This window comes from Mercenaria mercenaria, chromosome 5 (genome assembly GCF_021730395.1).
Source record: "Mercenaria mercenaria strain notata chromosome 5, MADL_Memer_1, whole genome shotgun sequence".
NCBI classification, from domain to species: Eukaryota; Metazoa; Mollusca; class Bivalvia; order Venerida; family Veneridae; genus Mercenaria; species Mercenaria mercenaria.
Window position 1 is genome coordinate 93173213 of NC_069365.1, and position 72089 is coordinate 93245301.

Here is a 72089-nt window from a genome sequence, read left to right on the forward strand (position 1 = left end):
TCCCCCCCCCCTCCCTACACCCCCCACACCCCCGCAAAAACAACAACAACAAAACAAACACAGGAAAACACGAATTCCGTAACCACATAAGCTAAGATATTTTTTCATGTTTTATACAAAAATGTTTCATGTGTTGCGGAAATACGGAAATAATATTTCTTTATGAATCTATTAAGTAACAGAATTTATAAAGAAAATGGCCAGAGAAGACTTAAAGGCTCATAATGCCTAAGTATAAAATGTGGCTGCCGCATTTTCCGTTATGAACATGAAATACATTAATTTCTTGTTAAATCCTATTTCCGATAAATGCTGTCTTTAACGCTTGTCGAGTTTGAATATTGCTGAAAATACTAGAATGTTTTACTGATTCTATTGCTTGTATTACCTCTCTTTATGGCTCTAACTATAACAATTCATGTACAATATCAAAAGTAACTTGTATTCTAACCATGAAATTACGCATAACATCTATTTGTAAAGCTGTTCAATCTGTTTTTAAGATAAAAATTTAAAGCATTATGGACCTTTAACTAAAGTTGCTTTCTACGGGGTAATATGCGAACTTTATTTCAATGTGAATGTTTATCAAGATCAAATGTAAGGGAGACAATCCAATCAGAGGGAATTGCTTTAACACAATGATCGATAACCAAGGGAGAGAATACCCGATATTTCTCGTTAATAAAAGCTGGACAAGTAACGCCATGTTTATTATGCGTCATCCGCTTTCTTTCTCGTGAAGTTATATGTAGTGAACTCCCACATTTGGCAGGCAGTAATGTACTAGACCTTTGCAAAATAGGGGCAAATAGTTTTGACTGTTTCCCTGCTCAGCAACCAATGTAAATATACTTTTACTAATTGCTGGGACAAGTTACAATTTGACCGCTCATATGTTTTTATTCGTTTACTAATACAGACTTTACGTCTACAGAAAATTCAGTATCAATGTTTTATCCAAATATGCACAGAATACCCGTGCACGGTTCCTTTTCTGCGATTGTGAAGAAGGCATCGATACACAAATGAACCTTGTTTGAGGTGTTGTCCGTCAAAAAGATGTGGGCGTGATAGTCTCCCTGAAACAACAGCTTAGCAATGTTAAATGCATAATACAAATTACAAAGTGCATTGCAGTCGTGCAACTAGAATTATGTTCATTACACACCGTCCGACACTTGAGCTTACTATAGATAGAGTCAAATAACAAGCAGTCACACCTCTTTAAAAAAACCATTTTGACGTTTATCATTGATGCGGCATTGTAATGAGTTCAATACCATTCGGACCATACGTAGTTACACGATTGCAAATTGAAATCTATACCCTTATATGAAAATCTTAATAACAGATAAAATTATGACACAACGTGTAGTTGTATGCTTAACCCTTAGCCTGTTGGTGGCAAGTGATTTTGCCTTTGCGACCAGTGCAGACCAAGATCAGCCTGCACATCCGTGCAGTCTTATCATGGTTTGCACTGTTCGCCATTCAGTCAGTATCTTTTTGGTAAGCACCCCTTTTAACAGTTAATGGTACTGTCCAAATTAAAAGATGGGCAAGTTCATTATAGAAATTTAGCAGGAAAAGGGTTAATTTAAAGTAAATATCTGAAACTTATGTTTGGTAGTTAACATGTTTTTATTTTTATTCATAATGTTTTCCTTACTGCAGCAAAGTATGAGAGGGCAGCTGGTACTTCCGGTAAATGGATAGACTGGTGATCGATCCTCAGGGACTGGGCTGGTTGTGGGCACTGGCTAGCATCTATACCACTGTTTGCAAGCATCGTTTGAATCTGCGTGGCGATGCCGGTAGTTATTCCCAACCAGTTTTCACGTATCATTTGGCCAACGAGTGTACACAGGTCTTTGTATGTGCTGGAACAGTTAAAGACAGCGACATGAATTTCGTTGAAATTCGAAAATGTATTGCACCCGAATGTGACCTTTATGACATGCCGTTTTCACATTAAATACATGTATACACCAAAATCTAGGTTTTCAACTCAGATCACAAGTTTTTTTTAAAGAACCTAGGTTCTCAAACAATTCATTCTAAAACATTCTTTAAACTCTAGTGGTAATAAAAAAATCTCTTCTTTTTTTATGCCAGAATGAGTATCTTTTTTACTTTCGAAAGCAATCCTAGAGCATGTGAACAGTTAAAATTCCTTTTCCGTCTTTCCATATTTTTTTTCTTTGTTTGTTTTACTTGGTCAAGTGCCGCTCAGTTATGGTGGGCAGTTAGCCTGATGAGTGTTCCTGGATTTTGTACCAGCACTAACCGTATCCCCGCAAGTAGCTGCAACCTTCTCCGCATGAATTAGAGCTGGGGGACAAGTGGTTTCAGCCACATTGTCTGAATGGAGAACATTCACCCCACCCAGGGATCAAACTCGTGGCAGCGATCCGTAGAACTGCGGTCTACTTATTGAGCTAAGTGGGTGGACCCAAGTTAAATGACTTACCAAGAACCAATATTACTTATACACGGTATTGGGATCTCTCCTAGAAATGTTTTCCTCTTAAGTGAAATATGAAGGGCGGAGCTCCCGAGAGGGGCGGTGCTGTTTCCATCCATAGTCAAAGTTATGTCTCCCGGCACGACAATGGGGTCTGGTCCTACCTCCACATTGTTTACATGTAGAATAGCATCTTCTGGAGCTACAAAACAATACTGTTAGCACGACTCCAGATGCCAATTACATCAACACTATTATATACATTTGTATAATCATAAGCCATAATTGGAATTAAGGAGTATGATAGAAAAAAATCCTTGCAAACTCAAGCACATAGCTGATATAAATACATAATTAGTTATATAAACCATTGTACACAAAGGTAGCTTGGTCTAGCTGCAGTGAATTATGTCAGTATGCAAGTTTTTTCCTCATCTTAACAGTATTTGTCATAATACTGTGAATGTTGAATTTACTTGCAAAATAAATAAATAAATAGATTAATAAATAAATTAATTAATTAATAACGCTCAACTAATAATGCCAGTCCTGTAAATGCGGCGAGTGTTATTCCACCCTTATAGGAGAGATCATGTTCCATGTTTTTTTGTAAACAGTGATGTTTTTTCTAACGACCTAAACTTTCTTAAAACACAAATTATATCAATATTTTTTTGATCAATGGAAAGTTTATAAAACAAGCAATTTATTAATTACTTTTAAATGTTATTTCGAAATAAAATGGATTAATTATGAACGCTTAACTTTAGTGTTTTGTACATCACTACGCCATTATTAAAATCATATGTCATTTTAAACGGTTATTCATATAAAAAAGATATTTGAATGCAAACATATGAAAATTGTAAGTATTTCAAAACTTTTTGAATTCTGAAAATCCATAAATGAGCGAAAAAGTTATTAAAAATTAAAAATTCCGACCCCATACACAAACGATGTAAAAGCATTTGTTTTGCCCACCACCAGATAAACAGATGTTAATGCGTGACGTCACGGCGATCTCTCCTATAGGCTCCACGTCACAAATTGACAATGAATGACTCTAGATCATTCTTTTCAAAAAACTATATATTTTGCTAATCACAAATATTAACGGAAGTAGGCCCAGGTACAGACAACCAAACAGTGTGCGGGTTCTTTCGTTTCGTGTTAGGCCGTATTTCTTACAGAATAGGTAGGTATAGGTATACGATTTTAGAAATACGTAGCTAAAACATTTCAGCTCAGAGATGTTTATAAATATGCTGTTAGGGATCTCTGCGCTGAAACGAATGCCCTACTGAAACCTAACCAGGAATCGTACCAGAAGTCTGTCACGCTATAATTTCATCAAATGAAATGCAATGGACTCACCTTTTGCTTTTACATATTTCTAATCCATTTTTCTTTTGATCTGGCATAAAATAATCCATGTAGATCTAACATAATTTGAACAAAAGTTATACACCCAAATTTCTAATTGTTACCCCTATCTGCAATATTTTGTCCGCCATTGCAGTTGTCACCTGATCAGGTACTCTTCATTTTGAAAACCAATAGGCGGTATAGAACTTTTATTCATTGACCTTTTCTGACGACATGAACATTCAAAGGTATGTTTTTAATTAATTTTATCAAAAATGGTTGAGTTTATGATTAAGTTAAATTCATAAGCAGGTAAAATTTGATTTTAAATTTCAAAAATAACCACGTGCTCTAAACTGTTGCATGACGTCATCAGATTCTCGTGAGACACTGTGCGAGATGTTGCGGTTTGATACTGGTTAGATAACCAAATGGGGTTTCCCCATAACTTAATGGCCGCGACCATTAGAAAATAAATACAGCGTCAGTTAAGTTATGATAGTTAGAACTAAGAAATACGAAATCATTAAGTTTATATTTCTGCTTACCACAATTTTTCCATGTAAACTTGGCATTGGTCGCAAGAAAATGAATAAAGAGAATAATTACAATACACGTCTTCATGGTTTCACACGTCTTGTCACTTTCAGATGTCGTCCGTAAAAGGAACGTGAAAAGAATTACATTGCGGTGACATACTTGATAAGGAATTCATTATCTTAAAAATTGCATAACAGTAGGTCACAAAAGTTCGTTACAATTATTTGACAGTGTTAAGGGGACGCATACTTTGAAATTAGAAAAAAGTGGGTGGGGTATGATAAAATTTACCTGCAAAAAAGTACAAGGTTTTGGTACATGAAATGGATACTGTTTCAACTGTTATAAGTACACAAAGGATTGCTCAATAAAATAAAAATGAGAAAACTGAAACAAGAAAGTTATTGTTGAATTACATAAGACTTACTGTGTACATTCAAAGTCAACAATTAAGACTTTTTGGTGCGAAAATAATAGTGCTTCACCTTGTCCAAACATTTATCAATGTCCTACAGATTCTAATTTAAAGAAAGAATGTGAAATATGGTCACTGTCTTGCTTTTCATTTCGCATATGTAAGCTAAAACACATTATTTAGTTTGTTTACAAAGTAGTGCATAAGAAAAGATACGGTGGTCAAGGAATGCCACATTCCAAAACTAAAAGAGTATATTCCCCTTAATACATTAAACATTTATCGTTACAGAAGTCTAGTGGCTTACAATATGGGCCTAGAAATGTTGCCATTATTAATTTTTAACTTGGTTTTATGAACTACAATGCACTTAAATATCAAAACACATTCAACAAACTTTTGAAAATGTATTGTCTTAAAAATCCCTAAAATAAGGTATGAAATTTGGTTGAGAGGTCCAATCAATGTGTATATGTGCAAAAGTAACATTCTAATCTTGTTCACAAAAGTTACTAATACACAGCAGGCATGTCAATGATCAAAACTGGACGAATATACAGTTATCCTCACTTTAATGTCATTTATAATTTGTCCTTCAATTCTCCACCATACTTTTCATAACTCTGTTTGCACGAGAATGCTGTCATTCACGTAAAAAATGGGGTCAAATAAGTTGTAAATGCAATATCATCTAAACGTAATTAATGGATTATGCAGTTCAAGATAAACTTTATCTCATAACGTAACGAACATGTATAATGTTGTAACAACAACTTTACTTACACTGATTTAAGTAGCAGTCGGTTTATAAGTGACTTTATTGATTCATTTTGTGTTTAGTTATTGTTGTCAAAAAGTATAACGGAAGTGCCTCACAACTGAAGCGGAAACCAGTTTGATTCGCAAAGTAGTCCAATGTAAGTAATATTTTTTGACAAATGTCCACAGAAATGAATAATTTTCTAATTTTAAAGACGAATATCTGAATAGGATTCATCATTTGATAAGAAATTATAATCATCGACATGTTTTTTTATAAATCGTACACGTGCTGCCACCTAAGTTGTCTCCCGTTCTTTATTAGAGTTACCTTTCGTCCGGCGCAGTAATACATTTGCAGTGAATCGCCGAGAAGTGGTGGGAAAATTAAAAACCATGTAAATAAACTAAAATTAACCACCTTTTCAAGATGAATTTCAAGTGATCGCCATTATGCATTTAACCCGCCTGACCTGTGTAGCATCTTAGATATCTGTTCTAAGGTATTCATTGTGTAGAATGTCATGCCCTTGCAATGCTAATCCCACTCTGATTTTTTTTGTTTACATTTTTATCAATGAGAAATATGGCGTCCATCCCGAGCTGAAATGACGTGGCGTTAAATTTTTACATGTTTAAGCAAACCTGGTGTGTTAGAAAGAAAATCTCATCCCTTCAACATTATTTGGAACACTGTTATTGTAAAAAACCTGTTTTTTCCTTATACAAAAGCTTAATATTTTGTGTTGAATGTACTTTCACAAAGAACCCTGTTTTCCTATTACATTCATAGTACCACATCCTTATCCACAAAATACTGAATATTACAGGTGTCCATAAGTATTATATCAGTTTAGGAATATGTTTTTTATTTTCCCACCATCGATTTCTTGAATATGCACCCCTTCCGCATTTCTGTATGAACTGTGAATGTAGCAATATGCGTCCCCTTAAAAACACGAACTATTTGGCCTAGTAAGAACTACTTTTGAGGCAACGTGTTCATTCACCTGGTGTCGCCAGCTTTTGTAGAAAGACAGCGTTTGGAGTCATATGTCCTTCGTTTCATTAAATGTGCAATTTATGCGCAAAAATGAAACAAACGAATTCAATTAGTTATTATCCGCCGCGAAAAGAATGTCTGGTCCCAGACACATAAAAGACTTAAGTCACTGCTGCCGCGGTTATTTAATATGTACAAAAGCTGTCTTTCTTTTATAACTATTTCAGGTGCCAGAACCGTCATATAATCATGGCTAGTGAAAAGACATCTGCTCAGAAGTGTTTGCTAATATATAACAAGAAACGCGGCAATGCCACGAAACCAGGTTTTCAACACTTTTCATAAGACTAAACAAGAGTGTCAGAATGTCACAATATACGCCCGTCACAGCAAATTTCTTTACTCTAGCACCTGTATTTGCAGATGTAATTTTAATTTTGTGGTTGTTTAGTAATCATTGTAATTCTTTTGTTTTTCTAAGTCCACAAAAAAAAACTCCTTACCAGGTAGAGATACCTTAAAATACACTTAAAATTAAAAAGTAACAATTATGTTGTACCACAGAAAAGTGGTCTTGGTTTTTCCCTACGGTCAATTATAAAAAAAGTTACGATATAAGTTATTTATAGTAACAACTAAGGGAAGTTAATCTTAAAAAAAAAAAAAATACAATTTTTTTTTAAGTCCACACAGAAATCCTTACCAGGTAGAGATTGGTCAAAATACACCTCAAAATTGGATGTAACATGCATGTTGTACTACAGAAAAGTGGTGTCGATTTTTCCTTACGTCTAGTAATAAAAAAGTTACAATATGAGCTATTTATAGTAACAACAAAGGGAAGTAATTCTAAAGAAGGGAACTGCGCAAGACACTTCGTCTCATGATGGTGTATAATTGTGCCAAGTTACATCAAAATCCCTCTATGCATGAAGAAGATATGCTCCGGACAGTTTTCATTCTTGTATCCTTTGACCTCTAAGTGTGACCTTGACCTTAGACCTAGGGACCTGGTTCTTGCGCATGACACTCCGTCTCATGATGGTGAACAATTGTGCCAACTTTCATCAAAATCCCTCCATGCATGTAGAAGATACACTAACCCTAACCTAACCCTATTTTTAGTAACAATGACCTTGACCTTGATCCCAGAAACCCCAAAATCAATCCCAAGCTACAACTTTATGTAAGTTTTCTATACACCAAATTTCATCATGATAGCTCATTCCTAAGTTAAGTTATTGACCGGAAACCCTTTTTCTATTTTAAGTAACAGTGACCTTGACCTTGACCCCAGAAACCCCAAAATCAATCCCAGCCTTTGTCTTGATATAAGCTACATACATACCAAGTTTTATTCAATTATCTTTACCGAAACAAAAGTTATTGACCGGAAACCCTTTTTCTATTTAAAGTAAGAGTGACCTTGACCTTGACCCCAGAAACCCCAAAATCAATCCCAGCCTTTGTCTTGATATAAGCTACATACATACCAAGTTTTATTCAAATATCTTTACCGAAACAAAAGTTATTGACCGGAAACACCAGTTTGACGCCGCCGCCGCCCGCCCGACATCTATCCCAATCTAATAACTCGTGTTTTCGTTGAAAACCTGGTTAAAAAGGGACACAATGCAATTATTAACTCATTAGGGAGCAATAAATCTGGTCATACTTATTTGATATTCAAAATGTCTGCAGAGATATAGATATGAATAAATACAAACGCTTATACCAAATGTCAACTCAGAGTGAACAATTATTACCAAGATATAGTTGTAGGACAAAACTCGAAATCCAGGCCGCTGGATCGAAAAATTTCAGACTAATTAAAAATGCTGTTTTGTGTGTTTAAGTGCCGTATGGTGGCTGTAAAAAGATTCCCCGTACTTGGATTCTGCGATGTTATATTTTCTGGCCCTTTTGGATCATGGAGTCTATTCAACATATGTGTAATAAGAGTTCCGCTTAAGCTGGTGCTAAGGGGCGTGAGAGGTGTTGCACATTTCATTACTTATGATCAGACTCAATCCAACCGAGCCTGCTATTATTCTTCTTGGTTGCATTCTTTGCTTCCAAGGGATCTTTTTACAGATTTTATTACTGAACATAGATTGACTATATACACAACTGTTTGTTAATTTCTTTGTAGTAAATGTACTCTAGAAGGCTGCGTTGCAAAAAAAAGCAACATTCTTTTTTATGTTTTACCGAGTTTTAACGTTTGTATTCATAGTTTTCGTTATATTTATCTTATCATACAAATCATTCTTCTACAAGAAACACAAGAGTATGCCAGACCGCCAGGTCGCTGACTTAAGGCCGCCAACTTCAGCAACACAACATCGACCATGTGCATCATATTTTCGGACTTTACTTGGTTACAGTCGAGTACAATGTATTTGCTAAAGTTATGAAGTATGCACTTCCTAACAATATGCTTAAATATGTAAAACTGTTTTTGCCTGTTAAAAAATAATAAGTGACGTACCGCTGTAGAACTTCACGTTTTGTATTTCGCATTTCTGGCGGACATGCTTTTAACTGTTATTTATCTCTTTGAATGCCCTGTCTTAAACTCTACAAGATCTTCTGTTCCTGGAGATAACTTTGCAGTTATTTTTGCTCCGTGCTTCCTGATATTGTTTCGGTATAGATAAAAATCGCTGCCATGTCAGCTGGCTCATGCGAGACTGAGAAACAGATTTTCGCAGATATGCACTCCCGGTCGATTTGTTCTCTTTTACAGTTTTGGCCTTTTAACTGAACTTTATTAACGCGGGATATGAATGGAACTTCATAAGAATGATAAATGTGAAGCCGTGTTACACATATACTACAGACTGACTTTCCGCGCAGTAATTACCCTTTGAATATTCGAAATAGTCTGTGTCCGGATCGAACGAAGATGTGCATATTACCAGCCTGTTCTAGCTAGGTTTTTCGTGGAGGTTCGTTCCTTTGATCTTGCTACATGCAGTATCCTTAATTTTAATTTTCGTTATTCGGAAAGTAACTCCAGAAAGTACTGTTCAAAGAATTGACCTTTGTTCGAATAAACTCTCCATTTGCACTTATTTTTGCAAGAGGCTTAATAAAGCACTGATTCGTCCTTCACATTTTGTTTACGGTATAAACCGTAATTACAACGAATAACCAGATATATATTATCCTAGGCTCAGGGTACAGCTAGGCAACACTCATTCAGTTTTCTCTGAGAACTATTTACATATACATATCAGATATTTCGATCAGACATGGAAATCCCGTGCTGGCGCACAATCGTGGAAGTGCGGAATAGACTCCGTCAATAAGCCCCCTAATACAGTACATTTTGACTCGAACCAAGACTACTATTATTTTGCTTGTTGTGTTATATGCAAACAAAGAATTTCATGGTAAAATTTGAATGTCTGAAGTTTCTTTGCAATTGTTCTAAATTGTTCACCAGGACAGGATTTAATGCAATGTATAACCAGTTATATTTTTCTGCCATGCACTCGTTTGTAAGGCCGACATGCCACACAAAGTACTATTGCCAAGGCTTTTTTGATAATATATATTTGTTTGCACAGATAAGCATTTATCGTCGCTAAATTATCGTCAGATCATTCTGCTGTTTTGAAACCCCAGGTTTTCTCAGGACACACAAACTAACGTTTTTACAAGACACACAAACTAACGTGTTAGCTACCTCAAAAGTTTTGTGATTCTATTTCTTGTCCAAGAAGGGTTCGACCCCACAGCCACCAACAGAAAGTCAGACAAATATTAGTTAACCCTTTTGGCTCCGGACAACCATTGTTGAAATCACTTTGTTCTGGTGTGTGTAAAGGCCAATAGCACAATTAAAGGTCATATAGCAACTTAAAAGATCTTATGGAGGGTAAGAATGTATACCACTGTAAAAGATGTAATGCTGTAATTATTTCCCAGTAATTATTTCTACGTTGGGGTACTAATATCAGATCGTTGTGAAGTGGGACTTATGATAATGTTTTACATGTCAATAGTACCTAAAATGTGAAATCAGAACTGTTAATACTCCACTGGACATTAGCATTGCTCCCTGGCTGCATCGTTATTTTTTTTTTAAATACTTTTTTGTAAGTTAATTTCAAGTTCTAAATTAGCACATTTTTATCTGATGGTTAAACCATACCTATGTTCGGAGCCAGAGGCAATAAAAATGTCATTATAGAAAGTACCTGCTGGATTTATTACCACTGTAAAGGAGGAAAACTTATATATATGTATATAGGAAATATGGCAGAATAAACTTAGGGACAAGAGCCAGTCTAACTGAACATATACGGAAAGCTTACAGGATTATAATAATGTCTCATACATGCACATAATACACACATTTTAAATCTTAAAACAAACTTTATATTAATTGATAACCTCTAACAGAACACAGAAACTAAAGCAAATTAGAACAGTTACTAGGCAACACTGATTATACCTATTAGTATGCTTACAATTCTACATATTTATAAATTTACTGTATGTAATCAAGTTATTTCTATCTTGTTGAATCACCCGTCGGATCAGTTGTAAGTTTCTTTCAGTTTACGTTTTATCCTGTTTTGAAATATTCTGTATACTGTCCTTTTAAACGAACACGTCATCAGTAATAATCACATCGCCATTCATGATATTGTACCAGTAACTTAGGATAACCTGTCACTTGAGATCAATATAAACATGAACCAATCATCAGGAAAAAAAACCTATATTTTATTTACTGCTTGCGATTTAACTAGTAGATATCATTACCAGTAAACAAGAGGGCCAAGATGGCCCTAGGTCGCTCACCTAAGAAACACTCCATAACTGTAAAACATGTTTGACCTAGTGATTTCATGGAAACAAATATTCTGACCAATTTTCATTAAGATTGGACCAAAAAATTGGTCTCTTGCGATAAAACAAGCATTTTCTTAGATATGACCTAGTTTTTGACCCTAGATGACCCATGTTCAAACTCGACCTAGATTTTATCAAGGCAATCATTCTGACCAAAATTCATGAAGATCAACTGAAAAGTACAGCCTCTATCACATATAGAAGTTTTTTCTTTGATTTGACCAAGTGACCTAGTTTTTGACCTCAGATGACCCATATTCAAATTCGACCTAGATTTCATTAAGGCAATCAACCTGACCAAATTTCATAAAAATCAATTGAAAAAAACAGTCTCTATCGCATACACAAGATTTTTCTTTAATTTGACCTAGTGACCTACTTTTTGACCTCAGATAACCCATATTCAAAATCGACCTAGATTTCATCAAGGCAATCACTCTGACCAAATTTGATGAAGATCAATTGAAAAATACATCCTCTATTGCATACACAAGGTTTTTCTTCGATTTGACCTAGTGACCTAGTTTTTGACCCCAGATGACCCATTTTCGAACTCGGCCTAGATTTTATCAAGGTTATCATTCTGGCTAAATTTATGAAGATCAGTTGAAAAATACAGCCTCAACTGCATACACAAGGTTTCTCTTTGATTTGACCTAGTGACCTAGTTTTTGATCCCAGATGACCCATTTTCGAACTTGGTCTAAATTCCATCAAGGTAATCATTCTGACCAAAATTCATGAAGATCAATTGAAAAATACCGCCTCTATCGCATACACAAGGTTTTTATGTGATATGACCTAGTGACCTAGTTTTTGACCCCAGATGACCCATTTTCGAACTCGGCCTAGATTTTATCAAGTTAATCACTCTGACCAAAATTCATGAAGATCAATTGAAAAATACCGCCTCTATCGCATACACAAGGTTTTTCTTTGATTTGACCTAGTGACCTAGTTTTTGACCCGAGATGACCCATTTTCGAATTCGGCCTAGATTTCATCAAGGCAATCATTCTGACCAAAATTCATGAAGATCAATTGAAAAATACAGCCTCTATCGCATACACAAGGTTTTTCTTTGATTTGACCTAGTGACCTAGTTTTTGACCCGAGATGACCCATTTTCGAACTCGGCCTAGATTTCATCAAGGTTATCATTCTGACCAATATTCATGAAGAAGAATTGAAAAATACAGCCTCTATCGCATACACAAGGTTTTTCTTTGATTTGACCTAGTGACCTAGTTTTTGACCCCAGATGACCCATTTTCGAACTCGGCTTAGATTTCATCAAGGTTATCATTCTAACCAATATTCATGAAGATTAATTGAAAAATACCGCCTCTATCGCATACACAAGGTTTTTCTTTGATTTAACCTAGTGACCTAGTTTTTGACCCGAGATGACCCATTTTCGAACTCGGCCTAGATTTCATCAAAGTTATCATTCTGACCAATATTCATGAAGATTAAATGAAAAATACAGCCTCTGTCGCATACACAAGGTTTTTCTTTGATTTGACCTAGTGACCTAGTTTTTGACCCGAGATGACCCATTTTCGAACCCGGCCTAGATTTCATCAAGGTTATCATTCTGACCAATATTCATGAAGATTAATTGAAAAATACAGCCTCTATCGCATACACAAGCTAAATGTTGACAGACGACGGACGACAGACGACAGACGACGGACGACGGACGCCGGACATCGAGCGATCAGAAAAACTCACCTGAGCATTGCTCAGGTGAGCTAAAATGTGTAACTAACAGGTTGTTCTATTAAAGATAAGTACAAAAGCTATATCCTGTATCATACTACATGTATTAGGATATCCTGTTACACAGAATTTCAAAGTTTATTAAAGGCTGAGCCGCTCATGATGCTTTAAATTAAAATGTGCTGCACACATATCTGTTTAAGAGATAAGAAAAGGATAAGTATTTAATGATAATGAGTTACATTTTTGTGTACACAAAATCAACATAGCCTAGTGATGATTTGTTGAACATGGTTATCTCATTTTAATTGCAAAACAAACTGCCATAATAAAAGCAAGTAATGATACTGATATTTGAGTTGGTGTATCCAGGTGATATTAATAGTTTTCCACATGTTTATAACGATTTCAAGCTGTTTACTTTGCCCTTTCTTAATGCGGCGGCGCGAGCATCACAACGAATGATATACAATATACATAAATTCTATGAAGCCATTTCTTACATAGTTCCTACCCGAATGGCTAAAAGGAACACTGTTTTGATGGCGGGTTCTCTGACGTTTTTTTGGTTGTTTTTTTTTTTTTCTCAACCTTTTCCGCTCGTCATACTTTAACGCCGAGTTACGTTTCCTTCAATATCAGTTCCTAGATTTACCGTTTTTCTTAGAAAAAATGTCAAGTAGAAATAACGAAATGAGCAAAACTCAAATTCATTTTTTTCAGTCATTAACTTTGTTTTAATTATTTTTCATCTCCCTTCTCCTTTTCGACAGCCACAAGTTGTTTATCTTTCTTTATATCCTTTTTCAGATGCTCTATCGGAATTAAATGCTCCTTTGGCGCCACGACGAGAGGCTCTACCGGTGCCTCGATCTGGAGTACGCCATCACTGGTTAGACTGGATTTCAGCTTTTTCGGATCGACGTTTTCCGGAAGTGTGCATTCCCTGTAGAATTCTTGGAAAAATTTTCGGCCATCTTGCTCCTGCGCGTGCCTGGCGTGAACATTGAGTTTGTTATCCTGTGTCTTCACGGTGATTTCGTTAGGCCTGAACTGACTGCAGTTAAAACGAAGGCTGAACTTATGCTGCCCCTCTGGATCTGAAAAACAAATATAAACATTGGAAAAACTAGTTTAAAAAATTATATCGTGTGTAAATATTGGATGATCATTAAAGTTTGCGATTTAACTCAAATTTCAAGTATATTTAGGTATCGATTCCGTGGTATGAACGAGCCTGGTCTAGAATAAAGCGCTCGCTTACTCTCAAAATGGAAGTGGCAAATGAACAAGAGCTGTCGGAGGACAGCAACGCTCGACTATTCAACAGCCTTGTCGGTTGAATGAATACGAAGGTTGAAAAAGCAAAAAAGCAAAATAGGGTTATGGAACCTGCATAGTGCTTATCAGCTCATGACAGTGGACAAGTGTGTGAAGTTTCAATCCATTCCCATTAGTGGGTACTGAGATACCAGCTTACATAAGAATTTAACCCAAAACTCCTAAGTTGAAAAAGGGGCATAATTTTGTAAAATGCGAATTTGAGTTATTGACCCTTTGCACTGCATGTCATATCATGATAGTGAACAAGTGTGTGAAGTTTCAATCCTTTCCCATTAGTGGATACTGAGATATCAGCTTACACACAAAAACTTAACCAAAAATTTTTATGTTGAAAAAAGGGCATAATTTTGTAAAAAAGCAAAACAAAGTTATGGGACCTGCTTGTGCATGTTAGATTATGACAGTGAACAAGTGTGTGAAGTTTCAATCCATTCCAATTAGTGAGTACTGAGATACCAGCTTACATACAAAACCTTAACCAAAAAATTCTAAGTCGAAAAAGGGGCATAATTTTGTAAAAAAGCAAAATAGAGATGGAACCTGTGCAATGTAAGTCAATTTATCACATTAAATAAGTGTGTGAAGTTTCAATCCATTCCCACAAGTGGTTACTGAGATACCAGCTTACATACAAAAACTTAACCAAATCGGGACGCAGACGCCGACGCATGGGCGAGTCCAATAGCTCTACTATTCTATGAATAGTCGAGCTAAAAATGTTAGTTGATTTTCTAAAAGCTGCTTTTTTTGCGAGTGCAAAACTGAAATGACGGTGGTCTTCTTTTTCGCAGTATTCGGGCACTGGGTCATGAAAAACAAATCCGTGGAGGACTTGAGAAACGTGACTGACAGACAGGGTCAAAAATAGCCTTAAATTAGCAAAATATAATAGAAATGAGCAACGCCATTCGTGTTTCAAATAGTTCAATGGCATCTAGCTGACATAAAGTTTCTTCATTTTTAATATTTTCTTTTCGTTTTAGCAACTACGTGGGAACATGATTATACTATATTGTTTCTATTAAGCCGACTTAACCAGTAGTCAGTAAGTTCTTTTCTACATTTTCGATCGGTCTTAAGTTGTAGATAAACATGTCTCATAAACACAGGCAAATGTAATAACTATTTCAACCATCTCAATTCATACCGCTAAAAAGTACATGTAAACTTGTGAATTACTATCTTCTTGACAGCAAACATAACAATCTACGTCCCTGAACAATCCATGGTGTCACTGACCGGGCAAAGGTTATCATGCAGGTATTGAAACTATTTTTTAATAGCAGAACAGGTCCCTATATTAATTAATGTACCGTTCATCAACGAAAGTTCTGTTCATGCAGTATGTATTAGACACAAACGTACTTGTAAGAAAAAGTTATAAAAAAGTCATATATTCTTATACACCTCCTGGCAATGAGTTGATCTCTTCTTCGATGAATTTATTATAGAATGAATTTTAAAGGGGTCTACAGAATGTAAGCTTTTTTTTGGTACGCGGCAGCTCTGTTGTTCCAATCTCCATTCCAAGTACTGATTTTATGACGTTTACATCTTATTTGAAAAAAAAAACCACACAAATAAATCTTTATTTATTAACCATGAACTGCAATATTTGTTTAACATATTAAATCATTAAGAATCACAAAACTGCATATATTTTTTAGATCGCATTATCACAAGATGTAGCAAGCTAGATAATGGGGAGACTAAGCAGACTTCCTTTTTGCAAAACGATACTATCATATTTCAAACTACAGTAGGTCAAAATGATGTATGTACAAATAAAAATACCACATTTATTGTACATGTTTAAAGTACTTTTAGGTTTGTTTCGCCTCGCTTCACGATTCGCTCCGTGATTATAGCAAAGCTTTGATCGATAACTTATCAAGCCTACACGAGTTTTTACCAATATATTTTTATTACTTTTTAAAACACTGTACTTCAGTTGTCATGTAGACAAGCTTACTGTCGCTGAGTGGCTGCTTTTTAATTTCTGACTTTTGCAGCCACCGCAGTTTGACCGTCACAATATAAAACAAACTGTATACGTCGGATTAGTTCGACCAGTTGTCATGAAAAACTATTATGTTAGTGGTATATCAATCCGGGACGTCGTTTTGGAATAACGCCCTTTGAAACAAAGTTTAGTGACCATAGGCACTTGAAGTTCTATAAATAAATTTGAGCCTAATCATTCCCACCAACATAAGATTTAACAGCATGAAAAATTAGTTACTAATTAACTAAATATCTGAACAAGAGAAAACAGAAGGTACATGAGTTTATTTGTAAAATATTATCAGTTTTCAAAATGGATACATGGATTAAAAAGGAATGCATAATGGACTTGACTTGTGACATTAGATCTATTTGCTCCAGACTTTATACATGTACATTTTTAATTTCCCGTTATTTTCTGTCTTAATTAATTATGAAATCATTTTTTTTATTGTAACTGCCATGTTCAAAAGATTACCAGTATATGCTAGATTCTAAATGAAACACATTTGAAACAAAGAACAATAAAAATAAAATGGATTTTCAAAACGAGGCTAATCGGTCCACCAGGTTAGCACGGGAGGGAGAGTGCAAATCTACAGATCGCAGGGTAAAGAGTTCGATCCTCGAGCGGCCAATACTGTCCAAAAGCAATAAATTAACATTAACAAGGGTGATGACCCTTTAAATGCACTAATGAAGGAAACGTGCCAGTTTAAGGCGATTGTTATACAGAACCAGTACTATTGGCAATAGGTTATGAAGAAAATCTTGCCTTAGTTATTTACTGACCGGTTAATGGGCTATTCCAGAAAATATCCACCCCCTCCCTGTGGAAGCAGTTTTTTGGTAGATGGGGGGGGGGGGGGGTAATTTACAGATAAGAGGGATCAGGGGGTGCCTTGAGCCGCTCTGTATCTCTTAAACCCAGGTGAAGGATTTTTATATCAAACTTGGGTCAAATGATCACCTCATCAAGAACACATCAGTCAGCCATGTCAGTTCTAGGTCAAGGTCACAACTCGAGGTCAAAGGTTTGAGCTCTTTATGATGCTCTAAGCCCCTAACCCCTTAAAGGATTTTCATGAAACTTGGGTCAAATGACCACCTGATCAAAACGATGTGCAGCCTGCCCGCTTAGCTCAGTAGGTAAGAGCGTTGGTCTACGGATCGCGGGGTCGCGAGTTCGATCCTTGGGCAGGGCGTATGTTCTCCGTGACTATTTGATAAACGACATTGTGTCTGAAATCATTAGTCCTCCACCTCTGATAATTCATGTGGGGAAGTTGGCAGTTACTTGCGGAGAACAGGTTTGTACTGGTACAGAATCCAGGAACACTGGTTAGGTTAACTGCCCGCCGTTACATGACTGAAATACTGTTGAAAAATGGCGTTAAACCTAAAACAAACAAACAAACAAACAAACAAAAGACGATGTGCAGAATTCATGGGTCAGCCATGTCAGTTCAAGACCAACACAGCTCAAGGTCAAAGGTTTACCCTTTCGCTATAACAGTGGCGGGGGATTTAGCTGTCTTTCAGGCTGCATTGTTTTTGTGGTGGCAGGCGGGGCGGGAACTGTTTGGCTGGGAGATGGTGATGAAACACTTCTAAGGGGAGTTGAAGAATTTGAAGAACTGCATAATGCTTGAGATCTATGAATTGAATACTGTATTGACCGGGGTATGGAAGGGGGAAGGGGTATTTTCTGAAATAGCCCGATGTTGGCGGGGGGGGGGGGGGGGGGGGGGGGTATTTGGCGGAATCTTATTGTGAGGAAGGGGATGGGGATATTTTGAGGTAGCCAGGGTGTGGAAGGGGTAAAATGTCTCCAGGAGGGTGGGGGGGGGGGGTATTTTCTGAAATAGCCCGATGGGCGTGGAGGGGAGGGGGGGATATTTTCTGAAATAACCGGAGAGGAGGGGAGGGGGGTATTTGGAGGGATCCAATTGGGAAGAAGGGGAGGGGGTATTTTGAGGTAATACTGGTTCAAAAGATTACCAGTATAGCCTACAGTAAATTTCAAATAAAACACATTTGAAACAAAAGTATGATAAATGGATTTCAAAACGAGGCCCGCTTTGCACGGGAAGGGGAGTGCAAAGCTGTATATCGCAGGGTCAAAAGTTCGATCCGCGAGCGGACAATACCGTCCTAAAAACGGCGCTAAAGTAACATTAACTAGGGAGGTAACCCTTTAAATGCACTAATGAAGGAAATTGTCAGTGTAAAAGGCGTTTATTACATACAATAATATATCTATGAATGAAGTTCGGAACCAATAGATTATTAAGAAAATCTTGCCATAGTTATAACTTTACTGACAGGTTAATTTTATGAACGATACAAGTGTCCATCTGTAAACAGGGTTTTTTCTAGCTAATTTGGGAACATAACCTATACCCCCAAAATTGGGAATTTTGACGCCAAAATGTTCCAAATTGGGAAAAATTTAGTCGCATTGGATATAGCAAGGATGTGTTTAAGCACTTTCCCATACCCTTGTTTCACACTGTACAACCTCTTTAACATACTTCCATTACAAAATTGTCCATAATTTGGTCAATGTTTGTGCAGTTTTGATGAATTTTTTTTTTCAGAATGTAGATTGGCAATTATTTATGTTTCTAAAGGCTGGCCACGATTGTGCTTGGAAATAACGAAGGGAATAGGTGGCTGCCATTGACTTGTCTATTGGCCCGAGAAATATACGGGTTAGGTCACATCGTGTACGAGATGATTTTGTCAAAGAATAGCGTCTCGCTGCATCAAAATAATGCAGCCTTGAGACCAAAGTGCATGTTTACCGTTAAGATTTATGCTTTATGCGTTGATTAAGACCAGATTTTCAAAAATCGACCGAAAATTGTGTACGCAGTGAGATCGTTACTGAGGTCATTCCATTTTTTCCTTAATGTTTGGCCGTAAAGTACCATACCTTTATTTTTTTTATATATAGCATTTTTTTTTTTTTTTTTTTGGAAATGCATTTTTCTGTTATTATGTTGGGGATCTGGGTTGTAGAGAACAGGGTGGGGGGTCCATCATTCATAAGGGGTCAAAGTCACACGCCGATTGCCTGTGCCGTAAAGTACCATACCTTTTATTTTTTTTTATACACTGACGAGATAAAGAAACGCCTCATTCAAACTCGGTATACAATTTTTCGTTAACCGTGATTCAAAATTAGAAAAGAACAATTCCATTCGCAAATTAGATGCTTTACAAGAATTTATGGTCAATAAGAAATCATTTCATTGTCGCATTAAGCTTAAATCTTGAATTTTAATAGCCCGGTCGGAGAAATTGCATTAGAAAAATCAGTAGCGCGTGTGGCCACCTCTGCTAGCAACCACAGCAGCAAGGCGACGCCTCATAGAGCCGCACCAGTTGCGTAACAGATACCGTGGGATTCTGGCCCACTCCTGGTGCAGCGCTGCTACCAGTTCCCGGACGTTTGCTGGCTGGGGTTGACGTTGGCGTAACCGCCGTCCGAAATAATCCCACGCGTGTTCAATCGGATTGCAGTCCGGTGAACACGCCGGCCAAGGTAAAACATTAATGTTTCTAGCCTGTAGAAAGTCCCTGGTGACGCGTGCAACGTGAGGTCGCGCGTTGTCGTGCTGATAGACTAATCCTTGACATTGACGGAATAAAGGGACAACTACATGACGTAATATCTGGTCGATGTAACGCCTGGCTGTGAGATTAACTTGGCAAACGACGAGTTGGGACTTAAACCTATGGTTGATTGCTACCCACACCATTACTCCACTTCCACCGTAACGATTGTGCTCCAAAACGCAATTGTTTGCGTAGCGTTCATGGCGTCGTCTATAGACACGGATACGTCCGTCGGCGTTCCACAAGTTGAAACGCGACTCGTCACTGAACACTACGTTCTGCCAACGCTGGCCGCGATGGTTGCAGGCCCAAATAAGACGTTGGTGACGGTGGCGTAACGTTAGAATTAGACCGCGGTAGGGCCTACGACAGGTAATTCCGCGTTCTCTGAGTCTATTTCTCACTGTATGTCGACTAATTGGACGTCCAAGGTTACCTACAACTATACGTGACGTAGATTGCGCCGTCACAAATCTGTCACGTAAATGACGTTGACGTATATAATTGTCCTGTCGTATTGACGTTACACGCGGTCTACCTGAACGTGGTCTATCGATAGACGTTCCCGTGTCTCTAACACGTCGAATAAGACGCACAATTGTCGAACGAGAGACGTTAAAACGTCTAGCAACTTGTTCCTGCGTTCGCCCACATTCAAGCATAGCCAAAACCTGAGCCCTCTCTTCAGAATTCAGCCTCGGCATTACGAAAACTAATGTTTTTTTCAGAGAATAGCTGAAAATATGGTTGTGTGTCGTATTACACATGTACATGTGCAAAAATCGTTCAATCAAACCACATGGTTTACATGCACGGACTGCACGAGGAAATCATGACCAGGTACATGAAGTGAACAAATGGCTGAATGAAATCGCGCGAGTTTTTGTTCACTGTGTTTGTCGGTCAGAGTACATGTAGATTTACTACATTTCACAACAATTAAAAGCGTTAGGAAAAAAATAACGCCAAATTTCAATGAGGCGTTTTTTTATCTCGTCAGTATATATAGCATTTTTTTTTTTTTTTTTGGAAATGCGTTTTTCTGTTATTATGTTGGGGATCTGGGTTGTAGAGAACAGGGTGGGGGGTCCATCATTCATAAGGGGTCAAAGTCACACGCCGATTGCCTGTGATAAAAACGGCCGAAAAAAAAACCCGGTAAAAAATTAACGTGTTTATCAGTTTAATGAACATACTGTATGCTTTTACAAATATCGATTGAATCTTTCAACTTTCAAAATACCACTCACTTTGACAAGTAAAAGCACAACGATTATGAATAAACATGGGAATAAACTGGGGCAGAGAGCGACGTTGGCCTTGAAGTAGATATCGTATTTCATCACTGTTCAAGGTCTTCTGTTGTTCTATGTCCTTACTCAATAGGCTACTCATTAATTGTTATTGTACACACTACCTGATGGAATACATATAACACTGAAAATGCCCTACCTGTAATGAATGGTTGCGGTATATCCAGGTTGACTGGTTGCTCATCCATCCGATGCATCTCTCTCCGAATCTTGTCCAGTTCACGATCGAACCGGATCCGCGACTCTTCAAAACTTCCCATTCGCCAGTCATCATCAAAAAGATGTAGCCACTCCGAGAACAAATCCCGTTGGCGATCGAAATATCCAAAATCCCACTTTGAAAGCGGTATAATATCCCAAGACATGTTTTTCCTATATTCCTGTGTTGATGTTGCAGGTGATACGTGGTTTGCTACGTGCGGGTTCTACATTTGCAAAACTGGGAATTTCTATGTTTAAAAATAGATTCTAGAACATTCGCCGAGAACGATTTTTTGGTTTAAAGATTAACTGTCACTTTAAATTTAAAAGTCACTGCTTGATTTCAGTCCAGATGTAACTCACTCAGACACGAGTATCAGACCTGGAATGGAAAAAATATGACCAGACAGATAAAGATACATGTGTTCATCTCAAATCCAGACAAAATAGAACTGCTGAATATAGTGAATAGTTCAATATATCTTTTTAGATAGTAGTAGTTAAGCTTTAAGTAGCATCCACATTGTTACTAAATATAGAGTATTATGTACATTAACGACTCAAGAATAGTAACTGTAAACTTGTATTGAATCATTCTTCCCGCGTTCATCGCCCTTGCTAAACGTGCTTTATTTATTTTTTTCAAAAGGAAAAGACGGGCTGATATTTGACACAAGTTAATTAAGTAATATATCAAAAGATCGATCGACCGAAACAGCGGAGCGCATTTCGGTTCCATTATATGAAACAAGTAGAGTACTGTCGGGGAGCAAGTGACTTATCATTAAGGTATTAGGCCCCGAATAGTAATGTTTAAAAAATGGCATTTACATGTACTTGGTATATTCTTATCAACTCAGAGTTGACCGTGCTTCGCACTTATATGCAAATTTTTAAAAACTTTTACCGTGCCGTTTTTTTTTAAATGTTGTGTAATTTATGGTATTTCCTAAAGCTCAAGTAGAGACAAATTTCAAAGTGGTGGCCTTTATCCAAAACGTTTTCAGAGAATTTATTATTCCATTATTTTTTATGAAAGAAATATCAAACTATTGGTAAACAATCATAAAACTTAAAATAAAAACTGTCAATATCATTTATTCTAGGGTGTCTTGAGTAAACGGATTTAATCAGACAGAATTCCAACTCCAATATTGAAAAATTATGGTCGAATCCTGCGGGTCTGTTTTGAATTTTGCTCACTTCATTCAAAAATAACCTTGGGGCAGAAGTAAAACCTACCTACATTTCTTCCACAATATGTAATCTAAAGAATGAAGGCAAAATAGAGAACTTTTACCGCACGTAACTCAGTATTTTTAAAGATGTCTTACTCTACCCCTTCTGTTTTAGAGGTAAATTCACTTTTAACAGCAAGAAATCGCATATCAAATGATTGTTTCCCCATTTTAGTACAATAAATCAATAACAAGTCTTGAAAGAAGTAAAAACTTACTAGAAAAAAAGGAAAACAAGGAAAAAAATTGTTCCAGTAGGGCTTGAACCTACGCCCCCCCCCCCCCCCCCCCCGGAAAATTGCAGTCAAAGTAGGTTTATGGTAGGAATTGAATACTCTTCAAAAAGGAGGTACTCTATTATGGGCCTAATATGTTTTGTTGGGTCATAAGGCGACTTTCCAGCTTTGATGGTGGAGGAAGACCCCAGGTGCCACTCCGTACATTATTTCATCAAGAGCGGGCACCCGGATAGAACCACCGACCTTCCGTAAGCCAGAATGATGTCTTCCTCACAACGCCCCGAGTATGGCTCTAGCCCGCATCGGCGAGGGGCAAGTGATTTGAAGTCAGCGACCTTAACCACTCGGCCACAGAGGCGCCCCCATTTTCAGTTGGTTGAAAATAATGTGGGATATTTTATAATTGTTCTCATTTAATGTTCATTATTTCTCAAAACAAATAAAACTTAAACAGTTATGTTTTGTGGTCCTATTACACCAGATTTATGACTGAAGCTCTCTGTTTCATTCACAGATTTGATGGCGGGGCCGTAGGAACAGGAGGGGGGGGGGGGGCGGCAAAGGGGGGCGAATAATCTGACCGATTGAGGTAATTTTCTTAGCAACTTGTTGACAACGTCAATTTTAGCTGTGACCTGCAGTTTTGTAATTGTTTTAGATGGGATAAGCACGCACAAAATACAAACCAAAAAAAAAACAAAAAAAAAAACGTTGTGTTTAATGTTTTTTAGACTAGCCACTAGACTGATAATAAATATATTTCTACATTTTCCCTTTTTTGACGAATTCAATTTCATAGAGACAAAAGCCAGTCTATTTTAGAGATTTTCACAAAGGAATGATGTTGAAATTATCTATGATATTGGACATATAGACTGGCTCAGTTCACCACATTTAATCATAAAATATGTAAAAAAAAATATGTATCATAGTCTAGGAGCTAGTCTATGTTTCTTTGACCTGGGTCTGTTATAGTTTAAGCTGATTTTCAAAATGTGGGCCCTTAAAATCTGAAAATGCTTCCTACGTGCCTGGTTGCTAAAAGGTCCATAATCATTATTCAGGTTTGAGGTAATCCACCCATCTAAACACGTTTAAGCTGATATAGGTCTACAGCTGCTAATATGGACAGTCTATTAAACACTTGTGTACAGCCTATGATTTGTGGAAGACATAGGTAGATGGAGGAAAACATGCGATTCCCAACCATTGGCATTTAATCAATGATAAATCTCACGAGGCAGAATTTCGATCTCACTGAATTTACATTGTCACTTGCTAGAGGTTTAAATGGAAAAAAAAAGAAGAAAAACCTGGTTTGCAGCATAGGCATAGCCAGAGCTTCAAAGATAATACGCACAACGAGGCACCAGTGGGAAGGGATGGGGAGGAGGATTCTCCATTTCACTGGTGGGGTCCGGGGGACTCCCCCGGGAAAGTTTGGAGACTTAGATAAAAAAATGGTGCATTCTGACGCATTTTGTGGAATTCAAGGGGACTTCGGACACTTAATTAGTAGGTCAATATTTCGAAACTTTTAACCGCTTAAAGGTTCCCCGGGAAATTTCGGAGACTTAGATAAAATGGTGCATTCTGACGCCTTTTGTGGCATTTAAAAGGTCAATATTTCAAAAAAGTTTAACTGATGAGAGTAGCAGTTTCTGTAAGATTATGAGAAATATTAACATTTCCATAAACTGTTTCGACCTTAGGTCTCTCCAGACGGTGATGGGCGCGACAATACTCATAGCTTTCGCCGGGAAAGTGTTGTTAATTTTCAAAACAGTTTTTCTTGTTATTTTATTTTTATTATTCTTTTTTAGATATTTTCTGCTAACGACAGGTACGTATATAACTTGCACAAGTACTATGTTTAAGTATAATTATGTGATGCGGAATGAACCTTAATTCAGTGAAATTAGTCACTGTCGGAGGTATCATAGTCGCCTGCTTGCATTGCTTTAATTTAGTAACTCTTGTTTTGGCAACAAACATATATCTGTATCTGGAATTTTTTACATTATGCACGTGCGTGATGTGCGTAATGGGCGCTGCACCCTTGTGCAGGTATTGCAAAGAGTGAGTTGAGGTTGTTACCATTTATAAGATATGCTGCCTTACCAGAATTAGGTTGCTCAGAGATTTAAGCGTACGTTCTATTGAATTAATGTCGCAATATGCCTATTAGTTTATGTGTTTAGTTGAGTTTGCACCACTTTCATGATATTTGTATAGCCATGTTTTTTTTCTTGTTCTCTTTTTTAGATAGATTACAATTTGAAAAATTTGACTATAGCAAATCACACTTATTTGATTTTTATCTAACATATACATTAAGTGATTTTAATCAGTACACACATTTAATTTTTTGTAGAATAATCAAAGAATGGTTAGAGCCCACGTCAGTGAGCGGAAAGGGAATATTCGTCAATCACTCTGGTTCATGACAACCATTTTCGAAGTAACATTGTTTTGTTATGTATAAAGTCTCCCCAGCACAATTTTAGGTTATAAAATGTGAACTTAAATATCTATTTTCTGGATTTCAAGAAGAGATGTTAGCTAAAAAGCTGTATTGTTATGAAATCAAAGCAGCTCACTCTCTAGGCCAACTAAAGAAATGATTTTTAACATGACATTGTGGTACAGATCACCGTGAAATTTGAACAATGACAACACTTCAGGTACTACTAAATGAGACTCGGTGTGTAACTGAACGTTCAATTTAGAAATTCGTACACACATTGTCAAAGCAATGTAGGGAAATATATCAGACATGCATATGAGGCCTATTCAAAGTGCTTTCCGTAGCCCGACCTACCCTAAATTTTTGGCTCAACCCTATTGTTTTTATGGCCTTGGAGGTTTTTATGTTGCAAAACTGCATATTTTATGCTTTAAACATGGTCGGTGATGTTAGAAATCAACTTACTGATGCTGTAAGGCATAAGCCTTTATTTGTATTCATTTTTTTTGTCCATAAAGTTACCGACCTACGTATATATCCTAATTTTTATAGCATGTTACCAGAAACAAACAATCCTTTTTTATGCCGACTATATTTGTTAGAAGAAATACGCTGTATCTTTAAATCTTTATTTTAATTCAAACAGAAAACATGAGCATTAAATACAAACAAGGAAAAATGTCAGCACATCTAACAGAGTTTCTTGGTCACGCGGATTTTACCTGATCAAATACATGTACATTTCTAGATTTTAATGTTCTCTACGGTTAACAGAGTATATTCTAAGCCTTGTTGAATAATTATTTCTATCTCGAACCTGGGCCTACAAGGGCGCTGCCATTTACCCAAAAGGGGACCTATGTGTCCCCCTTGACCCAAGCCTATTTTCAGGGTTTTACTCATTGCCTTCTTCCCGTTTTTGAAATATAAAGTGTCATTTGAATGTACACATTATCAAAAAAAGTACACATTATCAATAACATAAATATATAAATAATTTAAGATAGATCAATAGGATTCCAACAAACCAATAACAAAATAAGCTGGCAAGAAAATTCTACATTTTATTTTCTACTTTGTATTAACATGTAGATAGTATTAAACAAATGCGTCTAATGATCAGCTGAACTGACAGATAATCTTACATGATTGATAGAACAACAATTCCTCATTAATAAACAACGTTGAATCCTGAATACACTATTCATGATAAAGAATTACAGTATATAAGTTTGTTAAAGGATTATAATGCTTTTTATTTAAATGTGCAGCACACATATATATCATGAATATGCCGAGGATAGGCACTACCTACGCATTTATGTAATTAACAACAGCGTCTTGGGATTTCTTTTGAATACATAATTCCCGTTTTGCAAATTCATACTAACTGATTGCCTCTCTGACTAGACAGTAACTAAAGGTTTATAGGTGGTGGTCCTAGGCAGATCACAAGCCTTCTCTACTGTCAATGGCGTTTTCAGTGGTGGTTTAGTATGAATCACGTTTCCTCCATGGTAAATAGAACTGAAATTATTATTATTTTCATCACTTATGAGTTCACAGGAATACCTCCCTTCTATTTTCAGTCCTTTCCAAAGATCTCAGTATTTCTAGCGAATGGTCAATGCATATAAATGTCATTAGCTCTCTATTATGTTTCCACCTTGCTATTATTCAATGATTCAGTTAATCTTTTGTGTATACTATGTGATTAAGTCACTTCATTTTTGACTTGTGCTGATTGTTAAAGCCTATCATCTCATACTAAATAGTTGCTGCAAATGTTACACCTGAACTAACGAAACCAAACTGGCGGAATGATTGAAAGTAATAAATTTTATTTTAAAACTGGTATTTCCAGGTCATCGTTACCGTTGTCTTTTCCTTTTAAGCGGCGACCTAAGTACTAATACACTTTGATAATGTGTCAGGTGAGTCCAGTAAGTCCTGGGTTGTTCAAAGATAATCTGTCATACATCTATCGTAAAGCAATATTGGATTTACCTGTATTGGAAAATAAACAGTGTCGATTGTATTGAGGTCAACTGCCACATCAAAGTTTATTGGTATAACAACAAATGATGATATTAGACAACTTACATATTATATGTAGCAATTTCTTACATAGTTCCTATCCAAACTGAGAAAAAAATAAGTTTCCCTTTTTTCACTCATTGTCTTTATTTTCATTTTTGTCATCTCCCTCCTCTTTTTCAACAGCCACAAGTTGTTTATCTTTCTCACTTTTCAGATGCTCTATCGGAATCGCATGCTCCTTTGGCGCCACGACGAGAGGCTCTACCGGTGCCTCGATCTGGAGTACGCCATCACTGGTTAGACTGGACTTCAGCTTTTTCGGATCAACATTTTCAGGAAGCGTGCATTCCCTGTAGAATTCTTGGGAAAATTTTCGGCCATCTTGCTCGTGTGCGTGCTTGGCGTGAACACTGAGTTTATTATCCTGTGTCTTCACAGAAATTTCGTTAGGCCTGAACTGACTGCAGTTAAAACGAAGGCTGAACTTAGTCTGCCCCTCTGGATCTGAAAAACAACAACAAAATTTAGAAAAACATTATACCTTGAGTAAACGTGAGCTATTTTTTTCCGTCTGGAAGATCGTTTGTAATTTCCCCATCTCATTTCAAGTATATTAGTTTTTTTTTTGGTTTTTTTTTATTCCGTTGTACCGAACATTACTATCTGAACATAATAACAAAACAGTGTAAACGTGTATGTCCTTGCGATCCAGTTTTTGACACCACATGACCCAGTTTCAAACACGTCCAAGTTTTCAGCAGTATCCTGCTTATAAGAAGAAAATAACATAAACTTTCAAGTTTATTTGCCCAATCAAATACACCTGAATAGCTAGGCATAAAAATACTGACACTTGTTTTGTAGTTTTTGTAATGATCTGTGTATATTACTCTACAAAACAAGTGTCAGTATACTGATATAAACATTGAATTCCGGAAAAGGACTGCCTAAAGGGTCCCCACTTCCGGACAGTCAAACGCCTTTAAAAATTCACCATTTTCAAAGAACTGTTACACATGTATGTTTTGATGCATTTGCAATAGAGTGCGAGTGTTGAAATTTCACATAACTAGATGGAACACAGTTTTCAGCAATTGTTTATTTTTATTTCTTTACAAATGGCATTCATTTTCAAAGGGGGTAGAGGTAACTACATGTATTTCTTTGAGTGGGATAGGCTGTAAACGATTATTGTAGAATTTTCCGTGCTTGCAGACAGATCATTTTTTATTTATATTTAAAATTGATATATCATTAGCCATAATTATATTATACACGTATGGCGCTGCACACTTATGATATTAGCGCCATCACTTATGATAGCGCCATCACTTTAAAAAATAGTCGTGTTTTAACTTTTTACTGTGTTTTTCATAATTCTTTGGTGTATGGGAATACGTGTAATTCATTTCTACACCATTTGCATGCGCAGGTATGTTCTTACAGTGTGTCCATTCATCGGAATGGTGTTCGAATATTGGCCGATATGAAATTATGCCACTGTCCGATTCGGGAGAAAAGCTCCTGGCACAATAATTTGCATTATATTTACAGCCAACCTGTAATAAAAGTTTCGTTACACGGAACTACCTTCTCCAATTTTCGAAAAAAGTTCTATCAATAAAAATATAAGATAAAATATAAATTTTACCCACGTGTTTACAAGTAGAAACGGGCGATAGCTGCACCACAGAAATGTCGATAGCTCTTTTCATTATCACCACAATTTGGTGGTGGCGCTAGCGTTTAGTAGCCGTGTAATAACGTGTGTGAAATTCACCCATAACTCAGGTGACCTGAGTATCGAACCTACTAGAAATACATGACAGCAAGTAGGGAGAGTTAAATTTTACACAAATAAACAATGACATATTCAACAAGAGGCAGGTGTAAACTGTAATTCCCATGAATTCTAAGTGTATTAAGTAAATACCACATATACTGAAAAGAAAATTGTTAGAAATTACTCATTTAGACATATAAAAGTAAATTTTCTAATAAATACTGCAGTATCATTTGCATAATGTTAATAAGAAACAAGCATTACACTATTTTTCTTACATTCCAATTCAAAGAAATTTTAAATTTAGTAGTTCTTCAGATAGAAAACATCACAATGTCTGTCTGCATGCCAGAAAAAAAAATAAAAAAATGAAAATTTATACAAAAATTCAGGTCATGCTGAATTTTATACAAACTTTATCAACCTATCCTAGCACTATAAACCCTGCTATACTCTAATGCAAAAACAAGAGTTGTCGCTATTGGTGACAAATGTCCCCGAAGCCTGCACAAAGGTGTATGCGCAAAAAAAATCACACATCATTTCTTGACCTAAGAGGCCGGGTAATTAGCGTGACACACCAAAATCCCTTCATTGATGGCTCACGCACAAGTTAGTTCTATTTAAAAATGCCCACCTTCGGAGCATAAAAACAATGCAAATAAACATTACTAGACTGGGGATAATAAGCCAGCTACTCGCTAGGTGGCGCTAGTAATATAAGGGGTAAACAATGCTGACCCAGATTCTTATCTCAAATGGATTCTTAGAGGAAATCAAAATATTTTGGATGGAAAGTTATACAATTACAGAGAGAATTAATAAAAAGAAGGGCATCAATCAAAGGCAGAAAGGAAGATTTGTTAACAAGGTATGTTTTTATGTTGTTTTAATTAAATAATTCTCAGACAAATAGTATTAATCCATTTAAACCTTGAGAAACCAGTACACAGAGGCAAATTATTATGTCTTATATTAAATACATGTAGGCCATGGAGTGCATTGCAAGTTTTATTGGTGCTATCTTTATTGCATCTCATTATTTGTAGATTTAGTGTTGCTTATATAAAGCAATAATACTGGAGAGTAGCCCTGGGCTTGAATAACATTTTACAGGTTAAAGACTTATGCTAGCACTATATCTTGTTTGAGAAATTTATGGTGTCTATCTTTTTCTTACTTTCGGACTTGAAGCATATGACAGAAATCAAGACTTCAGGGATGAACCTATTCTCCTACCAGAACCTCAGGATTCAGACTGGTCCACTGAAGGATTTCATCAACTGCAAGCAGACCATAGGATCCACTCCCTAAATTGGGAAGCAATATGAAAAAAACAACAATTAAGAAATTTGAAAAGCATATGGGATATAGTGTCAACAACTGCGGTTTATTCACATGTAGAGAAAGTCCTTATCTGGCTGCAATACCCGACGGAGTCATCAATGAACAAACAATAGTTGAGGTGAAATGTCCATATGCTGGGAAAGAGGCAATTATCCAACCTTGAATTTTTTTTCCATACTTGGATTATACGGACGAAAAAATGGAGCTAAAGAAAACTTCAAACTACTATTATTAGATACAGTGACAGATGTATATAGGCCCCTATATTGCTTTATCATTGTGTATACATTCAAGGATATGTTTGCACAAAAAGTTGAACTAGATCATGAGTACTGTAAACACAATATTTTACCAAAGCTAGAACTGTTCTACAAAATGTATCTGTGGAAATATATAGCTGAACATTTGTGAAATAACATTGATGATGATTAATGTAGACATTTGCAGTACAATATGATAAGCTATTGTGCATTTGATAAATAATTGTTTGTAGTTGGAATAAATATATAACAGTCCAGCATCAATAGTTCATATTTCTTGGTATTTCTGCAGAAAACAATAATAGTTATGCAAGTTTACCAACAATACATCTACGGAAATTAGCTATGTTGAAGTACACAAATGTAATCCTTGATTAAGTTTTGTTTTCGGCAAGTTCAAGATCTTAATATTTTGAAACAATATGGTGTTTACTAGGTTGCCACAGTTTTGTCTTATTCACAGGATCTGCTATTTTTACTGCTACTCTCCATAAATCCTTTAAATGTTGTTCTTTTGGAAAATGAATTCCTCCATAACCCTTACATAGTGGTACACAACAATACTGAACCATAATCAAATTTTTATTCCTTTCATCTATGAACTACTAAAAAATCCTTTAAATAAATGTATTTAAGTATTTATTTGACTATTTTCTATGATTTTATTTTGTTCTGGGTCAAATAGATCTACCAAGGAAATTGCAAATTAATTTGTGTTTAAGGTCAAATACCTAGGAAATTACAAATTAATTAGTGATTCTATAGTAAATCTAAGGTCAGGCGGGATAATGTTTTGTTTACACTTTATTTCATCAGCGCCCTCTGTGGAGATAACCAGAGGTAACTCTGTTCTTATTATCCCCATTCGAAAAACATCAGACTTTTATCTGTACATGTAGATCTACAATAAATGCCCTTACCTGTAATAAATGGTTGCCTTAAATCCAGATTAATTGGTTGCTCATCCATCCGATGCATTTCTCTACGAATCTTGTTCAGTTCCCGATTGAACCGGATGCGTGATTCTTCAAAACTTCCCATTCGCCAGTCATCATCAAAAAATTGTAGCCACTCCGGGAACATAGCTCTCTGGCGGGCGAAATACCCGAAATCCCACTTTGAAAGCGGTATAATAGTCCAAGACATTGTTGATATTGCAGTTATTTATTTATGTATCTTTGCTGATAAAGGCTTTAATGCAGAACCGGGAATTTTATATAGTGTAAATATAGATTCTAGAACAGTCTAGAGATACGACAGTTTTAAAGATTAACTATCACCTTAGATATTGATGATTCTACAGATTTCAGTCCAGATGTAACTCAAATAGTCACAAGTATCAGATCTGAGATGATAAAGATACATGATCAGACAGATACAGATACATGTGTTTATCTCAAAAGAAGCAAAAATAGCACTGCTGAATACAGCTGATGATTCAATAACTTTTTACATGATAGAAGTTAAGCTTTAAGTAGCATGTATTGTTACTAAAAAAAAACTATTGTTACTTAAAATAGGTACCCTGTCTAAAAATACAAAGTATCTAGTCCGGTTCCCCGCCGCCAATGTCGGATCACCGTATGCTGTTTATAGTAGATCTGATGTAATTCTTGCAATAAATTGATCTTAAGGAAATCATTGGATTTGTATGGACAGAAAATAGTATTCTAGTTAACAGGACTAGCTAATAACCTACATTTTTGTCAATAAACCGACCTTGAACTATGCTGCGCACGCACCGTTCTATACATAGAGCGTGACATCACTGATTTTCTTTCCGATCACTACCGTAGTGTACGCAATGAACGCACCATGTTTTGGGTAGTGCAGGATTTATCAAAATCTCTAAATACGGGTACATTGTTTGTCCTATGGATATTTTTGTTTTTTGTCTGAAAATCTCTGGTAATCTTACTTCCACGACCTTTCGAATAGTCGAGCGTGCTGTCAACAGACTGCTTTTATTTTGATTTACCTGTCAACGGCACTATGTGAGGGATGAAAGCCTTTCATACTGTTCAACTTCATCACGCTCCCTTTAACATACGATTCCCAGCTTCATCAACTTCTCGATGTGAGAAATGTTTTTAGCTTTCCTTTGGATTGGAAATCATGTTTATTGTGCAACATGGCCAGTTCTTTACTTCATATTTATTTTCTGGAAAGTATGTTTAAAAGAACTACCGTTGCAGAAGAAATGGCTTAGATTACTGTGGGGCTACAAACTTCCTTCTCTGAATACCATCAATAGGGCTCAAAGTTGCCTCTGTGCAGTGTTTACTGCTGTCAATATTTCTATCAGGCTTATTGACATTGTTTTGATCTAACTTTTGTGTTTTCTAACTGTATATAGTAGTCGCAACTTGACCGCGATGGTTGACCTTAGGCTGATTTTCATATCGATTATTACATAGTAGAAATAAAGGGTGATTAGGGTAGCCTGTATTTTTATATGAAAATAGTTTATATACAGTGCAGTATCAAAGTATGTATACTTACTTTTGATCTGTACACTAATTTATATTTACACAAATTTATATTTCCATTTTCTCGTGCAGGTCGGGTTTTTTTTCACCATTTCCTTGACATGTACAATACTCTGTATATAAGTAGCGTCACCGTACATTACTTTCATTTGAAAATGACCTTTTCCTTAGATGCCCGAAAAATCATTTCAAATGTCACTAAATATTTTGAATAAGATACTTCAAATCGAGCCTTTACTAAAATGGCAGCAGAGGCTACAGGCGTTGGAATGACAACCGTTAGAAAAATACGTAAGGAGTCATTGTCCGGGGAAGGCCGAAATAAAGAAAATGTTGACCCATTACCATCGTCTTCGTCTGAGAAGTATATTTTATAAACTGAATTACATGTACTTTAAAGTTCTTGATAGAAATAATTACGACATTCTGTTCATTATTTTAGATACATATCTTTGAAATACATTTATGTTGCACTTATAGATCTCTCCAGTAATGCGAAAAGTGCGATTTAGAGAAGTTGGTATTTAAACTGCAATATTTTATTTCTCAAGATTCCTTTTTTAATTTTTCAGAGTCAAAACCAATCGTATTGTCCCTGACGATTTTGACTGCGGTGTGATCAGAAGGAAAATAAGGGAATTTTATGTAATGAGGAAGCAACTTCCAACGGTGGAAAAAAATTACAAAGAACTGGCATCAGACATTGGCTTCCATGAAAGCATCACGTCCCTTAGAAAAAAAATTGAGAAATTTGGGTTACAGATGGAAGAAATGCGGAAGCAACAGGAAGGTTTTAATGGAAAAACCAGACGTATCTCGTCTTAGATGCGAGTATCTAAGGAAGGTAAAGCAGTACAGAGACAGCGGTTACGACTTGGTGTACTTAGACGAGACATTGATAGACACTTCTCATACTGCAAAGTATTTGCAAAGTATTGTTGGCAGTGTTGAAGAACGTGGTGTTGCAACACCTTTCAACAAAAGACAACGCTTGATAGTTGTCCATGCAGGTGGTCAGAATGGATTCGTACCCGGTGCAGAGTTAGTCTTTAAAGCAAATTGTGCTTACGGAGACTATCACAATGAGATGAATGGTGCAAACTTCGAAAAATTGTTGAAGGAAAAGTTATTGCCCAATTTGAGAGGCAAATGTGTGATTATTATGGATAATGCCTCATATTATTCCGTACAGAGTGAGAAAACTCCATCATTATCTACCAGAAAGGCGGACATACCTGAGTGGCTGAGAAACCGTGATATACCTTTCGGTGAAAAACTAACAAGACCAGAGCTACTGAATAATGTAAAAATGTAAAAACCTAAACAAAAGGTTTACAGGATTGATTCAATTATAAAAGAAAGGGGACATGAAGTGCTACGTCTGCCACCGTACCACTGCGAGTTCAATCCCATTGAACTAATTTGGGCAAATTTGAAGAAAAAGGCCGGGCAAAGAAACTTGACATTCAAACTCACTGATGTCCAAACACTCACACACAGTGCACTGGCAGAAATTGGAGTTACAGATTGGGAAAATGCTGTGAATCATGTTTTGGCAATCGAGGAGAACTATCGCCAAACTGAATTGTTGGTTGATGACCAAATTGATCAGTTTGTTATACCCCACAGTGATGAAAGTGCTACCGATACAGCCAGTGAATTTGATTCAGACTGAATTGTTTTTACTATTATGTTTATACATATGTGATTAAACTAATATCTTTGAATAAAATATATGAAAAATGAATAAAATAACAAAAAATAAAAACACAAAATATAATAAAATTGAAATAATAAAGAATGAAAACAAAAACAAAAAAGCTGAAAGATATAAAAGAAATAAAAAAAAAATCCCTCACAGGGCTCGAACCTATTACTCTGTATATAATTTAACAAAACTTCTTCGTTCAAACGCCTAAACCACTGCAGTAAATCTATATCACTATATACCTACGTCAATTTTAAATTTATGAATGCAAAGACATGATGCGTTTTACGTACACTCATTTTCAATAATAGGTTGTGCCTCATTATATGTTATAATACAAAAGTCAACCATCGGGGTCAAGTTGCGTCCACTATACACAGATTCGAAGTGCGAACAAAGAGAAGTCAAAGAAAGATGGCAGCTCGTTTTTATACGATAAATTCAGCTCTTACATTGAAACAGAAAAGGCACAAGTTTCTCAGGTCAAATTTTATACTTGTTCAACTGCAACATGATCATCTTCGTTTAAACTTGGCCTGTCATATGTAATGTAGATAATCAACTCTTTTCTGCTCTGCTCAAAATTTAACGTTCACGCCGCCATTACCGGAAGTAATGATAGGTGCATTGACGTTTATTATAATATTGTAGCGCCCCCGCGGTACTGTACTTGGGTCGGGTAAACTGTTAAATAAAACAGACCAAGGACAAGGGCCTACAGTCAGAGGATTATGTCGTTCAATTACAATTTTTAATGTTGGGTTTAACGTCACACCGACACAATTATAGGTCATATGGCGACTTTCCAGCTTTGAGTGAGGCTCGAACCCACATCGATGTTGGGCAAGTGATTTGAAGTCAGCGACCTTAACCACTCGGCCCTGGAGCCCCCCCCCCCCCCCCCCCATGGCCCCCTTCAATTACATTCGGGGATAAGCATTATTTTCACTAAACTAGGGTCTGGTTGCGATCCTGTAGGTTAATTATTTTCAAATGTGAAATTTCCTCTCTAGTAGAGGACCTATGTTGGGATCTTCCTGCTTGATTGTTGACCAGTTCACCTCTGGTGTATCCCCCGGCGTGCTTTCAGTATTCCTCAGGGGGTCAGTGGGGTCCTATTGGAGCCTACAAGACTCGTCTCGGTAACATTTATCAACAGATCACCCGCCAGAATTCTTGGTTGTTCATCTGTAACTTCACCCTGATTCTTTCCTGTATAACCATTCCGTTCGTTCTCATACTAACTCTGAATACCTTCAAGGTAGGCTTGACTGACAATCTCAGCAACACGGGGTCCCATGCATTCATTGGTTTGATTCTTGCTGTGTCTCTTTATCATTATCATCTAATTGACAGTTTAGAATTGAAGGGTTTAAGGTCGACGGAATTGCCTCCCTTGGTTTATCTATTGATCATTTTGTAAAATTAATTAACTTAGCGGTCACGTATCTTAAAGTAGTAATTCGTATCAATCCGTACCAATCCGTACCAATACGTACGGCTCAGATACGGCCCGATATAGGTTACTACGTTTCTATCCGTGGCCAAACGTAACTATCCGCGCCGTATGTTTGACTGGGGTATAAAGGTGAGTGATTATAATTATAAATTAAATAAGTGTTTGTGCGGAATAACTTTAAATACGTTAAAAAAGATAAGAATGCATGTAAGCTAACAAAACACTTATTTTCCACAATTGCTTTATCAATCATCTGTAACAGGACCCTTAAAGGGAATATTTGATATGCGCTAGAAGGAACCTTTTGGTAAGCTAAATCTTGTATTAGACTAAACATGTGCACTATTTTATTCAAAAATAATAAGATTGCAGTCTCCACAAATAAATCAGCACTGGTAAAGAATGACACTGGCTTCAGCTAAATCAAGTCCTCGACTTCTCAATACATTTGTATACAAGGGCAGTTTAAATATATGTAAATAAAATGTTTCGTTTCTGTTGCGTTTTTGAATGAAATTAATTTTTATCTAGTCGTTGAAAAAACATTTACTGTATGCCGACTTGCCAATTTTGATATTTGATCTGAACGCGTATTTGCGAGTGATACTGTATTCCATCTTGCGAGTACAATAGGCGATTTATGTCCTTAAAAAGCGTAAATGAAATAAAAAATATGAATACAAAATTGTTTCTTTTGATCAGTCGTCATGTTTATAATGTCATTTAATGTCGAACCCTCCGTGCGATGCTTGTACTAATCCATTGGGGTGGGGTGGAGTGTCTGTGACTCGCTACCCTACGTAATTAAATAATAAATTGAATGCTTCAGTGTCGTTTACATGCAAGTTTTCATTGTTGGTTTTACACACATATACTATTATAAAACACGAATTAGAAACTGAATATATACACAGGGTCCCTTCTATGTCATGCAAGAAATTAACCGTCGATTCCCTATGGAAATCACACGAAGAAATGTTACCTTATGATTTCAAAATATCGATAAGATGAGACAGATGAGGACTATAGGTTGACCCCCGTCTGTCTGTCCGTCTGCAACAAAATGATCCTCTGATTAAAAAACAAAACTATTTCACCTGCAAGTATCCTGCGAATGGACGTATAAATAGAAAAGGATAACGAAAACATTATCGGAAAAGTTGATTAAGTCCTTATTAGCAATTCAGAGTTTATTTCATGGTAAATCAGTCAACAAGATTCAAAAGTAGTACAACTGTTTTGTCACGAATGGCCTAATGGTTTAATTACCCGATTCCCCCTTCCTCAATAATAACATAAACATGTTATCGTTACAAACACCATGCGCGAATAGTACAGCCGTCGTTTTTACTACCTGTCAAGATTTATCGCTATTTCTGATGTTAGAAATAGTTTACATTCGATAGTGATAATAGTGATAACGAACACACGCCGGGAATCTATCCTTGCGGATTTGGTCGTTTTCATTGCTAGGCCTTGCTCAATCCACTTCCGTTGTTTTAAAAATGGCGTGAGTTGTACCACGTCTTTGTTTCAGTATGATCGGCAAATACCGACATTCCTATCGAAAGCTGTATGTTATTGGTAAGTATAAATGTATGAGAAATGATTATCAAATCACAGCGGGTAGTCATGGGTAGGCATTAGAGATATTGCCATACTTATGGCCGATAGAGAGTTAAAAGGCTTTTCCTTTGATTTTATCTGGTGACCTAGTTTTTGACCCCACTTGACTCAGATTTAAACGTCACCTAGATTATCAAGAATAATATTCTGACAAAGTTTCATTACGATATGGTCATAAATGTGGCCTCTAGAGTGTTAACTTGCTTTTCCTTTGATTTGACTTGGTGACCAAGTTTTTGACCCATCTGACCCAGTTTAAACTCGATACATGTATCACCAAAAACACGTTTTGAAAAAAAAGTTTCATTAATAAACGGTCACAAATGTAGCCTCTAGAGTTTTAACTAGGGTTTCCTTTGATTTGACCTGGTGACCTAGTTTTTGAACCCAGATGACCCAATGTCGAACTGGTCAAAGATTTTATTGAGGGTAATGTTAAGACCAAGTTACATTAAGATTGGACCAAATTGTGATCTCTAGACGGTAAACAACCTTTTCCTTTGATTTGACCTGGTGACCTAGTTTTTGAGCCCAGATGACTCAATATCGAACTCGTCCAAGATGCTATTGAGGGTATCATTCTGACCAAATTTCATTTATATTGGACCAAAAGTGTGACCTCTCAGTGTTAACAGTCAAATTGTTGACGACGGGCGACGGACACAGGATGATCACAAAAGCTCACCTTGAGCACTTCTTGCTCATGTGAGGTAATAACCCTCATATTTTCCTCTAATGGCACTTCTGCTTGTTAAATGGGGACTTATTTCATTCGCAGAATGTATTTTCAATAAAATAAGACAAGTTTCATGTTAAAGTTCATGTGTTTATAGCAAATACAAAGACAGAAGGATTAGTGGATTCAATCTGGCGCCGTTTCACTCCAAATCACCCATTTACTGTTCATATTTTCACACTTTATTAATTGCAGTTGCGATTATATATTGGTTTCAATGGTTTGAAATTCTAGAAAATATAGTCTTGTATGCGACACATCGTCGCATTACGGTCTCGTGATGGTGAACATGTATGCCAAGTTATTTCAAAATCCCTTAATGCATAAAGAAGTTATGACACTGACACGAAAAAAAGACCATGTTTCACCTTTAAGTGTCACTTTAAAAAGAAAAAGGAAAATAATAAGATGGACATTAATTACGTATGGCCGATGTTTGTATGTAAACTTTGAAAGAGGTAGGTGCAATAGCATTGAAGTAATTGCACGACCAAATATAGGAGGACACATATACAAACAGATCGAACAGACAGACTGCATGGTGACTGCTTTATACCACCCTCCTTCAAACATTGTTTGAGGGTTCTAAATATGAAGAAATACTACAGGAGCATAGGAAACGCCGATATTTTATACAGAAGTCACTCACAAACAGGCATACAGTCTTTTTACCAAACTCGCAAGCACTTGTACAGTAATTAAGCAAGCGTGCATACAGTCAGGAAATAACACCGAATCTTCTTTCATTTTCGGTTATAAACAAATTGGTAAATTTATCAATGATTTTATTTTATTTTACCAAACTTGTATTGTTTCTTTATCCATGAAACAGTGGAATTTACATGTAGGTCATTCTTCAAGCAAGAAAATAAGTACTTTAGACGCCGACAATGTACAATTTCTGGACAAAATCTGTGATCAATCGAGTTTTTTGCTATAATTTTACCTGTCATCAGACTAAAACGTCATATACAGAAACAAATCATGTTTAGCTTCCAATCAAATGTAAATATACATACCTTCAAAGCAAATCAGTCACTTTAAAATGCTGTTTTTCAACTTTTAGCTGTCAGTTTATTGTTTTGATCACTCGCAAGAGGAAGAGGGGGAATACAGTTGTTTATAGGGTGTGCTGCTAAGCTGTCACCGAATTCTGTAGTGCTTCTCTGGGTGGAGTAACTGTTAAATAAACACAGACAAAGGGCAAGGACCTATAGTCGGGGGACTAAGTCCTCCAATTACAATACTATAGGGTTATTCAGTTTGGGGATAAGTAATATGTTGACTAAACTAGGGTCTGGTCGCGACTTTATAAGCTGGTAGCGTCCAAGTTAAGGTATTGGACCCGTAATAGAGTACCTCCTTTTTGAAGAGTATTCAATTCCTACCATAAACCTACTTTGACTGCAATTTTCACGGCGGCGTAGGTTAAAACCCCACTGAAACCAATTTTTTTTCCATATTTTCCTTTTTTCTAGTAAGTTTTTACTTCTTTCAAGACTTAGAATGGATGGATTGTAAAAAAAAGTGGAAAATTTTCATTTTATAAGTGATTTCTAGCTGTTAAATGTGAATTTACCTCTGAATCAGGAGGGGGTAGAGTTAGACATCTTTAAAAATACTGAGTTACATGCGGTAAAAGTTCTCTACTTTGCCTTCATTCTTTAGATTACATACTAGTATTGTGGAAGAAATGCAGGTAGGTTTTACTTCTGCCCCAAAGTTATTTTTGAATGAAGTGAGCAAAATTCAAAACAGACTTACAGGATTCGACCTTAATTTTTCAATGTTGAGTTAGAATTCTGTCTCATTAAATCTGTTTACTTGAGGCACCCTAGAAAAAAATAATTAAATACAGTTTTATTTTGTGTTTAATTAACAAATAATCAAGGCCTTCGAGTAGTTTATCGTCTGATTTACCACGGTTCAGAGTTCAGATGCGTAGGAATTGAACCACGAGGGCGTTAGCCCGAGTGGTTAAATACTGAAGCATCTGAACGATGAACCGTGGTAAATCAGACGATAAATCACAAGAATGCCTTGATTGTTTTCATTCAGACATGCACATTGACATATTTTAATAATTATTATGCTGGACATCATTTACCCGAGGAATAATGTATCGGACGTCATGCGGCATTTTGACGTCATAATTGACGTCATAATGCTCTCTTACCGGTCCGCGCGCGTCAACCGTTGTTTATCGCAGAATATACAGAGCTTGAGTTCCTTCTTTGTTTAACTGGAAATCAAATGGAGTCATGTTAGGATAATTGTTTAACAATACTTTGATGTTTCTTTTATCAAAATTAATGCTGTAATGAATTCTCTGCAAACGTTTTAGATAGTGGCCATCACATTGAAATTTGTCTCTACTTGAGCTTGAAGAAATATCATAAATTATACAAAATTTACAAAAAAACGGCACGGTAAAAGTTGTTTAAAGTTTGCAACACAGTGCAAAACATGGTCAACTTTAAGAATATACCAAGCAAATGCCATTTTTTAAACATTTCTATTTATGGGTCCAATACCTTAAAGGACTGGTAGCACCCGAGTTAAAAGGCTGGTAGCGCTTGGGTTAAAATATTTCTAAGTTAAATCAATTACTGACAATGTTCCTTTCGGCTTCAAACATCTTTTATTTAAGTAAAGCCTTAACAATAAATATCAATTAAGACTGAATAAAATAATCAGTTATGAAATATCGGCAAAAAAGTCGTGTATGAGGCGTACCGAGACAAAACTCTAAATGTAGAGTTTTCTAAGAGAAAAACAGCTAGCAAATATAATTGTATAATTTAATAATAATAAGTACCGTGAAGTTTCAAAGTTTGAATGATCTGTACAGGTTTTAGAAGCGTGAATAAAAAAATGTTTAAATAACAAACTGACAAAGTCCTAATATTTGTTTGTTGGGTTTTATGCCTCACCGACACAATTTCATATGGCGACTTTTCAGCATTGATGATGGAGGAAGACCCCAGGTGCCCCTCTGTGCATTATTTCATCACGAACGGGCACCTGGGTAGAACCACTGGCCTTCCGTAAGCCAACTTGATAGCTTCCTCACATGAAGAATTCAACGCCCCGAGTGAGGCTCGAACCCGCTAATATTTAGAAATTTTGGAATGTAGTTTAGCAAACAACAATTTAATAATGCGACTGGTTACAGTTCGTTTTCGTAAACATTATGTTTTTAAATATTAAATATTGCGTTTTGTAACCTTAAATCGGGGTTCCATATTTTAGTGTGTCTTGTGTAAGAAACACATGAGCTCAAGCTAAAACAAAACATGATAAAAAAGTGGATAGAAATTTTGGGCTGAATACGTGTGAACACGTATGACCTAGTAATCGAACGTTATTTGTCAATGCCTACAAATGTTACAGAACAATGAACTGTAATTAAGAGTAACTGACAGATAACCTTACAATTTTGAAATCGAAAAAGAAAAACTACTGACAGGCCGCAAAAGCAATATATACAAGTCAATTGCATGAAACGTGGTCGTGAGGCCTCATGCCTCACAATATTGTTAAATGTGTAAAGGCAAGTGGGAAATTGTCGTTCAGAATTCCATGTTCATATGTATAGATATGCTTGAAGGCGGAAAAACGAATGGACCTGCTCCCATAACTGAGCTTTGCCACTAGCAACTGTAAACCTTTTATTTATTTGCGTCTAAGAAGACCGAAATGAAATGAAAAAAAAATGAATAATAGATAAAGAAAAAAAAAAGAAAGACGGTCTGATAATATTATGGTAAAATGGTAAATTTGCAAGTGAACCACTTGGTCAGAAGCGCGTACATACTCTAATTACACAATATTTTCTTCCTTATAAGATGACAGATCTACCAAATTAACATGAGCCAAGTCACTTTTCACTTTCGTTGGGGTATTCAGAGGGAGATGGTCCCTAGACCCCACAACCCCACCCTCTCAAAATTGGGAAACCTTACACTATTTGATAGCGTAATATTAATATTTCCATTATTTTAGAGGAAAATACTGTCGGTTCCACCTATTTTATATTAGTTGCGTTTAGAAAAGGTGAATAGCTAAAGCTGAGACACCGGCCGACAGTTTGATATAAAAGCTAAGTGGTTATTCATTTCTGTTAAGTACAGTTATTTGGAGCTTGTCTCCAGATAGACGTCTTTATCTAAAGATTTTATGGGAGGAAACTCCATCAGTCTTGGTTAGAATACACGCGATCGATAACTGCGTCATCAAGGAGAAACGCGCAGAGCTTTGAAGACGAACAAAGCGGTCACGCTTTTAAAATTATGTTGAAAAAAAATCGCATTTACATGCTTACAGTATAGTCAAATGATTTTAAATGTTTACAAAATACAATTGTTCATTGACACGGAATTGAGTTCTATTGCAGTATATATTTTTTTTGAAAATTTGAGTTAAACAGAATTTTAGACTAGTGTATGTAACCAATAGAACGGTATTCTGTATGTAACTAAGTAACAAGATAAATGGTTGAATGTGTATTGAGCTAGTAAAAATTATTTGTAATAAACATAGCTCTAGCAGATCAAATATTTCATTCAAGCATGCCACGACAACGAAGGCAACGCATTACAACCGTGGCGGCAGACCCAGGCGTAATGCACGTCTACAAGAAGTAGCAACAGAGTTACAGAGATCAGCGTCAGCTACTCCGCAGTCCACTGAGCAGTGCCATAATTCAGACCAAGCTTCAACGGTGGGAACACACAAACCTGCGCATAATTATATCTTCCACCTTTCAGTCAGGGACTTGTAATTATCGTGAATCCATCCATCCGCTACAAGGCAGCTCTGATTCTACAGTCAATTCCACACATGTTTATTTAAGATATTGGACCCGTAATAGAGTACCTCCTCCAATCCTATCATAAATCTAATTTGACTGCAATTTCCTTAAGGAGGGGTAGTGGGGGGGGGGGGGGGGGGCGTAGGTTCAATCCCCACTAGGACCAAATTTTTTCCCCCTATTTTCCTTTTTTTCTATTTAGTTTTACTTCTATCAAGGCTTGTTATGGATGTTTCGTACAAAAGTGAAAAAGTTTCATGTTATAAGCGATTTCTTGCTGTTCAAAGTGAATTTACTTCTGAATCAGGAGGGGTAGAGATAGACATCTTTAAAAAGCGGATGAGTATCAGGTCAATATGTCGTCGGAACATTTGATGAGTACCCAACTAGGAACAGTTTCATATGCGACATCGGCACTATGGCCTAGCAATCAAACGACAGGTTCTCGATGTTCAGTTGCCTTGTAAATGCATCATTTGCCGGGTATTCTATTACGAACACACAACAAACTAAGCCGGACATTAAACACTTCCGGTCAATATGTATCGTTGGACCATTGGACAAGTATCCTACTAGAGACAGCATTGTCACATACGTTATTGTGATATAAAAATTCATGAAACTACAAATACTGCTTTAGTTTAACTCATTCCAGGAAGGTGATCGGAACTCACCAATCCCTGGAACCCCGCAGGATCCGGCCAAGCAAATATATCAAGTTTACAATGTGTTTAAGAAGCTTAGAAATATGTATTGTTATGGTCGCACGTGTGAGTGGGACTTCTATAGGTACTCGCGTCAATTTATTTCGGCTCTTCGCATACTGAATTCTAGGCCTTCAAGAAGGCCTTGTTTTGATATTAATGATAAAGGTTACTGTTTAAAATAAGCATGCCAGTATTCTCACAAACGTAAAAAATGCTCAGGGTTAGGATCCTCGGTAATTTACAGACTGTTTTTCCTACTTGAACAAACCAGAGACATAAATTATTTCAAACCAAGATGACAGACACATTTCTTATGGCTCATCTATGCGACCTATGCCGTACAACGATAGATTCGGTGCGCTTAGATATGTGGCTCCAGGCTACGACTTTAATGAAAGAAATAATTTATTATCTGGTTTCATGGAGGGGTTTTGATATGGAATATCATGATCCGTGTTACGCACTTCATTCAATAATTTTAAAGTCTGCAGTATTAAAACCAAGATCTAGTTTTTTTCAAAACCATATAAAGAGGTGGAGCTTGGTAGAATACAAGGGCCATTTAAAACGGAACCATTTTCGAATCTTTTGACCAATCCTGTCGGACTGGTGCCAAAAAGCACAGGCGTGTGCGATTCATAACACACCTATCATTTCTGTACGGGAATAGCGTTAATGATTTTTGTAGACCCAGAATTGTCTTCTGTTCAATATTCAAAATTTGACAATGATATTGATATTATACAAAGGCCAGGACAAGGTTTGTTCATGAGAAAACTTTGTTTCAAATATTCAGGCTCCATGTTCACAAAACAACGTGAATTTCTGCTGAGTATGAGAATGAAATTGTATTTGTTATGCACATCAAAAGTGCTTGTTTAAACCTAAATACTATATTTATTACAATGTTTATGTGACTAACCTGGCTTGACGTTAAGTTCCAACTAGAGTGTACTCTGTAATAGTAAAATTTGTACCAATAAGGCTACAATTAACGTCAAATCTTAGTCAGACTGCACAATTTTAGGTATACATTTAGTTGCCAAACATATTACTAAAGAGTGCATGTCCGCTGATTACTTGAAATTTCCAAAATAAACCAAAGTCGTTGAATTGTTTAATTAATTTACAATAAGTAAAAATTATCAGGCTTTTGTATAGGTTGCGCATTGTGATATTTCAATAATTCAAGTTTATATTTTCACTTTCTACAACGTTACGCTAACGTACTTCTTTAAGTATCTCTCTTACCCCATTGTACCCTATGCAAGTATGTAGGAGCCATCGTTTAAAATGTCTTAATGACCCACCACATCTTTTTTTATATGTTGTGTTCCAAAGATATTACTAGTAATTATACATGATTTGTAACGAAAAACTCTGACATATATTTTAGCAGCTAACTTAGTTTTACAATAACACATTCACCGTGACATGCAGGAGAACCGTGCAAACCTTTTATTGAAATAGTGTGGCAGTATGATGTTTGACTGATGTATTTCGATACGTTTATATACTCATGGTTTCCGCATCGCAAAATAGCTGATAACAAGAAATATCTTTAAAAATGATGGTCGGCGAATTGTAATAAGGAAAGAAGTTTATGAATTTTTCATCTAACATTCATCTTTCATCTAACATTTTTCAAATTTCAAAACTAAACACCGCAATTTAACAATTTAAATGGTTCTCTTTTAATTTTTCGCAAAGGTTTCGTAGGGTTGCAATTTTGTTTCGTTTATCCTTAGACGAATAATTACAGCAGTAGTTTGATGAAGATTCATGAAGCGGTTCATGAGAAGAGGTCATTAAACGTGTTTATATTTTTAGCTAAATTGGTCCCTATCCCCATTTGTAACAAAATAGCAGGAGACGATATTGTTACACATCGAGTTTGATAAAAATCCATTACATTTTAGTGGTTAATGCGAAGAAAGGCATATCTACTTTTAGCTATAGTGGTCCCTAATAGGGCCCAAGTTCCTATATAAATAAATTTGGAAGAGGACCTTATAATGATGCTCCAGACCAAGTATGACAAAGATCCACCAAGCTGTTCATGAGACGCTGTATAAAGGCATTTCTAGTTTTAGCTCTAGCAGCCCCTAAAAGGGGTTAAATGTCCCAGCTGAACAAAGTTGGCTGCGAGCCTAATAAAGATGCTACAAATCAAGTTTGATTAGAATACATGAGAAAAAATCAATTTAAGGATTTTTTTATTTATTATTTTTATTTATTTCTAAAATAGGCCAACTGATCCCGCTTTAACAAATGCATATTCGCTATTCATGAATCTTTGGACAATGACGTCACACCTATAAAAAAGTGAAGGTCAAGCAAAACATACAATTGTAATTATTTCAATATTTCTGTTTCATAAGCAAAGTTTGACCGTAGTCATATCACATAGATAAACTGTATGCAGCGTACCTTCATTTCAGAGTAATGAGATTCAGTCATTATATAGCATATATATAATAAAACAGATTTCAACTGAGTTCAATATTTGCATACCATACTAAAGAAAAATATTCATATATAATAAATCAGTTAAATAATTTATAACAAATATATCAAAGCAAACAAGTACTCATTTTAATATGCAATCTGAATAAGTCAAAAAGCAAGGAACCTTTTCATATACAGACGACAATTGTAACAAGGAAAATCTTTTAAAAAGCACTTCTCTACATAAAAGACTCTTATCACACCCTTATTCATGTGATACGCAGACCGTATTCAGCTCTTTCTTTAATTTGATATATGTTGGTATTTGAACAGGTTTTTATCATATTTATTAAACTTACTTATCATTTTGAGATATATCAATATTCTTGCTAAATTAGTGAGCCAAAGTTAGCTTTAAAACTGTGAACAGCGTCGTTTAGGATAAACGCTTTGTCTACATTTCACTCAGCGTAGCACAATCAACAGAGTGAAAGAAATTGACACTCTCGTCCAATCAGGCAGAGTGTTGCATAAATCTTCCATTTTGATAAATTATCTATAATGCTTTATTAAGTAGTTTGATTTGCAAACTGAAGTCACGTGGCATACGTAACGAAAACGAATTTAGACGGCGTCGCCGAAAAAATTTACTTTCCCCATCTTGATGGACATGTCCATCTAGCAACATCATACGGTGTCTATATTTCGTTTTGCAAGAGCTTGCTCAAAGATAGATGATTTTAATGACAGAAATCTTCATATCACCAAGAAATTGTTACAACAGGGTAATCGTTGTCATAAGCTGCGGAAAGTTTTCAGTAAATTTTACAACAGATCGTCGGAACTATTAGAAAAATACAATACGACCCTTAAAACACTTTTAAAACTTCGACTTACACACCCGGAATTCTATGGAGATGTAGTTTATAAAATTCGGTTAATTAAACATACCTCTTATTTTAATCAAATATTTATAAAATGGGTAAAAATGTTATCAAAAGAGTATACGATGCGAAATTTGTAAAGCACAGTGCATGTTTAGTGATTGACCCCTCTACAGTTAATTGCTACGCTTTCGTATTTGATGGTGCAATGACTAGTAAAGTGTAGAATTCCATGATGCTTTTCTCCTAAATCCTACATACAACGGACGGAGGGAGTTGATTTTTGTGTTAAGGGTTTCTTAGTCGTGCCCTTAAAAGTTAGGCTCTTGTTGTTTTGACTGCAGACAAGTTCTTGAGTACATTGGTGTAATTATACCTTAAATTTACCATACTTTTATGTTTTGCTTTATTTATCTGTTATTTTTGCGCTGATGTTAGAGCCTTTCTCAGCGGGGATTTTATTAACATTGTGTTGTTTAACTTGTTGAAAATAGGGTAAGTGCGAGGTTGGCATGCCCCAGACGCGTTTAAACCCCTAGTTTTCTTTATATAGTTTACTGACCGTTCCAAGGCGGTGCCCCTATTTTCAACTGGTTGTATTGTCTGTTGCGTATTTTTTCTTGTTTGTTGTAAGCGTATGTCCTCCGCCTCACTCCCCTTATTGCCCCCTCCATTGCATTTACGCTACTTTTTGCATCCTATCCCCCTTTAGTTTTAGTAAGTTTTCGTGGCTCCCCTTTGTTTTGGCAGCCGAATCCTAAGACGGTACTTGGGTGTTTTTCCCTACTTGTGTGGGTGCTTGCGTTTGTATGCTTGTGAGTCTATAACGGTGCCCTACTGTTTTCTTATTTGTTGCATCTATGTAATTCAGTTGATCGTAGGTGTGTGTTTTTATCTTTGGTCTACCCCCTCCCTCGACCCATTTCGCCCCTTACCATTTCCTTCCCTTCCATCAATATTTAGCATAAATTATGTACTTGTTGGATGTTTGAAGCAATCCGTCTGAAATATTTTTCCATTACAGCTTCTTTTTGTTGTGGGCCTACTATACAAATGCGTGGCTCTGGGGCTGTGTTTTTGGTGCTCTGTGCTTTCGAGAAATCTACCCTTACCTATTGTCTTTAGAAAAAAATTGAAAACAGTAAGTAATGCTGTGAAAATGCAGCAATTTCAGATGGGTCTTAAATTGTTTATATAAAGCTGTGTTGTAACTATATGAGCCGTGCCATGGGAAAACCAACATAGTGGGTGTGCGACCAGCATGGATCCAGACCAGCCTGCGCATCCGCGCAGTCTGGTCAGGATCCATGCTGTTCGCTAACAGTTTCTCCAATTCCAATAGGCTTTAAAAGCGAACAGCATGGAGCCTGACCAGACTGCGCGGATGCGCAGGCTGGTCTGGATCCATGCTGGTCGCACACCCACTATGTTGGTTTTCCCAAGGCACGGCTCATATTATCAGAATGACTTTCACAAATGTTACGTGGGAGAAAATGTAGATGACTAAGGAGTAAGGTGTCTTATAACGTATTCAAAATACAACTCTGGTTAGATTGTACGTAACAAGTGTTAGGAAGCCAAACCCTTGAAGTCGACCAAACTACCAACAAATGCGTTCCATTTGATGATCATTAGCAAGCCATGCAACACATTTGAATTAATTGTAAGTGTTTGTAATTACCAAATTGCGTTGCAGACTTGTGTTTGTAATTACCAAATTGCGTTGCAGACTTGTGTTTGTAATTACCAAATTGCGTTGCAGACTTGGTTTAAACATATTTTATTTTGCAATATTTACAACATGATTACAAATATACAATAAAGGATTGGACAGGAAGCTTTATAAGCTTAAGGTTGTCCTCTCCCTTTTACAACAATGTGCATATATAGTTCATGGCAATAGAAACCTTCAAATGCATGGAACAAATTACAAACGTTTACTAAAGAATATTACACAGGTGTAAAGTAACTATTTATAAAGTTATCCGTAGTAGGAGATACTGGTATAAAAAAGAAAGAAAAAGGAACAGAAATAGTAAGAAATTGACAACAAAACTAGAGGCAATTACATGATGGAGTTACCATCACTTAACACAGTTAAAAGGGTTTGATATGCTATTTTTCATGTAAGCTATTTCTGATATGTTTACTTCTTTTAGATCAAAATCGTTTGGATTTAACAATGTAACACTGAACAGCAGTAAATATTTCTACGTTGGAATCATCTGATAGGGCAGGACTACCTCGTAAGATAACATTTAATGTTGGAGTACAAAACTGGGATATGATATTGAACAATTGTATTCTTAAGTGAGAATACCTCGGGCATATGAAAAAATAGTGATAAGGCGTTTCTACATCCCCGCAGTCACAATTTGGAGACTCAATAAGTTTTTAGCATAGAGCTCAGAAGATAGAGAGCTGCATTGCGTACGTAGCCTTGTATGAAGTATCTGAGATTTTCTTACTCCTGTCAGAAAGTACTTTGGAACAGTAGGAATGTCATTATTTAACATACGCTTAAAGGATGCTAGAGAACAAGCATTACGTATTTCGTCTGGAAGAGCGTTGAAGTCCCGTATGACTGATGGAAGGAAGGAATTGTAATAAAATGCAGTATGTGTGAACATAGTCTGAATATTTTCAGCATTTCTAAGAGGGTATCTGTGGTCTCTTCCTACATTAGATGGAACAAGGTCTGAAAGATAGGACGGTGTGAGGTTATTTTTCATTTTATAAAACAGCACTAACTTATGTTTTTTCCTTCTGTTTGCAAGGGTTTCCAGCCAACTTCAGATAAAAGTTTGTCAATAGAAACGAGTTTCGTTGTTCCAGTTACTATTCTTGCTGCTTCATGCTGAATTTTTTCAAGTTCCTGTTTTTCATTATGAGTGCAATTGTCAAAAAGTACGTCACCATATTCAAGAATAGGTCTAATGAATGATTTGTAGATTACCTCAAGAGAATTCCTGTCTAGCTGAAATTTTAACTTTTTCATGACATTTATTCGCAGCCAGGCTTTCTTTGTTATGTACTCAATTTGTGTAGTCCACCTAAGATCATTTGATAGAAAAATACCTAAATGTTTATGATTATGGACTTCGTTTATTTGCTGACCCTGCATTAATAGTGGAGGATGATAGACTCTATTTTGTTTGCGGGATATCAATAACGACTCAGTTTTAGAAGGGTTAAAGTTCACTAGCCACCTTGATGCCCAGTTTGAAATTTTATTAAGATCTGAATTTAAGATAGCAGAAGCAGTATTTGGATTTTCAACTACAATTGAAAGGCTCGTATCATCTGCAAATAACCTTATATGAGCATGAATATCTAGGACTATGTCATTGATGTAGATTAAAAATAAAAGGGGGCCAAGGATTGATCCTTGGGGAACCCCTGCAGTGATTACTTTTTGAGATGATATACAGCCAGGAAGTATAACACTTTGTTTCCTATTATGGAGATATGAGAAATACCAGGATAGTAAGGACCCAGAGATTCCAATAGACTTAAGTTTATAAATGAGACCCTTGTGCCAAACACGGTCGAATGCCTTACTTATGTCACAAAATATAGCCCTTATCTCTTTACCAGAATCAATAGCTTGTGAAAATAAATTGTGGATATATGTAAGTTGGTTTACTGTACAGTCACCCGGAACAAAACCAGACTGCAGGGGAGAGAGGATGTTATGTTCATGAAGAAAATTGAAAGTATGTTTGAACACGATTTTTTCAAACACTTTATTGACAGTACTTATGAGAGAAATAGGACGGTAGTTATTTACAAGAGGGGGGTCTCCAGACTTAAAAATAGGTGTAACATTAGCGTTTTTCCAACTGTTTGGAACTGTAGAAATACGCAATGAGTAATTAAAGAGGTCACACAAGGGGCCGGATAGTTCTAGAGAAAGCTCACGAAGGATACGATTATTTATACTATCAGGGCCTGCAGCTTTAACTAGTTGAAGAGATTGTAAAACAGATATTACTTCATCTGGGGAAATAGTAATACTAACAAGGAGGTCGTGATCAACAGATTGTGGGTGTGGCAGCGGCGGTGCTGAGTTCTCATCTATACGTGTTTGACCAACAAAAAAGTCATTGAACAAGTTGGCTTTACCAGGCATATCTTCAATAATTTTATCATCATATGACAAGGGAGGAATAGAGGAGGAGGAATATGGTTTTATGAAAGATTTCAAACAAGACCACCAAGTTTTGTTGGTTTGAGATTCTGATCTTAACTTTTTAGAAAGAAGATCCAACTGTTGACTCTTTGTAACACGGATTTTGTTAACTATAAGATTGCGGAGGTTTCGAAATTTTTCCCAGTGATACGGAATGTTTCTTTGTCTTGCCTTTCTATAGTAACGTTTACGTTTCCTAATTAGTAATCTGATTTCATTCGTGAACCAAGACGGTTCACCCTCTCTGATCAGTACTTTTCTGTTCGGGATACATATTTTGGCATTCTCAATAATTTTATTTGCAATGTTTTCCGTGTACTTATCAATATCATCATGTTTGAGAGAGTCCCAGTCAAATGTTGATGTTATTTGCCTAAGTCTGTCGTAGTTACCCTTATCGAATAGCCAAACGTGGCGGTAAAATGGTGGAAATTTTGCCTTTTTAAGGTTTAAAAGTCCATAAACTGGGCAGTGGTATCTAACGTTTTGAGGAAGAAAAGGGTCACCAACGCCACTTATGTGTATTAAGTTTTTATTTGAGGTAAAAATTAGATCAATGATTGAGGATGATGTCTCAGTGAAATGTGTAGGTGTATCAATTAACTGCGTCAAGGAGAACTGGTCACATATACTACTGACTTTTTTGTTAGAAACCTGGTTGGCTATGTTAAGATTAAAGTCACCGGCAATAATGATGTTTTCAATACCTGTATCAAAAGCAAGATGAATAGAGTCTAATATCAAAGAGTGTTGAAAGGCATCAGTATTTGGTGGCCTATAAAATGTACCGAAAAGAATATGTTTGTTAGAAACTACTATTTCAATCCAAAGACATTCCACACCGTTGATTTCAAGATCACGCCTTCTTTTATAGTATAGATACTGTTTTACATAAAGAATAACGCCTCCATATCCATCTGCTCGGTCCTTTCTCTCAGGAAGTGAAAAAGACTCCAAAATTAATTCGTCGTTAGGAAAATCTCTATGTAACCATGTTTCTGAAAAAGCTAAGATATCGAAGTCCTTTAGCTCTGCATAAAGGTAATCTAACTTTAAAGCTATACTTTGAACATTTAAGTGGATAAAGGAGATGTGTTTGGAGAGATCAATATGCTCCGTAAAGGTCGATAGTGCGGATGATGAAGATATGGAATCATTCGATCCAGGTCCTGGGTTTAAATGTACATCACCTGATAAAAGTATAAGTGAATGAATATTCCAAATTTGGACGGATATAAACAGTATAGCAATAGAGCCAAAGAGCAAGGATGAGAAATATATGTTTTTAATCTGCTTTTGGCTGACTGGGTATCTGCGACTGTTCAACTGAACCTTAAGGTTGTGTAATGTTGTATAGGAGAAGAAAAGATCCGAAATTATAGCAAATGGCAGATAACTATCACAGCAACAATAAAACAATAACCATACCAGAAAAAGAAATCTGAATTTAACAGGCAGATAAATTCCTCTAATGGTGGTAGATGACTTACGTTTCATAATTACGTTACTGCAGAACACAGCAGAAGAAACAATAGGAAAGCCACCTTGAAAGAGAAAGTCCTGGTAAAAACTTTAGGATAACATATCAACAGGTAGTACAATACAAAACAATACGGAGTTGTTGTCAAAACAAAGGAGAAAAGAAACCAAAACAAAAAACAAGAGAAAAGTAAAATCATATTTGTAGAGAAGGAAGATAGATTATACTGGAATCAATGCAGTTGACTGATATTTTAAGGAATAGGATTAATTTTGTATAAATTAATGATATGGTTTGAAATTCAGCCGCTCCAGGTCTATAATGCATGGTGTTATGATGTTTAAGTTTTAGTTATGAAGTAAAAATAGTGAATAGAAAGTATTGCTTCTGTTCTGTTAGATCATATGATTAACGTTGATACTAAAAAAGAAATCGGCTTGAAACTGCAGAATTAGCCACGAAAAAAAAAAATAAATAAATAAAAGAAGACATACCATACATGACCTCGTAGTTTAAGCCTTACGCCATTTTTTTGAGTTACAGAGAATATTACTTTATGTAATCTAGTAATTATTGAAGTTTTGACTTCTGATGAAGTATACTTTTGTGAACAATACTAAAATAAAATGACAAAAGTGAAATTCTAAATAGGAAGTAAAGCTTATATAGTGTTCTATAATAAGTAACAATTAAAGATAAAAAAGAAAACATCTTGAAACAAGATGTGCCATAACAGAAACATACACAACATATGGTCTTGTGAAATGTGCCGTTAGTCAACAATATGGGGTACAAGTAGTTTTTAGAATAACAATGGATATTAATTTTTGTAATCTAGTATTTATATGAACCTTGTTTTGTAAAGAAATATAATTTTAAGCGAACAAAATTTATTTTGACACAAGTGTTGAGATTACTAAGAAGTACAGTTTCATACAATTAGCATCTGATGATAAAAGGAAAAAGAAGAAAAACATTGATACAGACTTAGCCATGAGAGAAAAACAGTAGACCTGGCCTCTTGGGATACGCTGTAAAACAACATTTTTACTGTTTTTCCCCGAGTTTCAAAAAATATTAACCTATTGTAGTGCATCATTAGCAAGCCATGCAACACATTTGAATTAATTGTAAGTGTTTGTAATTACCAAATTGCGTTGCAGACTTGTGTTTGTAATTACCAAACTGCGTTGCAGACTTGTGTTTGTAATTACCAAACTGCGTTGCAGACTTGTGTTTGCAATTACCAAATTGCGTTGCAGACTTGTGTTTGTAATTACCAAACTGCGTTGCAGACTTGTGTTTGTAACTATCAAATTGCGTTGTGGCATTGTGTTTATAACAACAAAATTGTGTTGCTACCACTTTGAAGCGTAGCAGGATTATCAGGCCTCTCATGACATTGTTTTGTTTTTAAACAGCACTTCTTGTGCAATACAAGTTAAATGCGTACGTTTTTACATAAAACTAAATGTTTGCAAATTTGGCTATGTTGCTGTTAACGTGAAAATCACATCAGATATGTCAGAGTTTTGAGATTGAGCTGGATATTAGACCTGGACATACGACACTTCTGTACTAGTTAATATTGTTCTGTTAACTCTGTGACCAGTATTTGTCTGGTATGTTACACAACATACTATCATATAGCATCATAAGTTGCATAAAATTTATTAAAACCCATGGTAATAACGAAATGGCAGTACAATCAAACAATCTCGGTTTATAAAACAAAACAAACTAACACATTCTAGAGGTATACGTTTAATTGTTTTCTGTAAAAATAGAGATCTACATAACTATTTATAATAAGTAACCTAGTTTCTTTTGTAAAGGTTGTATAAAATGTATTGTAAAATGTATACAGATCCTTTCACGTTGTTCTTTTTTGAATGTTTCGTAATTAATGGACGGAATCATGGGGATAAAATGTGAATGTCTTTGAATTAAGTGACAGCATGTAACGTCACAAAGCACTTGGTGGTAACTATGCCTCGCCCTCTTCTTCACCCTCCTCGTCAAACTCGCCTTCCTCCTCCGCGGTAGCATCCTGTAAATTAAAGAGATAAGATTCTAAAGCGTAAAGTTACGATATTTTCAGAAAGTACAAGATGTCAAATCGAGTTCACATTTTAACATTTAAAACTACAAAAATATAGCATGTGATTGTTTTAAGTGATAAAAATAATAGAAGTTGTTCGAAGAATAGTTTCTGTAGAACATTTATTTTGAGTCCAATCATTTTCAGTAACACTTGCAATCACAAAAAAACTTGTAGATAATTCTTTGGCAACAAATATTGCCTTTAAGATTTAGGAAAAATGTTTCTTGGACCAGCAGTCCCCGCAAGCAGGATATATCAAACTGATAGCAGGCCGATGCGGGTTTCAATACTGGCCCGATTTTATGTTATATATGTCCAGCAGATAGCGGTTAGATATTGATGTCCGGTATCACTACTAAATATTGCCATCTTTCCTGGGGTTGAAGTTATTGAAGTAAGAAGAGATCAATAGGTTGTTGGAGAATACAAAGTTAAGGGACTGACCTGGTATTGTTGGTATTCTGATACCAAATCGTTCATGTTGGACTCTGCTTCTGTGAACTCCATCTCGTCCATACCCTCACCAGTGTACCAATGCAAGAAAGCCTTTCGCCTGAACATAGCTGAAGAATGAAAATGAAAAAAGATGAAGAATAAATATCAATTTATTTTAGTTTGAATTTTGTAGAAAAATAAACATGCATGCCATAATCAAGCAAAGAGATAAAACTGTGTGGCACTTGGCAAGTGTCTGGATTGCTTCAACATGCTAAGTTCTCTCACGCACACATGTCAGGCCAATAAACGATAGCTCTAATAAAGGACATAAGGAATGGAAATGTAACTAAAGAACTTTTTCTGTGATCATTATGACGCTGTTAAGTCAGTCTTTGAACAAAATTATTTATTTTCTAAATATTTCAAATATGTAAATAACCAACCTGTGAATTGTTCAGAGACTCGCTTGAACAGTTCCTGGATGGCAGTGGTGTTTCCAATGAAGGTGGCGGACATTTTGAGACCACGTGGCGGGATATCGCACACGGCTACCTTCACGTTGTTGGGGATCCATTCAACAAAGTAGCTGCTGTTTTTGTTTTGCACGTTCAACATCTGTTCGTCAACCTCTGTATTAAGAAACAATAGGAAACTTCATTTATCACAGACAAACCGGTTTTAAAGCGTATTAGAGTTTACTGAGGCATTCAATGAAGTTGATGTTTTTCATTTGAAATGAACGAAATCAGTTGTCATTGATTGCAAGATCTGAGCAAATCTGTTACAGAAGCTGTTGTGACATAAGAATAACATGTTTTCATTGATTCACATAATGTTTTGGCCGAAACAGCTATTTCCTAGAGATAAAAACCGGTGGATTTCGAACGTAAACGAATAGAAATTTTACTAGTTCGTTGGAATTTGATTTCATGAGTTGATTCAACTATGAAATCTATGAAAATGTATGAAAATCGAGCTCTGCGAAATCTTATGATTTCACAGTATTTTGTGTGAATTTCCCGGTGAATTCATGTCTTTTGTACTTTAAATGTAGCAGTACGCGTTTTAAAAGATACGTAAGTACAACATACCTTTCATGGACATACGCCCTCTGAAGATGGAAGTGACGGTGAGGTATCTACCATGGCGTGGATCACAGGCAGCCATCATGTTCTTGGCGTCGAAGATCTGTTGTGTGAGCTCGGGTACTGTCAAGGCTCTGTACTGTTGGCTACCACGGGAGGTGAGGGGAGCGAACCCAGGCATGAAGAAGTGCAGACGTGGGAAGGGGACCATGTTGACAGCAATTTTACGAAGATCTGCATTCAGCTGACCTGCAATGTTTTAAGGGTGGATTATTTTTTGTCGACCAAAATTATCTTCTAAACAATTCAATGGTCGAATATTTTCTACAAATTTATTGAATTACATTTTCATCAGTACCTGGGAAACGCAGACAAGTGGTGACACCCGACATTGTAGCTGAGATGAGATGGTTCAAGTCCCCGTATGTTGGTGTAGTCAGTTTCAAAGTTCTGAAGCAGATGTCGTAGAGAGCCTCGTTGTCGATACAGTAGGTTTCATCTGTGTTCTCAACAAGTTGGTGGACTGACAAGGTGGCGTTGTAGGGTTCGACGACTGTGTCTGATACCTGGCAAAAATATAAAGTTTTACAATATAGTTGCTTTACAATATAGTTACGCTATGAACAAATAGAACTAACACTAAAATTGTTCTGGTTAATGCCTGAAAAATTTGTTTAACATCGATTGTAATGAAAAATTCGTAATAATATTAGTATACATAAAAATGTAGAATACTTTGTAAAACACACAAAAAAAGCAACAAAGTATAGTTTGCTTTGTTTCTGTGTCCGGTACACACCTTTGGTGATGGGACAACTGAGAATGTGTTCATGATTCTGTCTGGGTATTCTTCACGGATCTTGCTGATAAGAAGGGTTCCCATACCAGCACCAGTACCACCACCTAGAGAGTGTGTAAGCTGGAATCCCTGAATACAATCGCATGACTCAGCCTCCTTTCTTACAACGTCCAACACGGAGTCGATCAACTCAGCGCCCTCTGTGTAGTGTCCCTTTGCCCAGTTGTTTCCAGCTCCGCTCTGTCCTAGAAACGAAACAAAATAACTTAATTAAGGCTAATAGGACACGGATATATAGCAATAGTCGGATATGCCATATAAATGAGGATTTATTACAAAAATATTATACATATATGAAATGATAAATATTTATACGGACATGCTCCTTGTTTCATAAACGACCTCAGTAGTGGATGTTGAAGAAAACAAATAAAAAAAACTTCTAAAAGCTCTTTTTTTTAATTTTCACGATGAAAAAGTCAGAATTAGCCCTTTGTTTTGTAATCAAAACGCGCAACAGGGTATTGAAAGATATGAACATAAGCAAATGTGTTATACTCAGCATATTTTAACATTAGCCCTATCTCAGTTAAAAACAATAGTATCCATGGATGTATAATCTTTAAGTCAATATCTGCTTGGTTTATTATTGTAAAATGTGTATTCACGCCTTTATCAGCCCATCTTCAATATTGCGTTATATTTACAATCATACAAAAAGAACAATACCCGTCAAATAATTAGTAGTCAATAAGTATTTGTTTCAGTCCTATCATGGAATCACGAAACTTTGCGTGCGAAGATGTTTTCAAATAGGAGCCCGAACTTAATACCTCTGTCACTTTGACTCCAGGTCAGACCGGTTATCTCTATATCAGGTTTAATCAATTATTGTTTTATTATATCTATAGAAGTTACGGTGTGTCTTTATTGTCTATAAATTGTATACGTTATTGATATACGTGGTATTATGAACACATACCATCTTTAGGTGATGAATTTGAAATTCCTTATTAAACGCAAGTCAAAACATGAATCCATTGTGTGTTTTGCAGTTTTGGTGATTTTATATTTTCAAAACTATCAAAGAAGATTGATTTAAGATATTTTGAAATATCTAATTTTGAAATACATTATATAATACAATTATATAATCTATCAAATTGTGGTTCTCTGCAAGCATTCATGAATCTCGTTCTTTTGTCTTTGTTTGTCAGTGTTTCTCTGCCATTAATTGAATTATTAAAAGATGGCTACTTCGATTGTCCGGCCATCACGGGGTTTCTGTTAAGGACTTTGGACATGTACCCGTGTTCAACAAGTTAGCCACTCGTTCCTGTACTGCCTCTCGTAAACCATAAGACACAGGGAAGTAACGAGCACTAATTATTACAGCTACAACTTCAGATAGTGCCAATCGAACATGGCCATATAGAGTTCTTGCTTTTCGCAACTGGAAATTGGTCTGAGTGGCCTGACTTTCACTTTCCATGCTGAGCATGATGTTGAGATGAACAACCTTATATAGTTTGAAAATACTGACCGAACACAAAGTTGTCAGGTCTGAAGATCTGTCCGAATGGCCCTGATCTGACAGAGTCCATGGTTCCCGGCTCCAAGTCAACTAGAACAGCACGTGGTACATTTTTGCCACCTGAAAAATGTACCCTTTAATGATCATCATTCTTAAAGACAACAAGAACACAACATTATATTTCAAAATTTGAAATTATTTTGGTGTGACTTTTTCAAAATGTATGTTTGTTTAAATACAAAGTCGAAATATCTTTCACCGAGTGAATAAAAAAGTATAATACGTTCATAAGTAACGAAATTTCAAGAGTGAAAATGTGAGATGTAGCATTCAAAGTGAAAAGTATTTAACAGAAAAAATTTTTTTGAACTTCATGTCTTTTCAGGTAGTTAAGCCAAATTTTACTCATTTTATTGTTCCGTACCAGTGAATACATAGTTGATATTTTTCACTGAGAATTCACAATATATAGTCCCGAAAAAAATCATGCAATTAAACGTATTATACATGTATAACATACCAGTGGCTTCGTTGTAGTAAACATTAATTCTCTCGAGCTGAAGGTCTGAGTCTCCATGGTAGGTACCTGTGGGGTCAATACCGTGCTCGTCTGATATTACTTCCCAGAACTGAAAAGTTACGATTAAATTTGCCCTAATTTTCAGTTAAAAACCTTATTATTATTCTTAGTTTTGATGTAATGGACATGTCAAACGTATCTATTATTATTCATACTGTTGTTGAGAAATTAAAAAGTCCAATGTTCGATGAAATATTTCTAGTGTTTATTTATCAGTGGCCTTTTTGCGGCTCGACTTCTGACTGGTTCAGGCCACTAAATTCAAACATTTTACCTCACATCACCTTTGATCAAAGCCTTAGTAGGTTAATAGGACATATCAAACACAGACAATGAACGGCTTAAACCATATGTCTCTTATTTAGAGACTTACCCTTAAACCCTTTACTCACTTGAGGTTTATCACTTGAATAATTGCTCATAGGAACAACACTCAATTACTTATTATTTTGCCTAACCCGATCAAGTCTTTTTCGGCTTCATGTTGCTCAATCCAGGTTTTTCGTTGTTTGCAGTTACTTATGTAAATTTTTTTATTTGTTATTTAACTTTGAAGTCTTCATTACCTTAACACCGTCGTTGCCAAAATCTATAAAAGTATTCTGTATAAACAACTTATGTTAGTTCTCTTTCATTGATCAACTGACAAATGTCTACATTTTTCTGTAATAAATATCACTTAAATACCGCACGTTTGTACATTTTATTCAAATCATTTTATCATCTTTTGTATATGCAAACGTGTACAGCTCGTCTTTTCTTTGACTCAATCATAAAAACAAAAACGCTCATTCCGATGTCCACGAATAACAAAGTTTATAAAATCTTTTCAGTAATATGTTCGAATTTATTAGTTCTTATCAAGACTGTAACGATTAAACCCTTCAAATTTCATAAGCTTTTAAACTCTTAAGTGACAAGAGTGTCTTAAAAGGATTTCAAATTAAATCTCATCAACAAAGATATTGTAGTTTTCACTTTCCGTCTAAATACTTTTATGAAGAATGTTCTGTTTCGCTTATCTCGGAAATGCTTGAAATACAATTGAAAGCGTGCTAGACTTACAGAAATGTTTCAGAATGAAGGTGAAAAGGTTAAAAGTAAATTTGAATTAAATCATGTTTTAAGTTTTTAAATATATATACAAAAGCTTTTATAAATTCATGCGTTATTGAAAAAAGTGAAACATTGGCCTTGTTTAGTACTTTGCCTCTTAACAAAACGCCTATCAAGGCTCCACTCAGTGCAGTGTCGTCGCGAAAGTAAAATTCGAACAAATGCAAAAAAAAAAAAAAAAGAAGAAAAAAGAAAAGAAAAAAAACCCGGACTGGTTCAGTAATACATGTCTGTGGTGGAAGTTCCTTATGACACAATGATAGTATAACTTTAAAGGGGGTACACAATTTATTTGACAGAGCTATTTGAAACGTTTGAACTTGTTTAAATAATATCTATATAACAAAACAGGTGCTATTTTTTGGCACTGCGATACATCGTTCTGTCATCAGATACGGCACATGAGGCAAAACAATATGAAATACAATTAGATGTAGGATTTTAATTTTTACGACTGAATTGAGATTCTACTTAATATATTTTGACTAAATAAATAAGATTTTCTTACATGCAGTTGTTTTTCACTAATTTATCATAATATGGTTATGCAAAGCTAAGAACGATGATACAAATGCGCTCATAATACATGGCCGCCATTGCTTTGAAAATAGAATTAAGACAATATATTCCGAAATTTATTTTTCTTTTCATCAGAAACGCGACACATCTCAAATACTGATAGTTTCCCTTTAAGTTTATTTAAAATACAAAATGCCAAGTTTAAATCTTGTGTTTTCAAATTTGATACATGCTCATTTTGAAGTGCAAAATCGTGATAACATTCTTTGAAGATGAACATGATAATTGTGGTATCAGCTAAATTTTGTGAACAAGAACAAACACTCTGATTTCCTTAAGTGGACGTTTAGATACATCTCTGCAATATGATACCCATACTTTGCAATTTTGAACGATTTGCAAACTATCAGTGTGTATTTATAGGAGATTTTTGTTTAAATTTTGGTGTTCAAACAATAGAACATTTACACAAACACTTTAAGTAAATGATGATACGAGAATTGGCCTATTAGAGGATCGACATTTTATTGTGATTTATACCAGAACGTATTTTTATTTATCTCTTGCAAATGAAGTATTTGTAGCGAAAATATTTTAACCCTTACCCTGATTTGTCCTTCTTTCAGTGTGGACAGTACCATTAACTGTTAAAAGGGGAGCATACTAAAAAGATACTGACTGAACAGCGAACAGTGCAGATCATGATCAGACTGCACGGATGTGCAGGCTGATCATGATATGCACTGGTCGCTCAGGCAGAATCAGCCAGGTCCAGCATGAAAAGGGTTAAGAGGCATTTATATGAAAAGAATATTATATTTGTGCCTTTCCACGTTGAATTTATTAAACCCGTTGAATAACAGTGATAAAATATTCTACAGAGCCTCGCATTTTATTATATCAGTCAACTCGGTTAATAAATTCAGTATAAAAAGACATTCTTGTAAAATCCTCCATATCAGCATTTTTTAGTAATTTCTTAATAATTAATTTATTATTTATTATAATAATAATTGATTATAAATAATAATAATATTATTATTATCATTATTATAAAGCAACGTGCAGCACGTGTAAGTTCGAAATTCCACTTGTTTCTTAATCATAGCGATTTAACTATTCTTTTAATGTATTAACATAATGAATATAAAAATTTACTTTATTCTACAAATAAAACTAATTCCTTTGGGGAGATTACGAGCAGACATTTTATCAGTTTTAACACCAGAGAATAAAGAATCTGAGATTTGACTTTGATGTAAAAGTACATTTAAGAAATATTTGGTCATATAGTAGTAACACCATGGTGTTATGTTTACAAAATGATGTTTCATTCAGTTAGAAATAAAGCCAAATCAGATTGTAACGAACAGCAAATGAAACGTAATCATAAACTCAGATAATAAAAAAAATCCATCTGTTATAAAAATAAAGTTTTTTTTTCGTATAGTGTAACTGTTAAAATAATCTATGCTTTCCTTAAAATTCATATTTGTTACTTTTTAAAAGATCATTTAATCAAACAATATGTAAAAATGATGATAAAATTGCGCAGGTAATAATTAAAGAAAAAAATGAATAGAATATCAAATTTAGTTATTCCAAAAACAACAATAAAATTAAAATAAAGCAGCAGAAAATGATAAATCATCTTACTTTTGCTCCAATTTGGTTGCCACATTGGCCAGCTTGCATATGAACTATTTCTCTCATGATGTATTTTATGTTTTTATAGCTTCCCTGAATGAATTGCACTGGGTTCTTTTCCCCTTGATGATATTTCTTCCGATTGCCGAGATGGACACTCCGACGATTTATATCCGGGCGCTTTTGGATAAAAATCACGTGGTCGTATTAGTGCGCATTTTCACAAAATAGTTCGGCGCGCGTTGGCAAAACAAATTTAAACATATATAAATATTGTTTCAACTCGTTAGAAACATTGAGCAAGATACAATGTCGATAATTTGTCTTGATCTATCAAGATTTATCATTTCATCACAAGATATTTTTTTTGTATTAGATGAGCAATGGTATTTGAAGGCGTTGATATTCCTTTACTGTATGTTGGGACATGAAACAGTTATCTGACAGGTTGTCAAACTAAAAGAAAAACGGCCCAGAACCGCTGAAAGGGGCTAAACTAGTTGACGAGGGACAATGGCGACATTAAGATTTTAATTTTCTGTCAATTTTCCTTATCCAAACAGAGCAAATAAGATTCATATATATATAAATGTATCTGTTTTTTAACAATTAAAACGTGTTTATTTTAGCTCAGCTGTGGAGAGAAATTGCATGTTTTCAATACCGATTTGTGTTTTATATGAAAGGTGCGCCTGTACTCAATACGGTTCAAACCCACTACCTTAAAGATAGACAGTCAACAACAAACTTTATTCATTATGTCATCTTCATCATTATCATAATCATCATGCTACCATAATCACTATCATCATCATCATATTTTTATTCTCTTTCTTGCTTTCTTCATCATCATAAATTATCAATAATAACATTTTTCTTCATCATAAATAATTCAATATCGTCGTCGTCGTCATCATCATCATCATCATCATCATCAGCTTTTTCTTCTTCTCCCCATTCTTAACATCATAACCACCGCCACCATCAACAAGATCAGCAGCATCATTTTCATCATCATCATTATTATCATGTTCTTCATCTTCCTCTTCATCATCAACACCAGTATTACCATACTCATCGTTTTCCTCGTTGTCGTCAGTATCATTTTTACTTATTTTTATTTCATGGCTTAATGGCTTAATGAACCAATGAACATAGTTTGGGTTCAGACTTTCATAGTATGGCAAGTTTAATATATTTACAAATATCTCATTATACTCTAGCTAACTTTAGTTTGAATGCAAAAATGGGGATATTTTATCAAGATCTTGCAAAGCTATGGTATCAATAATCATCACTTTGCGTGATAAAAATTTGATATATCAAAAACAATAGTGGCAATGAGATACCCATCTTGTGTGTGTATGCATCACAAATTGTCACATATATTGTGTCGGAATCTCAATGGGGACTACAAATATTATCTTAGATTAACCCTCTATATTCCATGTTCCCTGATTGAATTGGTGCAATGTAATCGACGATTTTGTAAATGTTTGTTCTTGATTTATCTTTTTAAATATTTTTGTTAATACTCGAGATGAAAATCTCTGTAAACAATACGCTAACGACAAGTGTTGTAAAGGTGATCACGGTTGGCCGTGAGAAATCCATGCCAAAACTTCTAGTGCTTCTTAAGGTAGGAGAACACCCGTTGGACGTAAATGTAAATTTGCTACCAGGTCGAGATCAGAAGAAACCGGCGAAATACAGAGTAAGAGCAATTTGGGATGCCCGTCTTAACCATTAGCCTGCTAAATTGCTAAAATGGATTGGTCCATCATTCAATCTGGACAATGCCATTTATCATTCAAAGGGGTGTTCACTGAAGATTTACTGACTGAATTGCGAACAGTGCAACCCATGACCAGACTGCACGAATGTGCAGGCTGATCTTGGTCTGCACTGGTAGCAAAGGCAGAATCACTTGCCCTCAGCAGGCAAAAGGTTTAAAAAATCTTACATCTCATTGAGTGTATTTAAAAATGTCGCACATAACCTCACTTTATCCTGCAACGTGGTCCTCCTTCGTTACATAAAGAATCGAAAGAAAGTTAAGTCTTGCTGCGATGTTACTCAAAATAAAATAAACTCAGACAAAGCATTAACTTATTTTCTTTGTTTTGCTTTTCTTAACTCGATATAGAAAAAGTTAAGCAAATTATAGCATACATGTTCCTATAAAAAATAAATTATCATTATTATTGGTTAACGTTTTAAATATTTTGTGCTACTCATTCACAGAAATCTACGTAATTTCCTAAAAAAGAAATAACTATTTAGGACACGGTAGAAAACACTATCTATCGTACAATTATTTCATATGTATTAATTCCATAGGTATACAAAAACCTTATAGAACAAGGAACAACCAAACAAGTATTATTCGTTTTGGACAATTAAAATTTGTTTTTTTTTTTTGTTTTGAATTCAAATGCATTGATTAGTCATTTGAACAATTGTTTATATATTATGAAAAAACAAAAATTTATTTTGGAAACAACCTCTTTAGAAATTTCAACGAATCAATATTTTGGAGGTAGCTATTTTGGAGCCATAGTTGTTATAACAATAAGTTGCTTGCCATCTACATATATTAACTATTCGCTGACAAAGAAGTTAACCCCATCTGCGACAATACCAATAGTTACATTTGTTTATCTCAAAGCAATTATTTCAGTAAGTGGACCAAATCTGAGGCGACATTGCCCAGTATCTTATCGGATTATGAAAAGGGTCAACATGGCTTAACGTTTGAAGTTGGTTTTGTAATGGTAGGGGCCTCGACAAGAGCAAATAGTATGCATATACCAAAAATGTTTCGTCTTGAAGCCTGGGCTTGGTCCATCCCTTCTATCAAGATGTTACAAAATTTGATACCTGATCCAAGTACATGTATTGAAATGCCTTATATTCAGCCGTTAGATTTTAACATTTACAAACTGTCGTTATTCACTTCTTGGGCCTTCATAATAATCATTTTTGTTTCTATATAAATAAACAGTAAACTGCCCTTCATGTTTTACAATTTAAGTAGACTAGAGTCCTATTACATACCATGATGTTACCATTTAGAAGAACCTCGGCAAACATTTCATGTACCATTAGTAACATAGTAACGGTAAAGTATCATTCCTAATAAATATTAGTGTCAAAGTTCATTAGTTTTTTTTGTTTAATCTGCAAATAGACAGAAGCGTACTATTTACACACTATATTGTTCACCAAAATCGAAAACGTGACAATACGTAAAAGATGGAACAGGTCTTGTTATCTCAGATAATTTAAAGTTAAGTCAAAAATTTAATCAAGATTTTGTATAATTTATATATCTGAAGTATCATTTTGGCTATATATGAGAAAGACCTTTTCATCAGTGGGTAAATTAAAGCGTTAGATGTGTTATTTTTTTAATCATTAACGTCTTGATTGCATCCGCTTGCCCACGAGTAGCGCTGGTTTGAACCTTATACCATATAAATCAGCTATCTGACTAAGAAAGCCGGTGGTTCTATCCATGTAAAAGTACAGTCAAACCTGAGTTAAGCAGTCGGCCAAAGGAGCAACAGAATACCTGAGTTAAGCAGTCGGCCAAAGGAGCAACAGAATACCTGAGTAAAGCAGTCGACCAAAGGAGCCAAAGGAGCAACAGAATATCTGAGTTAAGCAGTCGACCAAAGGAGCAACAGAATACCTGAGTAAAGCAGTCGGCCAAAGGAGCCAAAGGAGCAACAGAATACCTGAGTTAAGCAGTCGACCAAAGGAGCCAATGGAGCAACAGATTACATGAATAAAGCAGTCGGCCAAAGGAGTCAAAGGAGCAACAGAATACCTGAGTTAAGCAGTCGGCCAAAGGAGCAACAGAATACCTGAGTTAAGCAGTTGGCCAAAGGAGTTAAAGGAGCAACAGAATACCTGAGTTAAGCAGTTGACCAAAAAGAGCCAAAGGAGCAACAGAATACCTGAGTTAAGCAGTCGGCCAACGGAGCCAAAGGAGCAACAGAATACCTGAGTTAAGAAGTCGACCAAAGGAGCATTAGAATACCTGAGTAAAGCAGTCGGCCAAAGGAGCCAAAGGAGCAACAGAATACCTGTGTTAAGCAGTCGACCAAAGGAGCAACAGAATACCTGAGTTAAGCAGTCGGCAAAAGGAGCCAAAGGAGCAACAGAATACCTGAGTAAAGCAGTCGACCAAAGGAGCCAAAGGAGCAACAGAATACCTGAGTTAAGCAGTCGGCCAAAGGAGCCAAAGGAGCAACAGAATACCTGAGTTAAGTTGTCGACCAAAGGAGCCAAATGAGCAACAGAATACCTGAGTTAAGCAGTCGACCAAAAAAGCCAAAGGAGCAACAGAATACCTGAGTTAAGCAGTCGGCCAAAGGAATCAAAGGAGCCAAAGGAGCAACAGAATACCTGAGTTAAGCAGTCGGCCAAAGGAGCAACAGAATACCTGAGTTAAGCAGTCAGCCAAAGGAGCTAAAGGAGCAACAGAATACCTGAGTTAAGCAGTCGGCCAAAGGAGCAACAGAATACCTGAGTTAAGCAGTCGGCCAAAGGAGCAACAGAATACATGAGTTTAGCAGTCGACCAAAGGAGCAACAGAATACCTGAGTTAAGCAGTCGGCCAAAGGAGCAACAGAATTTGCCTGCTTAAGACAGGTGACTGCTTAAGACAAGTTTAAATAAGAATAAAAATTCAATTTGTAAAATTAGGTGACTGGCCGCTTAAGGCAGGTTGCAAAGTGACCGCTAAGGAAGGTTTTACTGTAATGTCCAGACGGGAATAAAACACCTTACCGTAGCAGTGAAACTTTAAAGTCGCCGAGTGACATGACATGTTGAGATACCTTTAAATATAACAAAAACAAATCAAAGTAAGCACTATTTTTGTTATGTTTATATATTATCCTTACTGTGTATTAGCATTCGGATTAACCCTAATTGCATTTAGTTCGCCAAGAAGTCAATTCGTGCAAATTAATTCATTTGGGAGCCTTTTTGTTAATTTACTATTTCGCCTTACCAGTGTGAAATGTTTATATACTACAAATTAAATATTTTGACAAACAGATCGAATGCTTAGTTTTTGGATTATATTTTAGACCATATTTACATTTCAGAAAAAAAACAGTCTGTTAGGTTATACCTTATTCAAAAGAAAGGACCCCAAATGCTTTGGAAGGACGATCTGCAATTGTACTTCTAGGATATTTACATCTTTAAAAGGGCACTGCATGGTGCTACAAAAAATGTACCAATGATACAGAAGAGTAGTTCTGCATGTTAATTATGTTATACACAACATGTTCCAGTATTCCTTATTCTGACGCTGGTTCCCGATATGGAGTGTAAATAGTTGAAACTCCTCAATACATTACTTTTGTTAACCAACGGATCGACTAACTTCAGTCTTTCATAAAACAAGTAAGGCAACTTTGTGCTTGGTCTGGAAAAGTTGTTTGGATTCCGGATTAGACAGGTTCCGGTTTACAGAGATAATTTTACAATGAAATAAGAAGCTAAACTGGTCAGTTTGGACGTTTCCGGTTTTCAGAGGTTCCGGTATGGAAGGGTCTTAGTGTACCAGATGCTTTAAGATACTACAGAGAATAAACTGTATAGTCTGGTAATGATTCCATTCAAATAAACGTTACATATTTTACCGTTTCATGTAAAGGTAAAGTACAGCTGTATATAAATGTAGATAAAACTTTAAAGTTTAGTTCTTTTAAACGTAAGATTATTTTAAGATAATGTATTAAATAAAACATTCTTAAAACGCATATTAGATATAGTCTCTTATTAAATATTCAAATATAAATTCCGTTAATTAAAATACAGTGGTACATGACACGTCAATATTTTTCAATACTGAAGTTCAATGTTCATACCGGTATGTGACGGTGACGTCATTTATATTCATCATTGCATTAAAACGTTCTTTGACGACGATACTTCATTTTTATTCAGGCTAAAGAACTAATTTTATATTATTTAATTAACAAATAATCAAGGCCTTCGAGTTGTTTATCGTCTAATTTACCACGGTTCATCGTTCAGATGCTTCAGTATTTAACCACGAGGGCGTTAGCCCGAGTGGTTCAATCCCTACGCATCTGAACGATGAACCGTGGTAAATTAGACGATAAATAACAAGAAGGCCTTGATTATTTTCATTCTGACATGCTCTTTAATATATTTTAATAAATATTATACTGGACTTCATTTACGCGAGGAGTAATGTATCGGACGTCATGCGGCAATTTGACGTCATAATTGACGTCATAATGCTCTCTTACCGGTCCGCGCGTCAACCGTTGTTTATCGCAGAATATACAGAGCTTGATTTCCTTCTTTGTTTAACTGGAAATCAAACCGAGTTATGTTAGAATATGTAATAACTGTAGATCTAAGTGTAGTATATGCATGTAATAAACAAATATTTGCATCCAAAAATATGCACTCTCTTTTTTCTTTGGAATGATTTTGCACCCCCCCCCCCCCCCCCCCCCCACCCTCAAGTCACATTGAACTGTACAAATCAAGAGCTTATTACCGATATTTATATTTGGTCACATATTTTAATGTTGTTATTTTGCAATTTTTAGATGTAAATGACTGGAATAATTTATGAAAGACAAGAAATATGAAAATAATAAGTCAAAATGAAAATAAGTATTGAATAATTTTGGTGCTGCTGGAGAATCTAGATTTCAGCTGACAATACGGTCTGGTATGATCGCTAAACAATTCTCATAAAAAGGGTATAAAATATGGCATCACATATTACCTATTCACGGCAGTATTTCAATATATTAAAAAAAATGTAAATAAATGGTGAGCTTAAAAGCGTTCATTTTCTTGTTGATAAAACTACTTAATGTGAAAAAAAGTGTTTTATGAAGTACAATAAGCGACAAATGCCAAACGTTTAATTTCAGCTAAACGTATAACTTAAACTATCATTCAAATAAAATACAACATCATTGATTCGTAATTATGTCGTGTTTCACTATTTTATGTTATAGAGTGCCTATTAGGAGGTCCTAGGATATAGGGACCAACCCTGACATCAAAATACCAAATATTGCCACTTTTCTTTAGTCTCTAAGACGGCAAATTATGCAAACTACGGTCCTTTACATTACAGAGCAGATTTTTAATGCTACCGGTAGTCCACCTGTCGATTGCTGGGGATTATGTATACAAACACTTAACAGTTTCTTAGCACAAAAATCATTATTTTAGGAGATGGAAATCAAACTAAGCAATATAAATTCAAACCGAACAATTTACAACTTTCATTACTTCAAAATCTCCCGATTGAGCACGATTAACAGAACGTTAATGCTCCATTGATAGATAAAATATTATGTTTAACAAAGATTTACTGCTTTCGTCAATTACTATTTCCTTTTTGTTAACGATGGCCATCTTAATTTTTTATCGAAAGTAGTACGAAAAACATTGCCACTCTGTAACATTACCACTCACCAGGAAACAAAATAAATCAAATGAATTCAATGCTTTTGGCATATATCTTGCAAATTTTTATTTGAATATTTTGTTTTTCAATTTAGTGTTACGGACTACTCATTGCTTTGTACAACTTGAAAGCCATTTGAGCCGTGCCATGAGAAAACCAAAATAGTGGGTTTGCGACCAGCATGGATCCAGGCCAGCCTACACATCCGCGCAGTCTGGTCCGGATCCATGCTGTTCGCTAACAGTTTCTCCAATTCCAATAGGCTTTAAAAGCGAACAGCATGGATCCTGACCAGACTGCGCGGATCCATTCTGGTCGAAAACCCACGATGTTGGTTTTATCATGGCACGGCTCATTTAATGATGCAATTATTTAAATGAACGTTACAGTCTTATTCTATTTTTCTGTAAACATTCGTCAGTTTTACGGCCATATCATCTTTTTCATGACTGTCATCGATCTATTTTCATATTTATTAAAGTATGCCAAAAAAGTGAGTAAACTTTCTTAATATTTATCTAAGACTTACTGAAACCCGATAATTAAAGCATGTCTTTAATTTCTCTAACTGTCCTTGTTAATACATAGGGAATTTTCTCTGTGGTTTATAGTAAACAGATGTAATGCTGTTCAGCTTCAGCTTGTTTATAATCATCATCATAATCATCATCATCATTAAACTCATCATTTTTATACGCCCGTTTGAAAAACGGGACGTATTATGGGAACGCCCCTGGCGGGCGGGTGGGCGGGTTGGCGGGCGGGCGGCGTCCACAGACCTTGTCCGGAGCATATCTTCTACATGCATGAAGGGATTTTGATGAAACTTGGCACAGTTGTTCACCATCATGAGACGGAGTGTCATGCGCAAGAACCAGGTCCCTAGGTCTAAGGTCAAGGTCACACTTAGAGGTCAAAGGTCAAATTCAAGAATGACTTTGTCCGGACCATATCTTCTTCATGCATAGAGGGATTTTGATGAAAGTTGGCACAATTGTTCATCATCATGAGAAGGAGTGTCATGCGCAAGAACCAGGTCTCTAGGTCTAAGGTCAAGGTCACACTTAGAGGTCAAAGGATACAAGAATGAAAACTTTGTCCGGAGCATTTCTTCTTCATGCATAGAGGGATTTTGATATAACTTGGCACAAATGTTCACCACCATGAGGCGGAGTGTCATGCGCAAGAACCAGGTCCCTAGGTCTAAGGTCAAGGTCACACTTAGAGGTCAAAGGTCAA

At 35.9% G+C, this 72089-nt stretch overlaps 3 protein-coding genes across 3 annotated transcripts; all 3 read right to left on the reverse strand.

Annotated features, from left to right (window-relative positions):
* Positions 1 to 895: 895 nt before the first annotated feature.
* LOC123557962 (uncharacterized) lies at positions 896 to 4517 on the reverse strand. Its single transcript, XM_053544346.1, has 4 exons — positions 4381 to 4517; positions 2474 to 2669; positions 1673 to 1883; positions 896 to 1082 (listed from the first exon to the last, which is right to left on the reverse strand). The coding sequence occupies exons 1-4, from the start codon at positions 4454 to 4456 to the stop codon at positions 957 to 959; spliced, it is 609 nt and encodes a 202-aa protein (XP_053400321.1). The 5' UTR covers positions 4457 to 4517; the 3' UTR covers positions 896 to 956.
* Positions 4518 to 10864: 6347 nt separating this feature from the next.
* LOC123558662 (uncharacterized) lies at positions 10865 to 32226 on the reverse strand. Its single transcript, XM_053544775.1, has 5 exons — positions 31921 to 32226; positions 27745 to 28114; positions 27028 to 27097; positions 21565 to 21850; positions 10865 to 14240 (listed from the first exon to the last, which is right to left on the reverse strand). Exons 1-5 carry the CDS (start codon positions 32144 to 32146, stop codon positions 13882 to 13884), a joined length of 1311 nt encoding a protein of 436 aa, XP_053400750.1. The 5' UTR covers positions 32147 to 32226; the 3' UTR covers positions 10865 to 13881.
* A 23064-nt stretch (positions 32227 to 55290) lies between these two features.
* On the reverse strand, positions 55291 to 63532 carry LOC123557963 (tubulin beta-4B chain-like). Its single transcript, XM_045349796.2, has 9 exons — positions 63374 to 63532; positions 60023 to 60131; positions 59512 to 59622; positions 57969 to 58213; positions 57528 to 57735; positions 57176 to 57418; positions 56528 to 56713; positions 56091 to 56209; positions 55291 to 55592 (listed from the first exon to the last, which is right to left on the reverse strand). Exons 1-9 carry the CDS (start codon positions 63428 to 63430, stop codon positions 55530 to 55532), a joined length of 1341 nt encoding a protein of 446 aa, XP_045205731.2. The 5' UTR covers positions 63431 to 63532; the 3' UTR covers positions 55291 to 55529.
* Between the last annotated feature and the right edge of the window lie 8557 nt (positions 63533 to 72089).

What these genes read in the sequence shown, in the direction of transcription:
- LOC123557962 (XM_053544346.1), bottom strand. Translation starts at nt 4,456, where the DNA reads ATGAAGACGTGTATTGTAATTATTCTCTTTATTCATTTTCTTGCGACC. An exon ending in GTTTACATGGAAAAATTGTG is followed by an intron (nt 2,670 to 4,380) that starts GTAAGCAGAAAT and finishes ATTGTTTTGTAG; the next exon opens with CTCCAGAAGATGCTATTCTA. An exon ending in ATAAGTAATATTGGTTCTTG is followed by an intron (nt 1,884 to 2,473) that starts GTAAGTCATTTA and finishes TAACTGTTCCAG; the next exon opens with CACATACAAAGACCTGTGTA.
- LOC123558662 (XM_053544775.1), bottom strand. Translation starts at nt 32,146, where the DNA reads ATGTCTTGGACTATTATACCGCTTTCAAAGTGGGATTTCGGGTATTTC. An exon ending in AAGGCAACCATTTATTACAG is followed by an intron (nt 28,115 to 31,920) that starts GTAAGGGCATTT and finishes GTTGTTTTTCAG; the next exon opens with ATCCAGAGGGGCAGACTAAG. An exon ending in ACCGCAACCATTCATTACAG is followed by an intron (nt 14,241 to 21,564) that starts GTAGGGCATTTT and finishes TTTGTTTTTCAG; the next exon opens with ATCCAGAGGGGCAGCATAAG.
- LOC123557963 (XM_045349796.2), bottom strand. Translation starts at nt 63,430, where the DNA reads ATGAGAGAAATAGTTCATATGCAAGCTGGCCAATGTGGCAACCAAATT. An exon ending in ACCTGACAACTTTGTGTTCG is followed by an intron (nt 58,214 to 59,511) that starts GTCAGTATTTTC and finishes TTTCGTTTCTAG; the next exon opens with GACAGAGCGGAGCTGGAAAC. An exon ending in AGGGCGTATGTCCATGAAAG is followed by an intron (nt 56,714 to 57,175) that starts GTATGTTGTACT and finishes TTCTTAATACAG; the next exon opens with AGGTTGACGAACAGATGTTG.